This window comes from Lissotriton vulgaris, chromosome 9 (assembly GCF_964263255.1).
Source record: "Lissotriton vulgaris chromosome 9, aLisVul1.2, whole genome shotgun sequence".
Taxonomy (NCBI): domain Eukaryota; kingdom Metazoa; phylum Chordata; class Amphibia; order Caudata; family Salamandridae; genus Lissotriton; species Lissotriton vulgaris.
Window position 1 is genome coordinate 481,466,607 of NC_141697.1, and position 72,089 is coordinate 481,538,695.

The window sequence follows — 72,089 nt, forward strand, 5'->3', positions numbered from 1 at the left end:
CTGAAGAAAACATAGGTTTCAGGGGTGTCATAGTTAGCTGGACATTTCACTCATACAAAACCACTGAAATTCCTCAGTTATAGTTAGTTGTACTAACTGTAACTCTTGCACCCGCAATCCACTGGATAGGTATATATTCACTGATTCTTAAATGCAGATTGCTATATATATAATATATATTTATATAACAAACCAAACTACATTCACTGGATGATGTCATCAGTGATGACAGCAGTGAGGTCATTTGAGATGTCATCAGTGATGTCACTGACCATGTAATGAATGATGTAATGTGTGACATCATCACCAGTACATTTTGGGCGCTAGAGTTACAGTTAGTACAACTAACTATAACTGAATTTCAATGGTTTTGTATGAGTGTATATTATATATATATATATATATATATATATATATATATATATATATATATATATATATATATATATATATATATATATATATATATATATATATTCACTGAAAAAACCATAGGTTATAGACCATATATAGTTAGGAATTCGCATTTACAAAACCTTATTTTACTCACACAAAACCATTGAAATTCCTTATATAGTTAGTTGCACTAACTATATATCGCGCACCCGCAATCCACTGCTGATGATGTCACATATTACATCATTCATGACATGGTCAGTGACATCACTGATGACATCACTGATGACATCTCAAATGACATCACTGATGACATCTCAAATGACATCACTGATGACATCACTGATGACATCTCATTTGACATTACTGATCACATCACTGATGATATCATTCATGTGATAATACGATGAACCTCTTCAGACTCTAATATAACCTTAGATACAATCAGTGTAAACAGACACTCACAGACTGTCACTCATCCATGGAGTTACTCACACACCTAGTCAGTCATGCAAAGAATCAATCACACCTCCATTTCCTCAACTATACAGTTATACAAACTTTACTTATTCAAACATATACTAACACATATTTACTCTCTTATACAATCCCTGATACATGTTCACAATGATCCATACAGCCACTCACACATTCACTGGCTCTTATGCACAGTTATTTATATATGTCAACTCTCACATGTACTGTGTTTTACATATGTACTTACTTTGACATGTAGCACTGAGATATCCATTCACTCACCAATACACTCATGCACACAGTCAACCGCCCATACAGCTGTTTCCACATGCACTTTTGAAACCATACATCTAGTGAATCAACTGCTCACACATCTATGCACAGAGTCATACACCTCCCAGCCACCCACACACACACTCAGTCTCCCATACAAATACTTGGGCAACCAATCAATAACCCATATAGTTACTCATATAGCTACTTATCAAAACATGCAACAGTTTACAGAACAACAGACATAATGATGCACAAATTAAGACAGTTTAGTCACTAACCCATGCACTCAGTGAGACACATTTAATCACTCACTCATACAGTCAGTCATGCACCTACTAAATCCTTCATCCAGACACTTATACATCCACTCATTCTTCAATATGTAAGACATATTTTAACTTTACAGAAACATACAGTCACTGGATGTTGTCATCAGTGATGTCATTTGAGATGTCATCAGTGATGTCATCAGTGATGTCACTGACCATGTCATGAATTATGTAATATGTGACATCATCAGCAGTGGATTGCGGGTGCGCGATATATAGTTAGTGCAACTAACTATATATGGAATTTCAATGGTTTTGTGTGAGTAAAATAAGGTTTTGTAAATGCGAATTCCTAACTATAAATGGTCTATAACCTATGGTTTTTTCAGTGAATTTTCAAGGTTTTGTAAATGCTAATTCCTAACTATATATGGTCTATAACCTATGGTTTTTCAGTGAATTTTCAAGGTTTTGTAAATGCTAATTCCTAACTATATATGGTCTATAGCCTATGGTTTTTTCAGTGAATATATATATATACATACATATATAAACATATATCATCTGTATATCTATATAAATACAAACATAAATGCATGCATACATATACTTATATGCATACAGATGCATGTTATTTACATGAAAGTTGAAAAAACACTAATAAAAGCAAAGCTAAAAAGCCACCTCATTACAAACAGAATGGCTTTAACTTAAACGAGGGCGAGATCTATTGCATTTTCAATGCTTGTTTACTTTGGTTCCATCAAGAAGGCATTCAGATGTGTCACACATTTGCCATAAATTCTGAATGTTAGCACTCTAGTTGCACATTAGATCACTGTAGTAAAGCTACTGCTCACCAGGGACGTCTGCTGCTAGTATTCAAAGTGCATGTTTCAGTCTGCATGTCAGAATTTTTTTAATGAAATAGAAGAGGATTTGAGAAGTCACTCAAAATGATCCCTAATTTTTCTTTCTGAAGCACTAATCATACTTTCTATGGCAAAATTAACCCCCTCATGTTGTTCCTTTTTAAATTGAGTGTTTTCAGACTTACCACTTCATTCCAATCAAGATGGCTTCTGGTGTGCCATACTTTTGTCATAAGTAAGACTGTTAGCGCTCTAGTTGTTCTTTAGAACACTCTGGGACATTCTGTCATTGGGCTATACTTGGGGTACATCTGGGTGATATTTGGGCTACATTTAGGCTCTTTTGTCTCTGGTGGCCATCTTGGGAGACTGTATGTCAGAATTTTTTTATGAAATTGAAGAGGGTTTGAGAAGTCACTCAAAATGTGCCCTAATTTTTCTTTCTGCAGCACTAATCATAATTCATATGGCAAAATATACCCCCTCATTTTGTTCCTTTTTAAATTAAATGTTTTAAGAGTTACCACTTTATTCCAATCAAGATGGCTTCAGGTGTGCCATACCTTTGTAATAAGTAGGACTGTTAGCGCTCTAGTTGTTCTTTAGAACACTCTGGGACATTCTGTCATTGGGCTATACTTGGGCTACATCTGGGTGATATTTGGGCTACATTTGGGCTCTTTTGTCTCTGGTGGCCATTTTGGGAGACTGCATGTCAGAATTTTTTAATGAAATAGAAGAGGATTTGAAAAGTCACTCAAAATGTGCCCTAATTTTTCTTTCTGCAGCACTAATAATACCTTCTATTGCATAATATACCCCCTCATTTTGTTCCTTTTTAAATTAAATGTTTTAAGAGTTACCACTTTATTCCCATCACGATGGCTCCAGGTGTGCTATACCTTTGTAATAAGTAGGACTGTTAGCGCTCTAGTTGTTCTTTAGAACACTCTGGGACATTCTGTCATTGGGCTATACTTGGGCTACATCTGGGTGATATTTGGGCTACATTTGGGCTCTTTTGTCTCTGGTGGCCATTTTGGGAGACTGCATGTCAGAATGTTTTAATGAAATAGAAGAGGATTTGAGAAGTCACTCAAAATGATCCCTAATTTTTCTTTCTGAAGCACTAATCATACTTTCTATGGCAAAATTCACCCCCTCATGTTGTTCCTTTTTAAATTATGTGTTTTCAGACTTACCACTTCATTCTAATCAAGATGGCTTCTGGTGTGCCATACTTTTGTCATAAGTAAGACTGTTAGCGCTCTAGTTGTTCTTTAGAACACTCTGGGACATTCTGTCATTGGGCTATACTTGGGGTACATCTGGGTCATATTTGGGCTACATTTAGGCTCTTTTGTCTCTGGTGGCCATCTTGGGAGACTGTATGTCAGAATTTTTTAATGAAATTGAAGAGGGTTTGAGAAGTCACTCAAAATGTGCCCTAATTTTTCTTTCTGCAGCACTAATAATACCTTCTATTGCATAATATACCCCCTCATTTTGTTCCTTTTTAAATTAAATGTTTTAAGAGTTACCACTTTATTCCCATCACGATGGCTCCAGGTGTGCTATACCTTTGTAATAAGTAGGACTGTTAGCGCTCTAGTTGTTCTTTAGAACACTCTGGGACATTCTGTCATAGGGCTATACTTGGGCTACATCTGGGTGATATTTGGGCTACATTTGGGCTCTTTTGTCTCTGGTGGCCATTTTGGGAGACTGCATGTCAGAATGTTTTAATGAAATAGAAAAGGATTTGAGAAGTCACTCAAAATGTGCCCTAATTTTTCATTCTGCAGCACTAATCATACTTTCTATGGCAAAATATACCCCCTCATGTTGTTTCTTTTTAAATTAAATGTTTTAAGAGTTACCACTTTATTCCAATCAAGATGGCTTCAGGTGTGCCATAACTTTGTAATAAGTAGGACTGTTAGCGCTCTAGTTGTTCTTTAGAACACTCTAGGAGGCTGCAGTAGAACACAAAGGAATCAACTGGCAGTCTCTGTCCTTGTTGGATGTACATGTTTTACTGAGAATGTCAGACTTCATTTTCACATGACTGAGAAAGATAATGTGAATTTACAGAAAATATGCTTTCAGTTTAGCTTATAGATCCCCTTCCAAACCACTGTGGGAAAATCATGAGATATTAGTTTTCTTTCAAACAATATTCATGATATCACAGCAGAAGGTTTTTTCACATGGTAAAATCACCTTAGAACCCACCACAATTCCTAAAACGAGTATGGTACCATCAACAAATGATTTATAATGTAACTAAAGTCCTAAAACCCTCTATTAACTACAATGCTTTTTAATGAGGTGCTATCATGTATATTGGTCCCAAGATGGCTGCCAACACTTCTTGGATGAAGTGCTGACAGCCAATCAGATCAGATGTGTGGTTAGGCTCCGCCCAGATATATATCTTTTTTTGAACCTAAATTACTCAAAATCCACTGGAGCACATATATTGAGACCTAGCAAAGGCACATCGGGCTAACAGTCCCTACAATTTTGCCAAGTTTCGTGCAAATCCATTCAGCCGTTCGAGCTAAAAGTGAGGCCAACCGCCCTATGGAAATTAACATGGGAAAAATGCGTTTTGGGACCCCCCTTTTTTCTCGGCCCCCCCTTGATGAAACCCCCCCCCCAAATTGTCAGGGGCTGCTCAGAAACAAAATGTTCCATTTTCCTGAAAATTTCAACCAATTCCGTCCACAAACGCCAAAGTTATTAGACATAGAATTTTCAAAAATCCCATAGAGAAAAAATCCTAACTATATATACCTACTGGCGACCGCCAGTAGGTAATATATATATATATATATATATATATATATATATATATATATATATATATATATATATATATATATATATATATATACATATATATGTATAGTTTTATCAGCAGTTTCTTGGCAATAAAACGGCGATAATTTAAACACCAGTGGTTGATGATATGCAGCTAAGTTTACTGGTAAAAAAAAGAGGAATGGGCCATATTATCAAGAAAAGGCGATCCATTATCGTTGTTTTTATCGGCAGGAAAGTGTTGATAAAGCTGCGATTATGGGCTTGATAATATATCCTTGTGAATTGCCATGGAAGCTCATGGTGACACTAGAACCTGGGCTGCTATGGGAATTTACAAGGGCCTATTATCAAGCCCATTATCTGCGCTTTAGCGGCTGTTTTCTGCTAATAAAAGCGGCGATAATGTATCGCCCTTTAATGATGATATGGCACTGACGGGTGTATTATCAAGGATCGGTGTTATAATTATCGTTGTTTGATGGGCATGAAAGTGGCGATGAAACAGCGAAAATGGTCTTGATAATACACCTGTGTTAATTCTCATAGAAGCCCATGTTCTGGTGTTAACATGGGCTGCTATGGGAATTAACAAGGGTCTATTCTGAAGCCCAATATCGCCGGTTTATCGGCAGTTGCTGGCGACAAAAGCAGGGATAATGTATCGCGTTTTGTTGATAATATGCCCCTTCATTTCTATGATAGTATGTAAAACTTTCCTTTTTTTGTGTAGCAGCTTTTCTTCAAGTTCAACAAACAAAGCTTTCTTTATTTCAGGTATTACATATGGCACTTTGTTTTCCCGGGTCATGTGTGTCATCCGCTGCTGTACTTTTGTAATATATTAATAATCGTATTTTATCTACATTTATTTGGAATGTAGTGCCGAGGTGCCACACGTTGATTCCGTACTCCGTCCACCGTTGTTTTTATTACATCTGTTACTTTCATTTTATCATCCTCCTATTTTCTTTGTGATCGTCGAAATTTCGAGGCACAGACATCACAGTGTTTGGAAAGGGGCGACCACTCGGTCCCCCCGAACGTATGGTGGAGTGCCTCGATCCCCCCGGGAAGCCATTTTTGGGCGGGAGGCGTGTCTCGGCTGGTATGCCCGAAGCGGCGTAGCCGGAGCGCGCTTTTTCCCGCCCTAGAGTGGGCTGGCCTAGACACCGACGTAGCCAGCCCCGCCCTAGGGGCAGGCAGGGGCGGGTTCTCGCCCGCCCTGAAGACGGATAAAAAGTGACGCAAGACCAGAAGACGTCCTCTTGTTCTTGTGCTCCGAAGCTGCACCTCCTCGCTACACGTGAGCTCGGGACAGAACGAAGAGCCAATTTTGAGCGTTTTGATCTTTTTCTTTGTCTTCTAGATTCTTCCTCGGAGAAATGCCCAAGAAAGGAGCAAAGAGAATGACGACCGACCAGATGGTGCGGGCCCTTTGCAAAGAGGTGTCCGACATAAAGAAACGTTTGGCGGAGCGAGATGGGGAGGAGGGTTCGGGCCCTGCGCCGGCTGGCGGGAGACCGAAGAGGCCGAGAAAGGTTCCAGCCGGTGGAGACGTCCCGGTTCCCTCTGCCCCGCTCGAGGCGCCGATCCCAGTACCGATGGAGGGGAATCCAATCCCCGTTGTCGTCACCCCGACATCTAAGGAAGACATGCCCCCCGAGCTGGCAGCACAGCTGGCAGCTTGGTTGGGGGATATTAGTGATGGCGCCACGGCTGCCGAGGCACAGGCACTGATAAAAGGGCTTCGAGAGAAGAGAGAGGCGGCTAGAGTGGCTGCGCCGTTGGCGGGGATAGACAAGCCGCAAGCGGCAGAAGCTGCGTCCAGTTCAGGTAAGCGGCCATTGCCGATTGCAAGGGACGAGTCAGCACCCTCTCGTAGAGAGAGATTGGGACAACATGTGCCTTTAGCTATAAAGGAAAAGATCTGGGCAGGGGAATACGTGAATATTTTTTCCTTGCTTGTTGATCATTATGATGTGGAGCATGTGAAAAGTCAGAAGGACTTAATGCATCCGAGTGTTTGGCGCGCAAAAATGGCCGCCTTTAAGGTAAATGAGAACATTGGCAATTGGGGCAATGCATGGGGTATTTTTACATCGATTTTGGGGGAACGTAGGCCCGAGTTGCTTCCTGAGTTTCCCGTTTATCAATCAAGGATTATGGGTTACTCGACAACGTATCAAGGTAACCATTGGTTTTGTTACGATAATCTGTTCAGGAAAGAAAAGGAACATAACAAGAGTTTAACTTGGGATTGTTACGATTCTCTAACATGGGATAAAATGAAAGAATCGGGAATGTTAAGAATGCCATTGGCCGGGAGCAATGTTGTTGATTACTCCCGCCAAAACGTGGGGACGGCCTTTCGACCAAGTACGAGCACCGACGACCAGTCGAGGCCCGCAGGTAATACAGGGAGAAAGGGTTTCTGTTTTAATTTCAACAAGGGGAAATGTACCAGGCCTCCTGGATCGTGTAAATTCAAACACGAATGTAGTACGTGTGGGTCATCCCATCCTGAGTCATCGTGCAGAGCCAGAACGAGTGAGAATGGGGGTAAGGGAGGCGCCAAACAGGTCTAAGCTAGGCCGAGGGGCGCCTTTACCAACCCCGATTGATACCTTGGCAATGATTCCCTGGCTCAGCGAATACCCGGATCGTACTTCTGCCGGGGTGCTGCGGAACGGTTTTACACATGGTTTCCGCATCCCGGTAGGGGACTTTCAGGGGGTGGGGATGTGCAAAAACCAACTTTCCGTTTTACAACATACATCTGTAGTGCAAGAAAAAATTCAGAAAGAGGTTAGCCGGGGACGGGTCGCCGGCCCGTTTAGTGTACCCCCGGTACCGAGTTTCGTTTGTTCTCCGTTAGGGGTAGTCCCCAAGAAGGACCCAGGTGAGTTTCGTTTGATCCATAATCTGTCTGCTCCACATGGTCTTTCGGTGAACGACGCAATTGATCCAGAGGTTTGTTCGGTGCGATATGCATCTTTTGATGAGGCAGTAGCCATCTTGAATCGCCTGGGGCACGGGACGTTGATGGCGAAATCTGATATCGAGTCAGCGTTCCGGTTGCTCCCGGTACACCCAGACGATCAGCGTCTTCTGGGATTCGGGTTCCAGGGGTCATTCTACATGGATAGGTGTATGCCAATGGGATGTTCTATATCATGTGCTTACTTTGAGCAATTCAGTACCTTCCTGCAATGGGTGTTCACGAAGAGAACGGGTTTCCGAAATGTAATGCACTACCTTGATGACTTTTTGTTTCTTGGCCCCGCCGGTAATCTCGAATGTGCACAGGCCTTAGCTGAATTCTGTGTGTTAATGGGTCATCTTGGCGTGCCATTGGCACCGGGTAAAACTGTGGGTCCCACGACTTGCCTCGAGTTTTTGGGGATCGAGTTGGACTCAAGGGAGGGGTGCTTCCGTTTACCAGCAAGCAAAGTGTCAAAATTCAGGGCAGCACTCCAAGTTTGTTTAAATGCATCCAAAGTTACACTGCATCAGTTGCAACAATTAGTGGGAAAATTGAACTTTGCCTTGAGAGTGATACCAATGGCTCGCCCTTTTTCCCGCTCAATTGCCCAAGCGATGGTGGGCCTGAAGGAGGGTCATCATCGCACAAGGTTATCGGCTGAGGTCCGCCAGGACATGCGGATTTGGTTAGCATTCTTGGCGGACTTCAATGGCCGAGTCGTCTGGAGCAAGCCAGCCGTGTCCTCCGAAGAGCTTGGGCTATGGACAGATTCAGCAGGAAGCGTAGGTTTTGGCGCCATCTTCGGCACAAAATGGTCGGCACAAAAGTGGCCCCTATGGTGGCACGAGAAGGGGCTGACGGGTAATATCGCTTTCCTTGAACTGTTTCCCATTCTGGTGGCCCTGAGAACATGGCCAGAAGGGTTGAAAGATCATTCTGTTGTGTTCTGGTCCGACAATATGACCGTGGTAGAATGCATCAATAGTCAGGCAGCCCGTTGTAAATTGATTTTGAGGCTGCTCAAAGAAATTGTCTTACTGTGTATGCAACTGAACGTGATATTCAGAGCGAAACATGTCCCAGGGGTGATGAATCAGGCTGCTGATGCACTGTCTCGTTTTCACATGCAGGCTTTCTCGGGTTTCCTTCCCTCAGCGGACCCAGAGCCGGCACCCTTCCCCGAAGCTCTCTGGTCTCTCGGTGCCCCGAACTTCGTCACCTCGTGGGAGAGAGTCTAGCACCCAGGACAAGGAAGGCATATGAAGGGGCGTTTCGGGCCTATTTAGCCTTTTTGGGGGCAGAGAGAGGGGGACTTTGGGGTCAGGAGGAGTCGGTAATACTTTTTCTGATGTCTTTACGTAGGGCTGGGAAATCGGTGGCTACGGCCCAAAGGCATCGTGCCGCCATTTCCTTCGTTGCCAGGGCCCATGGCATCCAGGACCCAACAGCGTCTTTTACAGTTCAAAAGGCGCTGCGTGGGTGGCAACGCCTAGAGGGTCGCAGTGTAGACGTAAGACGACCGATAGGGCTTGATAGATTGTCCCAGTTACTGGCCTCGCTCCCTAATACATGCTCGTCTCCCTTCGAGACCTGTTTGTTCCGGACTGCATTTACGCTAGCGTTTCACGGGGCTATGAGAGTTAGTGAGCTGGTTGCAAGGAACAAACAGGATGTGGCGGGGGGCTTGTGCAGGGAGCATGTTCAGATCAGGGGCGATGCGATGATTGTCTCCTTTCCCAGGTCCAAGACCGACCAAGATGGGAGGGGGGACTGCACGATCATTCGCAGGATCCCCGGGTCATCCATGTGTCCGGTACAGTGCTTAGAAGATTACCTAGCACGAAGGGTGGCATCATGGGGAGGGGCATTGTTAAGGCATGCAGACGCCACCCCACTGACGAGGTTTCAGTTTCAGCGGGTGCTTGCAATGGCCATCGCCGCAGCGGGCTTGGACCCGGGCGAATTCGGGACCCATTCCTTTCGGATAGGGGCTGCCACTGAAGCTGCAGCCGGGGGTCTTACGGTAGAACAAGTGAAACGTGTGGGGCGCTGGTCCTCCAATTGTTATAAGAGGTACGTGCGATTGCACATGTTGTGAAGCTGTAATCATGTACTCACGCTTCTTGTCTTTTGTTTGTTTTCAGTTGCGCAAGCCTACGCGGCAGGGCGGACTGTGCAGTCGACCCAACACCAGGCCAGCGGTCGCACGTCACCGGCTGTGAGGAAGGAGGTGTGGGTCGTGGGCCACTCATACGTGAGACGGGCCGCAGACGTATTCAAAGCAGGTGACATGATTCACGTACCTGGGGAATACGGGTACAGAGTGTCCTTCCACGGAAGGGGCGGTCTCTGTATTGACCAGTTTCAGGCATTCTTTGAGGGTTTGTTAGAGCGGATGAGGTCACCGCCGTCCATAGTCATAGTGCATTTGGGGGGCAATGATTTGGTCACCACCGGTAGACGACTTCTCCTCGAGTATATGCTTTCCACGGTAAGTTGGTTAGCAAGGAGAGTTCCGGGGTGCGTAATTGCATGGTCTCATATGATCCCACGTAAAGTATGGCGGGGGGCTATCTCGATCCCTGCTTTAAATCATTCGGTTAGAAAATTGAATAACAAAGTGAGTAGGTTGTTCCGTTCCAGGACATTGCATTCGATCTCGCATAGTTGTATTAATGATGACAGTATGTATTTGGGGGATGGTGTGCATTTGTCGAGGGTGGGCAATGAGTTACTCATAGGAGACTTCTTAGCTTGGTTAAAATCGTTGAAACATGACCTTTAGGTAGGAGTTTTGTGGGGGGTCCGGATAGCCGGTCAACTATCCGGACCTGTGGCGGTAAGGTCATGATCGGTGAGCACTAATTGGTAGATCCCTATGAGTGGGCGTCACCCAACACGGATGGGAGCGCTCGGGAGAGGTGGCCATTGGCCCCTCAGTGGGGAGGCGGTCCCGTCTAAGGGCGGGTCGCCGGAAGTAAAGGAAAGGCGGTCAAGGCCCCTTCCTTTGTAGGAGGGGTTACAGCCCCCTCCTGGGGAATTTCCCGGGGCCAGGGTCATCTGCGACGGCAGATGCGGTAAGTTGTGTGGGATGGGGGGAGGTCCACGATACCTTCTAGATACCACACACAAGTCTTCGAACGACCTTTAATTGGCGTCGAGTCTTAAGTGCCCCCGTCAAGTCAAGGGAAATTGTTAGTAGTTGCACTTGAGGTAAGCCTCTGTGCTGTCGCCCCTCACAAGTGGGAGGGGTAAGTCTGGTTAGGGATCTTGACTCCGGTTATGACCTTGCCGTTGGCCCTTAAACGTTAGGATGTACAATTTCAGTGTTTCTAGAGAATGTTTTGTTGGATGCTAGTTCGGCTAGGAGAAACTCTGTATTAGAGAATATGTTAAGGTGAGCCAAACATCGCAATGTGATAATGAAATTGTACATAAAATGAAACGTTTAATGTTTTAATTTTTTGTTTTAATAAATACGGCCGGGGGAGGGTCACTCCCTCCCCACATCCAAAAACTTCAAGAACTGTTTCCGGTTTCCCTCCTTTTGGGGATTGTGTTGAGAGGGGGTGGCGGGTATCTCAGCCATATGTCCTTAAACTCTGATGTTATCAGACTTGGTCACACGTATACCTAAAAACTAATTTGAAGGACGTAAGTCATAGGCATTGCAACGCGTGTTCGTCAACAGAAAGACATTATTAAGATTATCTCTGCTTTTATCAGCTAGAAAACTGCCGATAAAGCGTTGATAAAGGGCTTGATAATAGTCCCTTGTGAATTCCCATAACAGCCCAAGTTAACACCAGAACCTGGGCTGCTATGGGAATTTGCAAGGCTCTATTATCAAGCCCATTATCCCTGTTTTATTGGATTTTTTGCTGCCGATAGAAGCGGCGATAATGTATCGCCTTTTGTTCATATTATGAGACTTTGTTCCGTGTCCTGCATCGCATTTTGCGATGTAGGGCGCAGGATACGAAATTCATTTTATTAATTTAATTATTTACTTACCTGCAATCATCCAGATTCCGCTGTTTATAACCCCCCACCCTGCCCCTCCCCTGCCCCATTTGCCTACCTCACCACAACTCCCTCCACGGGCCGCGGCTGAGGCAGTTACTTGTACTTACGTTAAGCATAATAAATAATAAAAAAAGTATATATTGTAAAATTGTCACCTGTGGAAGATACATAAAAACACAGTCACTAGATATATTTTACAAAACAAAATTATTTGTAAAACATTTCATTTGCCTTTTTTGCTGTTTTCAGAATATATTGAACTTCACTACAAACAGTGAGCTCAATAGTACTCATCACTTAACAGCGGGCAAAAAAAAGCCAATCCATAAGGATATTTAAAAAAAAAAAACAGTCAACAATGTCAATAACAATATAAAAAATAGAAATAAAACATATCTTAAATGTTTTTTTCTAAGAGCAATTTCTTACGTAAATATAAAATATTTCAAGCAATCATAAAATAACAATATATTCTGATTAATTTTCTTCCACTGTAAATAATGTTACTTACAAGTTGATGCTGAGAAAATACACAGCAAAAAGTCCTTAATGGTTTTGCACACTTTTCCTTACGGCCAAATAGTAAGCATCAGGTTCTTTGTTTGGAAGTTGTTCAATAGTAATCCTGAACATTCGCCTCCCAGCCTTCTGTTCCAAAACCACCGACATCATCGATGGGTCTCCCAGGACTCATCCATCAATTCGACGCTGTTCATCATCTACATGGTTACCCTAACACAAGTAGGCCATCATCACAACTTCAACAACATCTATTAGACAAAGAACACCCAGCTCATCCTCTTCGTCACCAAGATGCCACATTCCACCAAAAGGAACCTCCACGACACAATGAAGGACGTCACCAAGTACATTAAGAGCAGCACTGTAAACACAAACTTGCAGAAGATGAAGATACTCATCCTCAGACCCACTTCATCAGCCTCAGACAACTCCTGCTACCTGACTACAGTGTGAAGAGTAGCAACACCTACTAACCATGTACACAACATAGGATTCAACCTCAACTACTCCCTCTCCATGTGTAAGCAAGTCTATACCGTGTCCTCGTACTGCTATAACACCCTCCACATGCTCCGCAACATTTACAAGTGGATCCTAACCAAAAGAAGAAAAGTGACACAGGCCCTCGTCAGCAGCAGACTACACTGCGGTAAAAGACTCCACACATGAGTTCTAGGAAAACACCTACAACAACTACAACAAATCCAAAAGACCACTACCTGACTGATCATCAATGTCCCTGGCTGCACCCACATCACCCACCACCTGATACACCTACACTGCCTCAATATCAACAAAAGGATCACCTTTAAGCTCCTCACTCTCACTTAACAAATACTCTACAACACAAGAGTAATCTACCTTAACAGCACTAATCCTAAAGGGCAAATTTTGATATTAAAATTTTGTATTTAAAAATATTAGGTAAGAATTTGGTAACTCTTTGGGCAAACATTGCTTAAAAACTAATTGAGTATCATTACACTGTATCCAACCTTTCAGACATTTTAAATAAACAATCTAATGTCCAGATGTGGTAGAAGGTCCATCATGAAAAATAATAGCAACAGCTATAAAAGTTCTTCCTGATATTTGAACATTGACCAGCTACAAAAATTTTAATTAAAGTTTTCAATTTTGTTCCATCAGTTCTACAACATTGCAGCATTAAAATAACATACTGTCCATATCTTTGTATAAATAATGTTGATGACATTTCTGATTTATATTGCCTACACTCCATGCTTTAACTTGCTCCTCTAATAGGATTGTTAAAAGACACTGATTCACAGTCAGGTAAAGTCAAATATATGAATCTCCCAGTGTCTATGTCAGTGCTACATGTAAACAAACAATTTCGACAGTCATGATGCCATTTGGAAGAAAGGCCAAAAAGGTTTTCAACATCTATACCTTCATCTTCCAGTACACCAAGCACAAACATTAAAAATTCCTGACAATCTTGCTGAATATTCTGCGTAAATTGAGTAGAACCAGAACATATGTCCAAAACATTTTTGAATATCAGAAACACTTTGTATTTTACTTTTATCACTAGTACATTTCTCATAAACAGAATTCAACAATGAACAGAATCTTTTGTCCCGATTTTCTCCAATTTGCTGTTGGAAACCTTGAAGAAAAAAAACAACATTTACAACTACATTAGCATAGCAGTTGACATCAGAACTATTTTGAAATCGATAACCAACATTCTCTTCAACTCTGTCCTTTGTCTTTTTGCTTGGAGGCGCAACTTCATCTTGTTTTTTTTCTTTCTCTACAGTTTTTCTACCACAACACGCTTTTCACTTACTGGATATTGACTTAAATTGGGTGCATATTCTCTTCTTAACCTATTATTCTCTTTGACACAGTTTGTAGCTGCAGAAATCTTTGTCTCATCAAAATCAATCAAGTACAATCCAGATAAAGTTCTGACTCGAGACAAAGCAACATATGCCATACCTTCTTTAAACACAGTACTTACAATATTCACTAAAGCACAATCTACACTTAAATCTTGAAATTTATGAATGGTCACTGCATATGCCAAACAAACAGGAAACTCTTTTCTGCAGACATACAAATCTTTCTCAAGCAAAAAATGAGCTGCACAACGACTAACTTGTTGTACTCCAGCTATTTCATCAAATTTGATTTTCAAAAATTCAATGCCAGCTCTGTTTACATAATTAACAAAATCAACAATTTTACCCATTGCTCCATTTACTAAACCTTTTTGCACATCCAAATTACATCGCAAAATTACTCTATAATTTACACATGCATACAAATTACTTTCTAAACCAGCAGTTTTACTTATCTATTTCTCTAAAGAATCCAATTTCCTCTTCAAGTTTTCACTCAAAATAATACTGATTCTCTCATGTTCTAATTTATCAATTGCTTCCAATTTTATAATTTCTTCATTTTCCAACTTTAACATTTCTTCATTGAATATAGAACATTCACGCAGTGTTGGCATTAAACAGATTACAGATTTGTTTTCTGCAATTCTCATGTATATTTTCTGTGGGACAATATTTGCATTTGGAAACAAATGGGAAAGTAATTGTGTCTGTAAAGCTTGTTTCCATGTTCGGTCAATTTTCCAATTCTTATATCTTGAAAAATAGTTCCATAATCAACATAATTTGCTTGTCGCATATTTGTAGTAAGTTCCTTATACTGAAAATATGGCCAAATGTTTACATTGCCAATACTCCCCAAAGACTTTCTAGTATCTTCATGCACCAGTGTTTTAAACACTGGCTGTCCTTTTACAGGAGTAAGTTGTAGAAGATCTCCAAAAACTATGACGTGCTTTCCTCCGAATAATATGTCATACTCTGTTTTAAGAACTGCTGCATTCTTAAATGCACAAAGGCAAGCATTAAGTTTGCGACCATGCTTACCTCATCAATAATGAGAAGCTTCATTTTCTTCAACACTCTTGAAACTTCATAAGAAGCTTCTCCAGATAGCTTGTGGTATTGTAATTTGATGTCATGCTCTACTGGTAGCATTAATAAACGATGTAAAGTAATTCCTCTTTAATATTGTGTGCCACCAACCCAGTTGGAGCAGTGACAACACAAGACAAATGCGACTCAGTTCTTTTCTGTAGAAAAGTTGTGATTACTTTAATTAAAAAACTTTTTCCTGTTCCAGCTTGTCAACTCACATACATATGGATACGTTCAAATGATGAGCAAGAGCACTCTTTTTTCTCATGAAGAAATCTATGGTCAATCTGTTCTCTCACTTGCTCATATATTTCTTTCTGCTCAAGATTTAGTTGTTCTTCTAAGTTTCCTAAGTTTGTTAGATGTTCTTGACCTTGATACTTTACTGTTTCCACCTCTTCCATAGCAGTTGCTGCTACATTTAGAACAATTGGTGCTCCTAGTGGGTCCTGACTCAACGGAGGAGACGTTTGACTGTCTTGAGAACTATCTCTGGCAATCCCAGCTGCAATTGTAGCTTCTTGCTCAATTTCGGAATTCAACATTTTGACATAATTAGCAAAAACAGGACATTCTATAGTATCTTTAGTTGCATTGAAGGAATCTTCATAGCTCTCAAAATCTCCATGTGATTCCAATTCTGAACGCTATGGCTTAAAAAGTTTCAAAGGAGCTAAATAGTAAAATTCCCTTTTGTTAGGTGTTTCGCAACTCAGTTTACGGTGATTAATCAAATGTCCTTTTCTTTGTTTCACCAGACATCCTTCAGAACCAATAACGGCATATATAACATTATTAATGTTTTAGGTAATATTCCGTTTAAAAATATAGTTTTGCAGCACTTCATAGAGACAAATGTTCTCAAGATGATGACTTCTATTTGGATAATATGTATCCAACACATTTGTTTTCAGAATATCAGTACTTTCTGGCTCTTTTTCAGCTAAATAATTAATTTCTTGTACAGATTTAAGAACTCGGTTTCGTGTTGCAGCAAGACCTAGACACACCCATATGATTCTTCTGGATTTAGAGTACCGACTTGCAGATGATAAGCGATCTGAGCATTCATACGCTCCAATTTCTCGATGAGATAACATCTTCAAACTGTAACTGTATAATTTCTTACTTAGACTCTTCTCATGGGAAATCTCTTCTCACATTTCCTTCAATTCCGTCTTTTCTGATTTTGTTATGTACGATGTCTGCAACATATTGAATACCCATATTAGCATTCCAAATAGACAAATTGACTGAGTTATAGTCATTTATGTATTTTGACTCTTCATTTCTTCTTAAGTTGTAGGTATTTTATGGAGAATTTCTTGTGATATTATGTCGCAAAGATGACATAAAACTGTTCACTCTTCCTTTTGATATTGCAGGTCGAGGAAACGCAAAACGGCATTTGCTGTAGAAATTGTCCTTAGATTTGTACTTCGACGACAGTATTTGCTACAATGTTGGCTTTGGAATCGTAAGACTTGTTGTCTTAAGTCCTTATCTTGTGTACTTTTGGGTACTTCACATGTAGCATATTCTTCAATAAAAGACAACAAAGTATCATCTGAGTCTGTTCCAAATTTGGGAGCATCTTTGATCCATAATAGCATATGTATGTGAGGAACACCTCTCGCTTAATACTCCTTTCTCCAAAAGAAATCCAGAACCTCTCCAAGAGGATGATTTTTTTATTGGTGATAAAAGACATCATAGCTTCGAATTTATGATTGAAATACCTGCATACATTAACAGGATCCAAAGAGCACAATTCTCCAGGTGTCTTGTATTCGATACTTGGTATATTTGGATTTGCCTCTCGAAGAAATTGAAGTAAATCAGCCCAAGCATATTCAGCACAGCTTAGAGTAGGAACCATGTAGGAGTTCCTAAATTCCTTAGCATACATTTGAGTTCTCCATGACGACGGGACCAGTACTCATTAGTACCACGCTGACATGCCATCAGATTAATCAGCTGAGTTTCCAACACATTATCTTTCTGCTGTACTTTATCCATAAATTCCTTTGCTGAAACATTTTGCAGACGTACACCTGTTTTCAATATGTGGTTTACTGCATAAGAAAGTCCAGACAAATCACTCTCCAACAAAATATGGAATACATTGTCGAAATCTTGCATCTTCTGCATATAATCTTGATGTCTGGTATTTAGATGCAGGAATCTGCACAGGTCGTTAATCATATCATCCTCCTTTTCCTGTAGGAAACACCTGAGGGAAAAAACGAGCTTCTAAGCTTTTTTACCATATACTAATGGCACTTCCTTTTGCTTCTTTCATTTGAAATAACTCTATAGCATTCCCTATAATTTCTTTGGAATGTAATGGATGAACACTGTAATGTTCGTAGATTTCTTCAGTTCTGGACACATCCACTTTTTCAATTTGTCCAGATGGTAAGCCAGTATCTTCTTGTACAGATATTTCTTCTTCTTCCACTTACACATTTTTGTAATATTGATTATTTTTTACCAGGTACAACGTTGCCTTTTTCACTTTCCTAACATCCACTAATGCTTGCCAGATTTTCTTACTCTTAGTAGGAACGCCATTAACAAGAATAACTAAAGGTTTAGCCTCTACATTTTCTATACCAATAGTTTCAATATTTTTCTTTAAATCTAGAGGCAAATATACAACTCTTCCCTTTAATCCTCTCTGTAAATCAGAAGGAGGCAATTTTCCTGTCTTAGGCTCCATACGAACAATAGCCTGAAATGGATGCACACATTGAATAAGAATAGACTCATAGGTATTTAAATCCATCAGTTCAGAAGGAATATTTACTAACTCAAGATTATTATGCACAGCTCTAGCAGGCATTTTTTTCTCTTCTAATTTCTTATAACAATATTTACAAATACGCTGATCAGAACCCAAATCAAAACAATTCTCTACCAACAAATAAGTTGTAAAATCCTTCCACTCATTATTATTTTCCTTTTCACTTTTTAAATACAGATCAATAGTCCTGGTCTGATTTTTATAATGAATTAGTCGACAACAGATACAAGAATAATTTGGCCTTTCACCTGAAATCACTTAAACTGTATAATTTCTTGTTGAAAATTTCGTACACTGCACTGTTCTGCATTCTCTTCCACATTTTCTTCTATTAATCTCTCACTTTCTGCACTGTCTTCCTTTTTTTTTTTTTTTTATATTTTTTTATTTTTTCAGTGGCTGAGGCAAAACAAATACAGGGATGTAACAAGATACAGCAAAAAAAAAGGCAATGACACTCAATAGCAAAGTTCAAAACATATAACTCAAATACAATTTCCTGAAGATATAATCATGGTTAAATTAAATCCAGTTATCGATAGGAAACCATAACTTCCTAGCAAATGACTTTTTTCTTCGTCCTTTCAATTTATAGACTGCATTGTCCATTCGATACGTATCTAGCAGCTTGCCTAACCATTGTTCAAATGATGGTGGATCAGCGTCTAGCCATCTTGAGGTTATACAGAAACGATAGATAGACATTCCAATGAAAAAAAAAAGCTCTTGATCAACAGATAAACTCTCGGATGGAAAATATAAACCAAAAATAGTGACAGAAGGGCATAATTTGATATTAACATCAAGCAGATTAGTCAAAAAATTCTCTATCTTATTTTTATATACAGTAAGTTTAGGACAACTAAAAAACATATGACATGAGTCAGCTGCTAAAATCCCACACCGGCTACAGTTGATACCTTTCGTAGCGTTCCATTTAGCAAGTTTAGCAGGTGTGTAATACAAATCCAAAGAGGCCATATAGTGTTGGCTTTTAAGAGAGCTATTAATTAATACTGTATTACTGATCTCAAATGCCCTTGCCAAATCAATCCCTTCTATAGACAATTTCCTCTCCCACTTCTGGGCTTGTTGAACGAGGTCATCGTGCAGCCTGTTAATCATTAGCTGATATAGTGTACCAATACGGGCATCCTTCCTACCACTCTCCAAGACATCATTAGACTCCATAACATCACTATAAAGAAGATTTTTTTTTTCCAAAAAGCTACGAATCTGTAGATACTTAAAAAAATCATTTCTAGAAAGACCAAATGTGTTTTGAAGTTCGGAGAATGACATTAAAGTCCCACCTAAGTACATTTGCCCTATTGAGTGAATCGGTCCCAGACGAAGTCGAGAAATAGAGGTGCTTTGAGGAATCCCAGAAGTTGGAATGTTACAGCATATAGGTGTGTAGAAATTATATTTAGGAATAATCCGTAAAACTTTATTCATCTGTCTCCAAGCCAGAAAAGCAGAGAAAAAGATCTTGAATTTCGTTTTTTTATAATAGCTCGGCTCCGTAAAAATCAGTAGTGATTGACGCGCATGATCACCCATAAGCATTTCAAAAATAGATGGGGCCTTACAGATTTCGTTGGCATGATCGTGGAATAATAAAACTTTAATAGTTTTAAGAGTAATGGCCCAATAATAAATTCTGAAATTCGGAAATCCTAACCCCGCACGTCCTTGCGGAAGAGTACACCACTTAAGGGATCTTCTAGATCGACGATACCCCCATAAAAATCTAGACAACATCCTATCTATTTTATTGAAAAGAGACATAGAAAAAAATAGAGGAATAGTACGAAAAAAATAAAGAAATTTTGGGAAAATTAGCATCTTAATGACATTGGTCCGTCCGAATAAAGATAAATGCAAATTGTTTAACCGTTCCAAGGTCCTATTGGTAGATAAAAGTAGAGGGTCCAAATTTAATCCAACGATGTCGTCTATTTTGGGAGATAAAGTTACCCCAAGGTATATAGCGGTAGAATTAATTGGGAGATCAGTGGGTGTACCTGTTTTAGAATGTATGATTTGGGTTTTTGAAACATTCAATTTATAGCCAGAAAATTTGCCAAATTCACTAGCAACTTCGATTATTTTAGGTAAAGCAGTGGATGAGTCAGGGGTTACGATGGCCACGTCGTCTGCGTATGCTAAGACTTTGTGATCTATTTCATGGAGTCGGATTGGGGGAATACCAGGTTCTGCAATTAATCTGTTCAAATAAGGTTCTAAATAAAGTGCAAATAAAAGTGGAGAGCAGGGGCACCCTTGTCTGGTCCCCCTAGTGATAGAAAATGGTCTGGAAGTATCAGTACCTAGTCTTATTACTCCTTTTGCTTTGAAATAAAGTGACTGTACAGCCTTAATAAATTGTGATGGAAAACCCTTCCATTCTAACACCGACCAAAGGAACCCCCAGTCTACTCTGTCAAACGCTTTTTCAGCATCGAGTAGGATCACTCCGACTGGGGATTCCTTCGCTTGGGCCCAATCCAACAGTGCAATAACACGTTTAACGTGATCTGTAGTATCCCTATGTTTGATAAACCCGTGTTGAATATGAGAAACCAGACCAGCCATGACATTATTTAACCTATTGGCAAGAATTTTGGAATATATCTTACTGTCTGCCGTGATGAGGGAAATGGGGCGATACGAACCAAGTTCCTTTGGGTCCTTGTTCTTTTTTACAAAAACAACTATGATAGCAGTCGACCAGGAATCAGGAGGGTTATCTTGAAATGCTGCATTAAAATTTTTTAATAATTCTGTCTTCAGCAGATGTCTGAACGTCCGATAAAATTCGAGGGGGATCTGATCGGACCCCATGGCTTTGCCGGCAGCTAAACTCAAGATAGCCTCTTCAATCTCTTCCCAGCTTATTGGCCTAGCAAAGAGATCAATATCATCTGTGCGCAGTGACAGTTGATCGGAGTTTCGGAGATAGTTTATAGGATTAAGAGTCTTATCAACTTCGTTGTTATAGTCGTTGTACAATGTCTTGTAGAAACCATGAAATGCGTCTAATATTCCTACCTTATTCTCTTGAAGGACCCCATTAATATCTTTGATGCATTGTATTTCATTAAAAGAAGATTTTTGGCGTAAACGCTGTGCTAAGATTTTCCCCGTACGTTCACTAAGTTCATAACGTTCTGTTTTGTATTGTTTAAATTTTATGGCTACTTCTTCAGCAATATGTGTTCGGAGTCCTGAACGTTCAATAGTTAATCGAATTTGTGCATCCTCTATATTGACATTATTTTTACAGGCGGTGGATAATTCGAGCTCTGCCAGCCTAACCTTATTTAGCCTATCCTTAAGGTCTTTTTGATTTTTTTGCCTTCTATAATTAGCAAAACTAATAGTCTCCCCCCGTACAACGGATTTAAAAGAATCCCAAACTACCTGTGAAGAGGCAGAATCATTATTTATAGAAAAATAATCTTTGATAATAGTGACCATAAACTGGAGGTACTCTTCGTCCAATAATAAGCTCCTCTGAAATGACCAAGATCTATTTAAGCTTTGACGATCAATGGGGAATTGAATCTCCGCGATGACGGGATTATGGTCCGAAATAACCTGTGGTAATATTTCAATACGGATTTGCTCCAGAAAAACCGAAGAAACAAAAAAATAATCTAAACGGACAAATTTTCGGTGGGGGGTGGAGAAGAAAGTATAACCAGGGTCATTGTAATGAAACTTATTCCAAACATCGGTTAACCCGTTACACAGTACCAGATCTCTTAGAGCTTTATACGCTTGAATCTTACGACCCGTATATCTCTTTCCTAGTTTAATATCCCAATCAGCTGGTATATGAATATTGAGGTCCCCGCACACTATAATCGGTTGTGTCCAAGTGGATAGCTCCGTGTTAATGAGGTTAAATAACTCAGCATCATCCAAATTTGGGCCATACAGACAACATAAAGTAAATCTACAGCTACCAATTTTTAATTCCGCAAGCCCCCATCTCCCCCATTTGTCGGAAGATGTTTTAACGCACTTCCCTACTCCCTTTCGCATACAGATAGCAACACCTCTCTTGATACCCATTTGCTTAGATGTAATCAGAACTTCTAATCCCAGATTATTCAGGAGAGAGCGTTTATCCCATGAAATATGGGTTTCCTGAACACATAACAAGTCAATATTCAGAGTTTGTAGCATTGTACGAAACATAGCTATCTTCTTTAAATCATTAAGACCATTAATATTAATAGTGCATATTTTCAACCTTTTATGCATTTCAAAAACAATATAGAAAAACGATTGTTGATCATCATCATAAACATTTGCTCCCCCACATTAGACTTTGTATGCCTTATAGCCATCACTGTATTGAACACCTCGGCCTTAGTAGCCATCCCTGTATTGAACACCTCAGCCATACACCCCCACCACCACCCGTTGCCCATACCCACCCCCACCCTGAACCCCAGAACCCCTCCCCCCACCCTCCCCACTATAGGAGGCACAGGAACCATCAGTTCCTGAAACATATGGATGCCGTGTCCCTAGCTCCTAGCATCTTTACCAAAAAAAAGAAAAAAGAAAATGAGAACGAAAAAGAAAACAAGAGAAGAGGAGTACTCAGAATTCAGACAGATTCAGACAAAGAATAAGAAGGAGTATAAGAAAGTTTAGGAACTAAATACGTAGGAGTCCTACATTAGTGCTGCATTAGGATAAGAATTATTACTCAGTATGGTTCCTAAGCATATATTCTGAAATTTTCATAAAGCACGTCTGAGCTCATCAAAATCGTTCAAAGAGAGTCTAGATACTCCTTAGCTTTAATTGTTGAAATGAAGAATTTTGTTTGGCCTTTAAATATAGTTTTAAGTTTTGCAGGGCCTTGAAGAAATACTGCTACTTCCTTCTTCTGAAAGTCAGGAATTAGTTGCTTCAAATGCCAGCGTTGAGCCACAGTAGCTTGGCAGTAGTCTGGTCGCACGAAAAACTGAACACCAAGACCATCCGCTTTCTTATCTGGTCTTGCATTAACAAAGATGGCTTCACGAGCAAGAAAATTATTAAATGAAACCAAAATGGCCCTGGGATAGCTTTCTTGGCCTTGTCGCGGTTTCCTTGCGGTGAAAGGGAATCGGTGAGCTCGTTGTATCTCCCGGGCCCAATCCCAATCGGTGATTTCTGGGAAAGCATCACCTAATAGATTAATAATAAACCGCCTCAGGTCACCTCCTTCTTTGTTTTCAGGGATTCCCAAGAAACGCAAGTTACTTCTGCGGGCCTGGTTTTCCAAGCTGGCTAGCTTATCAGATAAATCATTTTTTTGCGTTCTAAAGTCTCCTACTTCTTGTCGTTGAGCCATACATTCCTCTTCCAGCACGGCTATCCTGGCCTCTGCTTCAGTGACCCTATCCGCAGTCTCTGAACAAAGTTTAATTGCACGGCGTACTGCATTTTTGACTTTGGCACATGTCATTTGCGTACGTTGATTCTCAGCTTTACTTTCTGCCCGATGAGTCATCATAGTGTCAAATATCGTTTTCAATGTTATCTCTTCATTATTATCTGATGGCGAAATTGGGTCGGGTGAGCCATTATGATTAGGACCGAGAGTATCGTCGGCAGCAGAAGCAGTAGCTGCTAGGTTAGGAGATAGAGAATTCACATCGTTTGATGGCCTGAGAACAGTCTCTTTACTCACTGCGCGAGAGGATCTTTTCTTCTTCGGCCTCTTTTTAATGATGGTAGCTGCATTTGCATTGTCAGGGCTGAGGCTACTCTCTCCGGCAGAAGATAAGCTCTCGCAGCTGATGTCTGCCCACTCTTTATTTGCGCCTGTTGCTTCATCAGATGAGAGATCTGAGAGAGAATAAAAGTTTTCAGGAAGTTCCTGATTATATTGCTGCGTGATAGTTTCTGTTTCAGCTCGCAGATCACTAGATAGGTCGTTTGATACCAGAGATAATGATGGAAGTGAGCATGACCGATTGGAAATGGCTCCACCGGGAACTGCAATTCCCATAATGCCCTTCCTCAAAGAGTCAGTCGGTATCGGAGCCGTTATCACAGTAGAAGAAATATTAGTTTTATTCTGCATACCGCTGCTAATAGATGGTTGACAGGAGAGCTGAGCAATTGTTAAATCAGTACTTTGATTATCCATGCTTGAATTGTCAGTGCCATTGTCTAAAATTTTCTTTTTAGCGGTGTGCTTCTCAAACAAGTCTGGCAATGTTTGTGATACATCGGATTTAGTAGCAACCCCCTTATTGGAGCTCTTACCCGGTTTTGTGGTAGTCTTGCCAGAAATCAGTGGTGCTGCCTCTGCCATCGCGACCTCCACGCTCGATTGTTCCACGTCCTTTGGTTTAGACCCAATGTCGTTTTTCTTACTGCTACGTGTTGCAATGGAGGGGGGAAGCGGCGTCCTCTTTTTCTTTCGTGAACCCCCTCTGCCAGGAAAAACGCTCCTCTGTATCCAGCAGAGACAGAGTGTAGCGCGCCACAGCGGAGACCGCCGTCGGAGCTCAGAAAAATTTAGTAGCATTCGTGAACACCGCCTGTCACGAGGATAGTTTGTTGCAAGTGATAGCAATTTGTAGCAGCTTGTTAGGACTGTGTATAATGCAGCGTAATACACTTGTCTTCCACCAATATTCGCCGGTTTGAAATTCTTTTGTTCCAGTGCTTGGTCGAGGATCAGACAAACGCCTCTCTGTCGCTGAGAGCACTGAATCAGGTCCCGCAGGTGGTGGGCGGAAGTGGACAACGCCTCTCAGCCGCTCAGCTTCTCAGCCTCTCGACCTCCGCACAGCTCCGGGGCAGCCTCTGCAAACAACGGTAAATGCTCCGTCCGGCAGGCCGGGATCATGCTGACTTCAGATATACAGGTAAGGTGCCCCCGCTGATTTTTAAAAGATTCGACGTAGAATCTCAGAGTTGAGTCTAGTAGTGATTAGGCAGAGGAAATAACTGCGGTAGCTGAATATCCCTCTTCCCTTCTCCTCCCTTCACATCAAAACGCCAGGAGCAAGGGAGCTAGCTGCCTACACAGCCTTCCCCACGGCAGCCATCTTGCCTCTGCTCATTCAATCTGCACTGTCTTCCTGAGGACCAATGTAACTAATCTCAATTTCATCACAAACATTTGTTAAGTCTGATACAGATCCACGCAAAAGAGCACTGTTCAACTTTTTTAACATTAGTGCTGGACTTTTCGCGTAATACAATGTTCTGACTAATTTCCTCATCTGAGTATGATGAACTGCTAACAACCTGAAATGGTGGAAAACAGTTCGACATACTTTTTTAGAAACACAAGGTAGAGAATGACCTTGTAAACCAGTATTTTCTCTCACTCTGCAAGGGTCTAGTCCTTGTAACATCTTAATCTTTTGTTTAACACTTTTCTTGGTGTAATTACGTAAATAATTGCGTAAAAAATCAATAGATTCTTAACAGACACTGCAAATACTACTACAATTCCAAGTGTACACTGGAGCGTTAGGACGTCTCTCTAAAACTTCAGCAGCTAACACCTCTTCTGCATTTCTAGGAACAATTTTCTCTTTCTCAATAGGACGACCATTTCTAACTTCATAAGCACGACCAGTAGTGTCAACTGCATGCAACAAATCATTATTCTGAAGATAACTTTCTTCATTAAGAAAAGGCTCAGAAGTTGAAGTATGTTTCCATTCATCCAAAAAAACCTCAAAAAAATTACTTCTGTTAATTAGTCTTCTCCACCTACTTTTGCTCTTCATTAAATGGATTGGTTTATCTAGTGATCTAATTCTATTGATTACTAATATAAACAGTTTTCTTTTCAATTCCAAAGCTTTCTCAACTACATTTTCTATAGCTTTCTTTTTACTTATAAAATACTGTTTTTTTCTTATATACCTTAATTTCTTTCATTAAATTTGATACCAATCTATTATAAAACATTTTTTTCCCAATGTCTATGAATTGATTTTTTCTCCTTCTACTATACACAGTTTTGTCTGCACTTGATTTTCCATTATTCTTTTGTTTATTAGTAGTTTTTTTTTTCATTGCTGATACACTTAGGACATTTTTTTGTTTCTGAACACTATTCTTAGTCTTTAGTATTTCCCTCAAAAAAGTGCTCCTGCTCTTATCAGGAGTTTCTTTCTGTTTGTTAAGACATCTCTGTTCATGTAAATCTTCTTGGTGAGTTCTCTTCAAATACATACTTTTCTTTCATTGCTTCATCTGTTGGTGCTTTGTTGGCATGATGTAGTACTTTTAGTATCGATAAACAGAACCTATATAATAAAAAAATATATGTAACATTACAAAAAAACATATATTAAATATTCTATTATATTACTTACAAGAAGAGAGGGAGGAGTATGAGGACAAAGCTCGGGGTATAAAAATAAGAGGACTTACAACAAAAGAACAAGGAGTATGAAGCAAGGAAAATTTTATAAAAAATGAGAGTATAAATAGACAGTACAATATAACGGAATATAGAAACAGCCGCGGCCCGTGGAGGGAGTTGGAAGGGGGCAGGCAGGCGGGGCGGAGGAGGGGCAGGGTGAGGAGTGATAAACAACGGAATCTGGGGGCATATTACCAACAAGTAGCGATATTTATCACTAAATAGAGTTAGCGACGATTTTTTTTATCGCTGCCTATCGCTGGATATGTTAGCGGAGAAAACATGCTATTAGCAACGTTTTTCTCCATTGTGGTAAAATGTCCAGTGATAGCGGCAAAATGCATGAATATCATTGGGAATACAGCGATATTCACGTATTAGAGACAAAATGGTCTTAGCCATGTTATCCACTTGCCATTGGATAACATGGCTAAGAACTGGTCTGGGCAGGTGTTAGTATTTGGAGATAATTGCGGTTAACGCGAATATTTCCAACGGTACGCCTGCCTTGCTAATAGGCGATAGCGATGTTAGGGACTGCTTTCAGTCGGTAACTGGTTGGGTACGCCCACTTTGCACGTCATTAGCGATAAACATTGCTGACATGCAAAGTGGGCCCCAAACTGCTCGCTATCGCGTAAAAGCTGTCGCTAACATCAGTTAGCGACAGGTTGCTAATAGGACAATAGAATTGTCTCTGCTTAGCGGCCGAAAACTGACAGTAAATCGATGATAATTGCCTATTGCCCCCCTTGGTAATATGCCACCTTGATCATTGCAGGTAAGTAAACAATTAAATTAATAAAATGAATTTAGGGACATATTATCAACAAAAGGCGATAGATTATTGTCATTTTTATCGGCAGGAAAATGCAGATAAAGCGACGATAATGAGTTTGATAATATGCCCTTGAGAATTCTCATACCAGCCGAGGTTAACACTAGAACTTGGGCTTCTATAGCAATTTACAAGAAGCTATTATCAAGCCCATTTTCGCCGTTTTATTGGCAGTTTACTGTCCATAAGACGTCGATAATTTTAACACTGGTTCTTAATATTATGCCCGTCAGTGCCATATTATTAGTAAAGGGCGATACATTATCGCCGCTTTTATCGGCAGGAAACTGGCACTAAAGCGGCGATAATTATGTTGATAGAAAAACCTTGTGAATTCCCTTAGAAGCCCAGGTTAACACCATAACCTGGGTTTCTATGGGAATTGACAAGGATATATTATCGAGAGCATTATCCTTGCTTTAACGGCAGTTTCCTGTCGATAAAAGCGTCGATAATGTATCGTTCTTTATTGATATTATGGCCCATAATCCCTTAATGTACAGAGGCACAAAATTATATTAAAGAAAAAAACATAACAGCATGCATTATAGCAAAACACGTTTACTACTATAAAACGTTTAACAACAGATGAATATAGGAGCATATTATCAATGCAGGCGATAACATTATGAACACTTTATCGGCAGTTTCCTGCCGATAAAGTGATGATAATTGTATCACTGAGTCTTGATAATATACCTTATAATTCATTAATGTACAAAGATACACCGCACAGACGCACTCCCATACAAGTTTTGAACTCACCTTTCAAATTGAATTCTAGATTAACAGGAATACCACTCACACAGTGGATATTCTTCTACAAAATCTCTGGAGTTCAGTGTTTGCAGCACATCCGTCAAATGGAACATTTTCCCTCTTACTTTACGTATACATACATATAAATATAACCAATTAAAATTGTGTTCACATTAATTCAAAAGAAAACACACATTTCGATTGGTTTAACATTCCAAAGCTTTGGAACTAATAGAACTTTCAACCCTTCCCCCGTTCCACAATCTGTCAGTTACCATAGAAACACTTCAGGGAACACCTAAGTCAGCACACAGGTGAAAAGTTAATCATACATTGTTGCAAATTAAAACAGCAAGTGTGCTTGACTGGAGAATATACCAGCTTATCTTATGTAACGTTCTTTTCTATTACTTTTTCTTAACCAATAAAAATATGGCTTTTAAATAAGAGGAACATGGAACCTAGTTTTCTGTAAAATGTTGTTAAACTACCAATCATGTCTTTTCTTTTTTCAAAACTGCATGTTGTCCACCATTTTAGAAAAATCTTACTTTTTAAACTGGCATTTCATTTACAGACGCCATCAGAGTGCATCCAGACCTCTCTTCAAAATGCTTACAGTGTGGATTGTGGGACACAGCTATATTTTCTGGAGTCAAAGGTAAGCAGAATGGAAAAGAATTCTGTCAGGACTTAGGTTTACCAAATGCAGACATTAAATGAATTGGACAGAGGATTAAAGTTGCACCAATTGATGCCATTGGTGAAATCCTTTATGCATCTCCAACACCCTGACCTCATAATTGTGCACTGTGGTGGCAATGACCTAGGCAAAAATCCTAAAGGCCTAACTTATTTTGTAATCGACATGGTCCCCCCTCAACGAAGAGGTGGCGACAGGGAAGGGCTACTGCGCAAACTTGAGACCAGATACATCATTTTGCTGGACAGCAAGATGCCTAATGGTCTTAATAATAGTGAAGATTGCCACACTTACCTATAACATTATCACTCCATAGAGAAATTAAATCTGCACTAACTCTGTTTCTGTAGCTAGCAACTCTATTAGTAATAACATCTTATGAAATTCCCTTATCCTCCACACTCTTAATCTTTGAATCATTAGATATTTTAATCATTCTCTTTTTATTCATCAGGCACATCTTTTGTTTTATCACTGGTAGCACTTTATGATTTGACTATTGCGTGATGTTGCACATTTAACCAATATGCACTGAACTTTTTGCAATTTTGCACAAGATTTTATATTGCCCACATGGGCATTATGGTTATTATGAATTTTAACCATTGTGAACTAAATATCTGATATATCGCTTAGATTTGTATGTCTTTTAATTGATTTTACTGTTGTTTTATAATAACATACGGTTGACAATTTGACATGTTCACAATTTAAGCATCAACAAAATCTGGTTGCAATGTGAGTCTGGCACGGAGCAGGAATATTTATATAATTTTAATGCATTGTTTCTATTTATGTGTTTTAAATATATTTAATTCTGAATAGCCGATCCACAACTAAATGTTTAATCTTGTGCCTTAATATATGTTGCAACTTTCAGGTCAGTGCAAATTAGTTCGTCATTTCGTATTTATACAGTTATAATGAACTCAACCAGTATTTTACATGCATTTTCATTGGTTAAATGTACTTTAAAAACTCAAAAGCATTTAGGCATGTAGTATGTCTTTTATGTTTATCACGCATCAGGCACCTTGCACTTTAAAACGGGTGGCCAGCCCCCATGACTGCGTCATGTGATCAAGGCTTTTGGTAGCCGAAACGCGTCATGGCAGACTGGTGTTGGGCAAAATAAAACTCTGAACACCAAGAAATGGTTCTCGTCTCGTCTTTCATAAGGTTTGGCTGCATGCTGATTTAAAGGACGAAACATACTGCATATATATATATATATATATATATACATATATATATATATATATATATATATATATATATATATATATATATATATATATATATATATATATATATATATATCCAACTCGAAAAGTTGCCTGTAAAAGAGGAGCCCACGAGCAAGGTGAAATTCAGCTTCTGGTCTTTATTGGGAGCAGCCGCGAAATGGATGCAAATACAGCAACAGCAGCATATTAGTCCAGCCTTACGTGTTTCGTGATTATTATACCCCGCCTCAGTGGGTGTGGCCACCCCAGTGGCCTGATGGTTTCTGTAGTGCCGTCTTTTACTTCAGTGAGTTGGGTGTCCTTGAAGACAGTGAAATGAAGGTATTACCCCAGTGGGACTGACCCCACGGTTCAGGTTACGATACCCCCTCCTATTCCACTGGCTAACCCAGAGAGATATTCTGGTGATCCCACTAAGACACATGTTTTTCTCACTCAAGTGTTGATGCATTTATCTTGTAAACCTTCTTCATTTCCTTCTAATCATTCATGGGTAGCTTTCGCGATTTCTTATTTAAGTGGTGATGCAGCCAACTGGACGGTACCTCTGGTGCAGAATGACGATGCCATTCTATCCAACTGGACGGCATTCCGTGCAGAGTTTGAGAAGGTGTTTGATAGGAGGGCCACCACCTTTAGCGCGGACAGAGAGCTATTAGAGTTGAGACAAGGGAGACAAGACCTGGTTACATACCTCACTACCTTTAACAGGTTAGTAGCAGAGACTGCATGGCCTGAAGAGAAAAGAATGTCTATTTACTATCAAGGGCTACGCGAGGGCTTAAAGGATGTCATAGCTCAAATAGATCCTCAGCCTCTCACTTGTTCTGACATGATTAACCTTTCCCTTCGGTTGGATGGGAGACTCACTGACAGAGGGGGCGAAAGACGCAAGGCTGAGAGAGGGAATTATCGCCCCGACTATTACCCTCGAAAGGTAAGTCAACCTGTAGACAGCGGTAGTGAACCCATGGAGATAGGAGCTGTTAGGGCCCCTTTGACTAGAGCAGAGAGGGAAAGCAGGAGAGTGCTAGGTTTGTGTATGTATTGCGGGAAGAAAGGTCATTATGTTAGGGAATTCCCCTCGAAACCTAGGGCTTCAGGGACTTGGTCACGAAACAAGAAAGCAACTCTATCCTCTATAAATACGGAGGAAGCACCACCGGTGGAAAAGGCGGAGAAGAGCTGGAAACTCCCTTCTCTCACAGCCCCTGAAATACAGGAACATGAATCACATATAGTGCTCACCATGTCCTTGGAAAATCAGGCTCAGGTACACCAAGTAATGGTAATGGTTGACTCAGGGGCTACAGGGAATTTTGTAGACAGCGGCCTAGTCTCCTCTTTGGCATTAGGTAGGATTCAGAGAGACAGCCCTGAGGAAGTATGGGCCGTAGACGGCAAACCTCTAAAATCAGGCCTTATAACAGAGAGAATGGAGGACTAGGTGTTATCCTTGCCAGTCCCGGGAGGGTTACATTGGGAGGAGATACGTCTGAACATCATAGAGGCACCCCAATATGAAGTCATCCTGGGTATGCTGTGGCTTAGCCACCACAATCCCTTGGTGAAATGGAGGGAAAAGACTCTGAAGTTTGTAGATCCAAGTTGTAGGGTTCACATCGTGTCTGAGCTCACTCCTCATGTTATATCGTTGACATATTCCCATTGTTTAGCCACTGCGGCAGAAAAGGGGGTGGTCCTGCCTCCATGCTATCAGGAGTTTCAGGACATATTCAGTGAAGTTATGGCAGAAAAATTACCCACCACACAGAGAATACGACTGCCGGATAGATCTGGTGGAAGGTGCAGTGATCCCCACGTGTAGGGTATATGCTTTATCTGTCCCTGAAACAAAGTACCTGAAAGAATACTTAGAGCACTATGTGAAGATAGGGTTTATCCAGCCTTCCCGCTCGCCTTCTGCTTCTTCTTTGTTTTTTATATCGAAGGCAAACGGTGATCTACGGGCTTGCGTGGATTATCGCAGGCTCAATAAGGTTACAGTTCGCAACAGGTATCCCTGTCACTCATTACGGTATTACTAGATCAGGTCCATAACGCCAAGATATACACCAGGCTTGACCTCCGAGGGGCTTACCACCTAGTCCGCGTCAGAGCAGGGGATGAATGGAAGACCGCATTTAAGACCCATTATGGCTCGTATGAATATCTGGTCATCCATTTGGGCTTTGGAATGCCCCTGACGCTTTTCAGTTTTTTCTGAATGACGTGTTGAGAGAATATATGGATGTCTGTGTGGTTGTCTATATAGATGACATTTTTATTTATTCTGAGGAGGTAGACATTCATACAGCACAAGTCAGCATGGTACTCCAGAAACTGAGAGAACATAAACTGTTTTGCAAATTAAGCAAGTGCGAGTTTGGGGTGGACTCCGTTGAATTCCTGGGAGTCATGTTACACCCCAAGGGTCTACGCATGTCTGATCGCAAAGTCTTAGCAGTCCAGGACTGGCCTACACCTAAGTCCGTAAAAGAGGTACAAAGTTTCTTGGGCTTCGCTAACTATTACAGGCTTTTTTTTTTAGGGTTCTCCCAGATGGCAGTTCCTCTGACACGTTTGCTCCGGAAAGGAGTGACTTTCTGTTGGTCGTTGGAGGCAGAACAGGCTTTTACGTGTCTGAAACAGGCTTTCACTTCAACCCCTGTGTTGGCTCATCCAAAGACCGAGTTGCCTTTCATCTTAGAAGCGGATGCCTCCGATGAGGCACTTGGGGCTATCCTGTCACAAAGAGACTCTGAGACCGGACAATTACATCCAGTGGCATATCTTTCCAGAAAGTTGAATACAGCCGAAAAGAACTATACGATTTCTGAAAAAGAACTCTTGGCTGTAAAGAGGGCATTCCAGGAATGGAAACATTACCTGTGGGGTGCGGAGCATCCGGTGACGGTGTATTCTGATCAAAGGAATCTTCAGTGCATGCAGACGGCCAGGCATTTGTCTCAACGTCAGATGAGATGGATGCTGTTCTTAGCCGAATTCAACTTTATTATCACCTTCAGACCAGGCAGTGAGAACAGAAAAGCTGACGAAGGTGATACCGCTGTTGTTCCGGTTATGGAATCCATAATAGAACCTGCTAAGGTGGTGTGTGTGCTCTGTGCGGGCACGTTCTTGAGTAAGGTACGGAAGGCAAAAACCCCTTCTCTTTGGGATTCCTGGGCGACAAAAGACAGCAATCGATCCATAAAGAAGGGATTGACTTTCGTTAATACTCAGCTTTTCTTACCTTCCATCGCCTTGCAGCAAGAGGCTTTTCGGTGGTGTCATGTGGTTCCTCTGGCAGGTCATCAGGGCGTGCTCAAAACAATACATCTGGTCCAGAGACATTTCTGGTGGTTGACTTTGAGAAAAGATGTTACCATGTGGGTTGCTCGTTGTGCTGTTTGTGCTAGTTCGAAGACAGACAGCGGGATGATGAGAGGAAAACTGATACCCATGTCTACGCCAAGAAGACCCTGGCAAACAATAAGTTTGGATTTTGTAACTGGTTTACCTTCTGATCAGGGCAAATCTGCAATTCTGGTAGTGGTGGACAGTCTGTCCAAACTGGGTCACTTTATACCTTGCATCAACCTACCGACGGCTGGTCAGACGGCTCAACTACTACTCACAGAAGTGATCCGTTTACATGGGTTACCTGAGGTCATTGTCTCGGACAGGGGCCCACAATTCATAGCCAGATTCTGGAAATACTGGGGCACTGCGTAACAGATCAAGTCGTCTTTGTCCACCAGCTTCCATCCTCAGACGGATGGCCAAACGGAGAGGCTTAACCAGACGCTAAAGAAATACCTCAGTTGTTATGCCAGTGTAGCACAGGACTCATGGGTATCGTTGTTATGGATGGCTGAATTGGCTTACAACAACGCCTGGCATTGCTCTGCAGGAATGTCCCCTTTTTATGCCACGTATGGCGTAGACGCTAACATTCTTCCTGTCAAGATTCCTATGAGCGTGTCTGCTCAGCCCTCCGTGTACAACAGAGTGAGGAAGCTACACTCAGTTCAGAAACAGCTCATCAAGCATTTGACCAAGGCCAAGGTGGCTTACAAACGGTGGGCCGATGTTCATCGAAGGGAAGGACCTGATTATCAGGTGGGGGACCGAGTTTGGCTCTCTACCAGGAACATACGGTTCAAATTACGTAGTGTGTTCCATCCTCGCTTCATCAGTCCTTATGTCATCATTAAAAAAGTGAACCCTGTGGCGTTCAAGTTGAAACTACCTGCCAGTATGTGCATACACCCTGTATTCCACAGCAGTCTTCTGAAGCCTGCCTTGTCCTGTGTTAGGAAGGCGGCCTCCCCGGTGCTGGTTGATGGTGGGGATGAATACGAGGTGAGATGCATACGTGATTCTAAATGGAAACGAGGCGCGCTGTGGTACCTGGTCGCTTGGAAAGGGTATTCGGCCGAGGATGATACGTGGGAGCCACAGCAGAACGTTCACGCACCAGCAGCGGTGCGTCGCTTTCATGCACGATTCGCAGCTAAGCAAGGCCCTAGGAGGCACTAGGGAGGAGGACCTACTGTCAGGGTTCCGGCTCCCTTCGCCCCTACCTCGCCTATGAACTACTCCCATGCTGAACTACAACTCCCATGAGCCTTTGTACCAGGAAGCTACATAGCGTCTGCAAGCGCATCAGCTCATGCGCGTAATTCTGTTTGTTCCGGGTCCTGTTGAGATCCGCAGGTTTGGGTCTTGTGGCGTCGTTGGTGGCTCCTGCCTTGCTGTTCGAAGGCGTTCCTGATCTCCTCTTGGTGGCAGTGGGTGAGTGATCGTCCTACGGCCCCCTCGTTAGTCAACGGAACGTAGTGTGTCAGGCCGACCACACGTTACTGTTGTTCTTGCTTCTTCTCCTGCTCTCGGGGCTCCGAGAGCATCAGCGCGGCTGCGCTCAAATTGTGCCACAACGCGTTGAGTCGGCTGGCCACGCGTGTCTGCATCGTTCCTCCCTGATTTCGCTAGATCGCGGAACATCGTGGTGGCTGCCACATGTTACCGTGTTCTCCATTTCCTTTCAGCTAAAAGCGGAGCGCCGTGTGTCGGCTGGCCACGCGCTACCGTTAAATGATTAATCATTTCTTTGTTTGTAGCGGAGCAAGGTGTGTTGGCCTACCACTTGCTGCCGTAATTCCGTGGGTTTACTTGGTTCCCCTGTATGGAGATTCAGGGTGGTGACTGCCACTATCTACAGTTCGTTGTTTTGGTTGGGATTCAACCTCAGGAACATTTCCTCTTACAGCAAGCTGGATATGGTGTTACAATATTCCAGGTGTTGAGAAACCTTTGGTGTACTTTGCCTTTGCTGTGCTTTTTAGTAGCTGCTGACATTCTGTGGCTCTATGCAGGTGGAGAGATCTAAGACCTTCCTTTTGTTTTCACTGTTTACTCTGCTGGGTATAAATAGACTCTGTGGTTCAGGTGTGTAGAGTATTCGTCTGGTGTTACATTCTTAGTGAGAATTGAAGAGAGTAGCTATGATGTTGCTATGTTGTGCTTAACTGTGTTGTCTGTTTCTATATCATTTCAGAGCCTTTGTCCCAGCAGTCCCCTCCCCGTTCCTGACTTCCCTCGCTTAATGGTTCCAATTCCCTGTGTTCTAAGATCAGGGAGTTGGTAACGTTTGGAGGTGGACCCCCATTAGCAACGACCGGATCCTGTGGAACGTAATCTTGACATAAAGTTTAATAGAGAGTACCTCTTGCACTGGATGCAGGGAAAATAGGGGTTTAGGTAATCAAGAATATTAAAAATAGTTTTACAAAAAAGGGAAGTTACTAGTATAATAAGTCGGAAAAAAGGGGAATGAATGTTAATACTTGTATAAAAAAAATAACCTATAAAAATGCTTTGATAAGAAAAACGAGTTTAAATAAAACGTTTTAGAAATTATACGAAAGTTAAAAAGTATGGAAAGAGGCACGTTTACATAAAAATGTGATGCACTAAAACAGTGGAAATGAGAACACCTCTAAACTGAAAAACGTGACTTAAAAGTGGGAGGAGCAATACATTGATCCCATAGAGTGTTAAGTAACCAAAAAGTATATAAACCACACCCCTGGGATGATTAGTTTTGTTTCAGAGAATTAATACGGGCGAAGAAACTACGAGCAAGGTAATGATTCGGGGCTGCGGAAGCATCTTCAGAATATCTTTCATTTCCTCAGAGGGAACATATTGTTAATGTATATTTAAAAATACATTAAACATTATCAGCCTGATTCATCAAAGAACCGTTTTGCGAGTCTCTAATAGAGATTCATAAGGAATCGCTATTAGAGACTTGCAAAACGGTATTCATGTAGGAATTGCAAAATAAAAAGCGATTCCTACACATTCCTTATTTGCGATTAGCAAATTGCTAATCGCAAATAAGGAAAAACTCCCCATTCATTCCTATGGGCCAAAAGGCCAATAGGAATGAATGGGGAGTATTCCTTATTTGCGATTAGCAATTTGCTAATCGCAAATAAGATAGCGATTTGAAGGGTGCCAGGGATGTCCAAAGGACACCCTGTAGCACCCCTTAAATGCACATTTGAACAGGTGTTGCGCACACACATGTCCAAAGTACATGTGTGTGTGTAACATGCACAAGAAAAAAATGCACTAAAGTGCTTTTTACTCTTTTTTCGCAATTTACCACCAAGTCAGACTTGGTGGTAAATTGCGACCAAATATTGCGATTTCGCTATTTCTAATTGGTTGATGAATTGCATTTAAGGAATCTCTATTAGAGATTCCTTAAATCCAATTCCTCGCAAATATGCGAATTTGGTAATAGCGATTTTTGCATTTGGGATGATGAATCCCAAATGCAAAAATCGCACTCGCAAAGGGCCAGATTTTCAGAATCTGGCCCTTTGCGAGCGCAATTCAGCTTGATGAATCAGGCTGTATCTTCCTTCTAGAGGAGTTGGATGAATTTCGACGAAAGAAGGAAAGAATATTGAAGAGAGGTAAATTATCTGAATTGGGTATATGTTTAATATTTTTTTAAAACAAAGCAAAAATATTTAAATGATTATAGAATGTGGCATGATTAAGTTTAAATGGAATATAATTACAAGAAATATAGGTTAATTAAGGAATTACTAAGTGCAAAGTAATGATTAGCAGTGATGCCATTACTTTCAAAGTATCTTTCATTTCCACAGGGAGGTCATATTGTTAATGTATATTTTAATTTATATATAACTTTATGATCCTTCAACTGGAGTTGGATGACTTTCAACCGAGAATGTCATACATTAATAAATAATATTTTTTTTAGTGTGCAAGTATTTCTTAATGATTGAAAAATGTGGTATAAATAAACTATTGACGAAATACTTTGAAATAAAAGAAAATACTCTATATCTTCTAGAGTGAAAATGGGCTAAAAGTAGTTATATTGAGAAGTGCTTTTCCCAATGTTCACTCTTGAAGAACAGGAGGACTATCTTCTCAAGCACTTTTTTTGAAAAAAATAATATGATTGTGTCTTCAAATGTTAATAATTCTTTCCATTTTTAAAAATTATTGTTAAATGTAATAATGACATGAAGTGTACATAAAAAAAAGATGAAGTAGTGAGGGAGATTTTGTCGTAGCACTTCTATTCTACTTTATCTGAAAGTAAAAAAAGCCCAAACATTTAAATAAAGATGATGGGGCAACACTTATATAATGTAGACATAAGGAATGAGTGCTTATGATAAAGTAAAAAAAATGGTGGTGCAACGCGTGATACCAATAAATGAAAAAAAGATTTTGCATTTCAACCGTTTGATGAATATAAAAGATTCAATAAAAATATTTTGAAAAATGTGCATTTTTCTTTTAAGGATGGTTTGAAGAATTATACATTTAATGAAAGGACAAAGTACTCCACGCTAAAGGAGAAAAGTCAGCACAATTATGATAAAATATAAAATGGAATACCATTTTTAAATACCGTTACAGTCAACAAACTAAAAAGTAGAGTACACAGTTTAAGTTAAAAACACCCTACTACAACTAGTTCTTCAAACGCATTGTAAAATAAACTGCATCACAAAATGGGCTACGCACATGGTAACGGTATCGTAACCTCACATAGAAAAACATGCCAATCAACATTAGGATCAGGAAGGTAGAGTTAACCACACAACAGCCAATCAAATGTTTTTCAAAATCAGCGCAAGGAAACGGATTGGTCGGTAATACGTCTTCTTACAATGCTTCAAAACCAATGAAAAAGAGGCGTTGAAAGTTTCTGTTTTTAACATACGAGCAAATCAGATGACCTTGCAAGAACACAAAGCGAGAGGCAATTATTAAAGATGACTTGATTTCGCAAGACCCCGAAAGGCTTCTTCCAGAATAAGTACACACTTCACTGCCAGACCCCATTTGATGATTAACCAGGCTCTCAAGCCTAAACACCTCACAAATCATCTCTCGTCACTTTCTCTTCTTCCACGTTCACCGTGAAAGTGCTTGTCTCCTTCTCCTTTAACTCCTTTCTTTTTCATAGTAATTGTTACTCATACACTATCCAGCAAATACCCATCAGATGCAACCCCCTGGATTTGCAATACTAATTGTTACTCATACACTATCCAGCACATACCCTAGGGATGCACCACCTTGGGGTTGGAAGATTATTTTTACTGATACACTGTCCAGCACATTCTGTACAGATGCACCCCCCTGGAGTTAGAATACGAATTGTTACCCCTACACTAACATGAACTTACCCTACAGATGCACCCCACTTCACATAGAATAGTAATTGTTACCCCTACACTAACCTGCACTTACCCTACAGATGCACTCTACTCTCTCTTTCAAAATCCAAACCAGATTTACAACACCCCTGCACCACTTTTGCGTCTCTTTTCCCATCCTTAAAGTAATGCAATAGTAACTCAATGAACTTGTAAATCTACCCCTATGCACATTACGAGCAAAACAAGTACACAACTCATTCACTTCTTTATCAATCACAATTAGATAGTGCTTTTTCACGATTCACAATGAACTTCAATAAATACTTTGTGCCTATTTAAATGGAGGACGAGATTGTCGACATTACAAAACTTAGTGGCATATTTACAAAAACAGAGTTCAAATTGTTGCTTTAACGCCTGCAAAGTACAAAAAAAACCACAGAAAATGGACTTCAAAATCCTCCGTTATCTTACCGGAAGAATTTCTCAACATTTCTGTTTCCTATACAAGACTGGGAGCCACCACCGGGCTATAAAATAAATGGTTGTGGGGGTTCCAACGCCCCCCCCCTTCAAAATATAAAGTTTGGGGACCTCAATGACCCCCTCAATCCTCGGGAACCACCATCCCTGGGATTTAGTGTATTGTGGGAGGCAGACTGCGTGGCCCTACGCCTACAGCCCTCGAAGGCCCAGGAGACCGCCACGGTCAAGGGCCAGCTCCTGCAGTGTCCCGGGTGCCTACCCCCGCGACACTGCTGCTTGCTATCAGAGGGCGTGAGTCTGGCGCCTTCTGCCCTCCCATGGCGAACTTAGGCCCTCATTCGGATTGCGGTTTTTCCGCATCCTCCGGGCCGGCGGAAGTGTCCGCCGGCCCGGAGGATGCGGAAAAACTGCTGTAGACACTTCAAAGACCCCCCGCCAGATTAGGATGGTTGGGGGTTCAGGAAGTCCATCCGCCGCTTTTCCGCCGTGGTCGCCTTACGACCGAGGCGGAAAAGCTCTAATATGGAGGCAGTGTCTAACAGACACCGCCAGCCATATTAGGAAGGGGGAAAACTGATGCCTGTCTGCAGCGGCTTCTCCGCCGTGGAAAGGCATACGGAGATGTCTTTGGGGGCCCGTTGCGGGCCCCCAGGGTGACGGGGTGGGGGGTGCACATGGGGGGTACTTATGGTACCCCCCTGCATTTGCGTGCACGAAGCAGCAGGCACCGAACGGTGCCTGCCGCTTTGTGCATGCAAATGCGATGCATGCATATTTAACCTTGCGGCGGGTGCTGCTTCAAGCAGCACCCGCCGCAATGTTAAATATTGAGGATGTGACCGCCAGGGTGGCGGTCACATCCTAATCTGCACGGAGGGACCGCCGCTGCCCCTGCGGACGGTCCCTCCTACTCTGGGGGTCCGCCATCCTAATGAGCACCTTAGTTTGGCTTTTGAAAGACAGAGCAGTGAAATCTATTCTCACTTTCAAAATCCAAACCGGATTGCTTTTCCTTTTTTTATTTGAATTTTTTTTTTATTCATCATCATCAAACATAAAGCATTTCATCTTTCATATTATTTCCGTCAGTTTATGAATCACAATCTTAAATGAGTAGGAAAAAAAAAAATGATACATACAATATATCTCTTCATAACGAAATGAGAAACTAAACAGTTTATCCATTTGCTATTAGACTACAGAAAAAGGTGAAAGAGAGAATGAAGGGGAAATTATACACTTCTTTAGTCATTTTCCAACTTTTGTTTCCAGTCAGTTATAGGAGCCCATATCCTATTCCCCAGTTGCTTTATCTTCCGACCCTTTTTATCATACATCGCTTTTTCTAATATATATATCGCTAACAACCGCGATAACCATTGTTGAAATGTTGGCGGATTTTGGTCTTTCCACATTGTTGCGACACATAACCGTTTTAATGCCATTGCTAAATATATGAATTCATATTCAGGTATTTCTACATCATCCCTAGTAACCCCTAGAACCATTACTTCGTTTGTTATGTTGATTTTAATCCCTAGTTCTCGATCAAGGAATTTCTCTATTGAGTTTTTAAATAAGTCTAGGGCAGGACATGCCGCAAACATATGTATAGTGTCTGCCTGTGAAGCTTGGCATCTAGGGCAGACAATCCCCGTTGTTCCGCCCCATTGAGCAATTCTGTGCGGTGTATAGTAGAGCTCAAACAGGGTCTTGTATTGTTGAGCTTGTAAATTGGTTACTTTTAGCACTGAATTTAATAGTTGGAATGATTTTTCGACTTCATTGCCAGTTAGGTTTAGCTTAGTATTCCATTTCAATACAACCCTTCCGCAGTCATCCTCCTTGAGCTGATTCAATTCCCCGTAGATCTGGGATATCGAGCAGCCCTTTTTATCTCTTAAAAATTCCATGATTTCCTCTCTCTTATAATTGATATCCCCTCCCTGTTTTTTTGTCAAGACTGATCTGATTTGTAAATACTTGAAAAAGTCTCTAAAATCTAAGTTATATAGCTGCTGTAAATGCTCAAATGTCATAAGGCTTATCGTATCTATGAGATCGCCAATAGTTTTTACACCCAGTGTGTCCCATTTCTTCATTACTTGATCATGGAATATCGTTGGTAAAAGTTGGTTCTTAAATAAAGGCGTATAGTAATTCATTCTTCCCATTTTTATTTTCTTCCTAAGGGCAGACCAGATTGATATTGCTGATGCAAGGGTCTTAAACTTAACTTTTTTATAATAACTGGCTTCATTAAATGTAAGGAGCCACTTGTTAGATCCCTTGATTAATAACTCATATGTGTCAGGGATACTATCCCCCCCTCTCCATTGGTCCTCCATATTCCCCCCCACTAACCCTCTGATGTACTGCAGGACAGCCGCCCAGTAGTAAGCCTTGAAGTCTGGGACCGCAAGGCCTCCTCGTTCCCTTGGTAATGACAGGAATTTTAGTGCTCGCCGTGTTCTGCCCTTGGCCCATATAAAGCAGTTTACAACTCCCTCTATTTCACCGAACCATTTGTTGTTAAATTTCAGCGGAATGGTTCGAAACAGATATAGTATCTTAGGCAGAAATATCATTTTTATTAAATTGCAGCGGCCTATTATTGTTAAATGCAGATTATTTAATCTGTCTAGATCCTTTTTGGCCTTTTTAATCAGCGGTCCCAGGTTCATTTCGACTATCTCAGAGAGATCTGAGGTTATCGTTATACCTAGATAAGCTGCAGATTCCGTTACTCTTTGATCTGCCATAGTTATTTTTTTATTAATTACAATTTGAGTTTTGCTTTGATTTAGTTTATAACCCGACAGTGCCCCATATAAATTTGCTTCTCTTTCTATTTCCAATATTGCCGTAGCCGGCTCAGCAGATGTTACAGCCAAATCGTCAGCATACCCTAAAATTTTAGTTTCGAATCCATTCAACAAGATTGGTTTAATATTCACATTTGACTCTATCTTTCTGATAAAAGCATCTATGTAGAAGGCGAAGAGCAACGGGGAGCAGGGGCACCCTTGTCTTGTTCCTCGTCCAATATTTATAATCCCACTCTGTTCTCCCATTATCCTGAGTCTTATCGTCGGGTCTTTATATAGGGCACTTAACGCTTTGATGCAGACATCGCCGATGTTTGCCTTGGCCAATGCCGTCCATAGGAAGCCCCACGAGACCCTATCAAATGCATTTTCGGCATCTAGCAATATTAAAGCCATAGGGTCTCGTGAGGCTGCCGCCCCATCAAACATCATGAGTGATGTCACTGACCATGTCATGAGTGATGTAATATGTGACGTCATCAGCAGTGCATTGCAGGCGCGCAAGTTATAGTGAGTCCAACATTTCCAGCTAACTATAACTGGTGTGAAACCTATGGTTTTTTCAGTGAATTTAATAGGTTTTTTAAATGCTAATTCCTAACTATAACTGGTGTGAAACCTATGGTTTTTTCAGTGAATTTCATAGGTTTTTTAAATCCTAATTCCTTTCTATATCGAGTTTCTAACCAATGATTTTTTTTTAAATTTGCTGTTTTGTGTAAGTATTATTTATTTATTTATTTATTTATTTTTGTTGTCATATTTTCCTGGGGCGCTCTGGGTGCGCGCTCTGGTAAGCTCTCCGGAAAGTGCACCCAGAGCGCTACTTTCGTTCGTGAAAAAAAATATGAATGAAAAGTAAATAATAACGCAAAACATTTAGGGGGTCATTATGATTGCGGTTTTTCCGCATCCTCGGGGCCGGCGGAAGGCACCGCCGGCCCAGAGGATGCGGAACAACCGCAGCGGACTGACCAAAGACCAACCGCCACATTAGGATGGCTGGTGGGTCCTGGTTTCCGTCCGCAGCTTTTCCGCCGCGGTCGTCTTACAACCGCGGCGGAAAAGCTCTAATATGGTGACGGTGTCTTCCAGACACCGTCCACCATATTAGGATGGCCTGTAAATTATGCTTTTCCGCGGCAGGTTTTCCGCCGTGGAAAAGCATACGGAACTTCACTGCGGGGGCCCGTTGCGGGCCCCCTAGGTGAAGGGGGGGTGGGGGGTGCACATGGGGGGTAACTATGGTACCCCCCTGCATTTGCATGCAGAAAGCGGCAGGCACCGCGCGGTGCCTGCCTCTTACTGCATGCAAATGCAAAGCGTGCATTTTTAACATTGCGGCGGGTGCAGCTTGAAGCTCCACCCGCCGCAATGTTAAAAATAGAGGATGTGACCGTAACCCTTGCGGTCACATCCTAATTGCACAGGAGGGAACTCCGCATGCCATGCGGAGGTTCCCTCCTGCTCTGGGGTCGCGGACGGACGCAAGTCCGTCCGCGATCCTAATGACCCCCTAATGTGGTCTCCCGATAGGATGTTTCTTCTTTGACCTCTCCGCTGCATTCAGCCCTGCTGATCAGTCAATTATAGTGGAGTGTTTGTTGGGTTAAGGGCTGAGATGCTCAGCATTGAGCTGGTTTATGCTCTCCTTTGGGGCTTAAGTCAAACCTTGCTCTTCTGAACTCTTTCCTCTAAGGAAAGACAGGTGTACTGCTGAATTCCACAGGGTTAATCCCTGTGTCCTGTATTTTATATTAAGTATATATGACCCCAGGACCATTAGATCAGTTTCTAAGGATTAAAGTGTGAACGTGAACGATAACTAACTCTTGTTTATTCTTGATAAGCCAATGCCCAAAGCTTGAGAATACTATCAAACCTTGCTTTACAGTTGTCTATTCTTGGATGAATGCTAATCAATGAAACCTCAATGTCAATAAGATCGAAATTCAGATTTGTGGCCCTGGTTCAACTTGGACCACTCAACTGTGGCCCGCCATGCACGGGGTCTCCTCTTCTGCCTGCTGACACTGTAAAACATCTTGGATTCAAATTAGACAAACAAAATGTCCTTGGTGACTCTGATTAGTGCAACTGTCTTCTTGCTCCTATCAGCTTCGGCTTTTAGCGAAATCTCTCTAAGTAAAATCTTCTGAGTATCGTCCTATTGTTGTTAGGGCCAAAATCCATTCAAGGATTGAATATGCCCATTCATATTATTTAGGTCTTCCAAATAAACTTCTCTCATCTACAGCTGATCCAAAGGACCACAATCAGACTTGACTGTGGCCTTCTTAAATTTGACCACATTGCAGAAGCAGGGCATAAGTTACTTTCACTTCTTATTTGTCAACCATCAGAGTATGCATGAGAAGATAAAAACCCCACACATTCTACATTCTCCTTCTACAACCCTTGCTAAGGTTCCTCATTGTAGACTGGCTGGCATGGGTGGCAGATCATTTGCTGTTTTAGCAACCAAGATCTGGAATCATATTCCAAAATACCTTCAGGATAGTGAGGACCATTTTTAAAAAAAAGCTTGACACCCAACCTTTTTTTTTGTCAAATCTTTTTTATTATGATTTATAAAGATGAACATTACATTAGGTATTCCATTTCACACATTTCATCTTAGCGGCCGTTCCTGGGTAGAAGTGCACGACAACATATCACGACTACGGGCGCCGTAGCAATACATGCAATTAGTCCGCAGGAGAATCATGAGCGCCCAGGTGTGTCCTTAAATGGTGATTAAGATTCAATACATTCCACCTCACTGCATGAGGGAACAGGACGTACAGGTGCATCCCAGTCCTGATAATGATGATATGCAACAAAACAGTAACAGGAACAACTAACTGCGACACTGTCACCGAAGTACATTACAAAAACTCTCCCCCTTCTCGACCCCCCCAATCCACCGAACCCCCCCCCCGCCCCACTCATACGCACAGGACACATATACCTCCTTGGCTGATGCTTCCTCACCTATTTGCCGTGCCATGTACTAAATGGTGTGTCAGGCGTGGCCACGGCTGCACACTCCCTCCCTCACACCTGACATGTCAGCCTAATGTCCCGACACCCAACCTTTTGTCTGATAGTTCCTCTGTTATCCTTCTTTAGGTCTTGTTTCTTAGCCTATATCTGAATCTTTGCCATTTTCTGCATCTGTTGCACCTTGCTTTTAACCACCAAGATGCCTACTGGCAAACGTTGCATTAATCAAGTACACTCATTCCAGGCAAATACCCTTGTGGATTGTGAAGAAGAAAGCCACACCTCAAACATTGGCGAACGTGTAGTGAAGGAAACATCTCCTTGGAGATAAATATTTTTCCAGTGGATGAAAAAATAGAAAAGTGAAAAAGTGTCATTTTACTAATGCTTAACTGTGCATGCATAGACGCCTCTGTGCAGTAAAACATGCTCACGAACCTGTCTAGGAGTTTGCTAGGAAACATTCTCGATTTCAAAAATTGAGAAACCTACCCCAGTGCAGTGATAACAATATGTGCGTCTAGATTTGCTACTTATATATGCATCGGGACCCTTGTGGTCTAAATACAAAAAATCATCAGGTCTAGTTCTGAAAGTTATTAGTGCATGTCAGTTTAGCTTACACCTACAAGTAGACGTTTTTACGATTACACAAAAGCACTGGAACTCATCAAAGTTGATTCTACACTGAGAGTAAATGGGCTCCTGTAGGTGGGGCATGCGTGTTTCAGGGATGGAACAGAACACCAACACACAGAATAACATTTTAGAGAAGTAAATTATAGTAAAAGATAGAGACAATATTTAGCTAATTAAGGAATTGATTTTGCATTTTTTCTCTCTTCCTGTCTTGTTATTAAAATTACCAAATGTAAGCTCCCCCTTGATACAAAAAACGATTCGGGCGTTACGTTTCACAGGTTCAGCATCGCAAAAGAAAAAACACATATTTTTCTCAAAACTCGTCCACTGTTTGTCTCCATTTGCCCAGGGCTGCTTTCTCAGAATTTTAAATAACCCTTCATCTTTGCTTTCTTTTTTGTATCTCAGGTATAGGGTTTTACAACGTTGTAAATCTTATACTAGGTGAAAAGGAATGCATAATGTATTTTATTTTGAATATTTCTGTCCCCAGAAAGCAATATATATACAAAGTAAGCGATGAGAAATGTCTTGCCAGAAGCACTAAATAGGCTGTTTCACACACTTTTCACATTGTGAAACAACTGTTGTGTCACAGTTACAAATACCAGGACAAGTCAAAGAGATTTAAGATCTTTCTGTTAGGAAAAACATTCCTTTGCACACTAGCTAGCTTGAAAACGGAATTAAACAATTTGATTGGAGATACATCATTTTGCAAACTGCATCCACGTAAAAAAAAGAGAGATCTCTGTCCCCAAAGGAATATAACTGTCTCTAATTCCCTGATATGGCAGGACCCCATCAATGCTTATGTGACCAACTATTAATATTGTGCAACCAGGAGAAGCTGTTCAATGTTACAAGCCTTTTTGTTACCTTTCCCTAATACTGCTGTTTCCTGTAAAGAGATATCAGGGTCTATTCACAAACAACATTTTGCAGTATGTTTAGTAGTACTGCATAACTACTACTTACTCGCTGCACAATATTCACAAATCGATGTGCGGAGGTGTCAGCCTCTCCTATCTTTTCTGTGCACAGCTCTCTCACCCGGATGTGGACCCACACACATGAATGTATATGTTTTTGTAGTAAATGTGAGAAAGACAGGGACCGGTCGCTGGAAAATGGGTAATAAGGAAGGGAGGGTTTAGGGGAAGGCTTGCACCCGCCTACAAAAGTGTAAGCCCATTACCCCCAGGTCCCTTCGTCCTCGACACCTTCATTAACATTTGAAATCTAATATCTTGCTGACAGAAAAAGAAACAGAAGGAATGCTGGACCTAACCGCCCCCCCCCTCTCCCGCCGGGAGTACATAAGTGTACAGGTCCCAGCATTCCCTCTGTTCTTTTTCTGTCATTCCTGACAGGATGTTGAAGAGGGAGGAGCGTGGGCGCTCCTCCGCTGGAACTTACTTCGTGAGAGGGCTCCGTTCCCTCCGGTGGTTTGCCTCTCCCTCCCTGCCGGGCTTGGGGGGAGTGGCGCGGGCTCCTGTAGGCGCTTCTCCGGGCCGCCCGTGGGTGTTTGAACCGCGTGGGCCCAGCGACTGCCCGATGGTCGCCCCTCCTGGTCTGCCAGGCTTTCTGGCGGGCGTGGCCTCCTTCGTGGCTCTGGATTGGCTGGGTTGAATGACGCCTTCCGGTTTGGCCGATGCCTGTCTTCGGTCTTGAAGATCGGGTCAGGCATTTCTGTCCCAGCGTTTTTAGAGGTTAAAAAACCGGGGCAGTAGGTGAATACTGCATAGCGGTTTTTGTGCTTTGGTGGTCCTTGCTGTTGTGCTGTTCCTTGTGTGCCTTCGTTATTATGGGAAAATGCTCGCGAAAAAGGCGGCATAGGGAGAGGTCCTCTTCCTCTTCTTCCAGTGATTCCCGCTTTCCGTCTCCTGCCCGGTCCAGTTTAAAATCCACGTATCACCAAATACCCTTACACGTGGACAGCAAGAAATACACCACATTTATTACCCCATTTGGTTGTTACCGTTTCACCAGGGTACCGTTTGGTTTAGCCTCGGCCGCAGCACTTTTCCAAAGGGTCATGACTTCCATCTTTGAAGGAGTTGACGGTATCAGGTTCTTCCAAGACGATATCTTGGTCATGGGCAGCAACCAATTGGAACATGACACACGCCTAAAGCAAGTTTTTAACGAACTGAAAATGTATGGTCTTACTGTTGAGTTAGGCAAATGTAAAATATCCCAGGACAAAGTGGTTTATCTAGGACACACTATTAGCCACGATGGTATCAAACCAAAACAAGGTTTGGTGGATGCCATTCTCAATGCTCCCTGCCCATCCAGCAAAGAAGATGTTAGAGCCTTTCTCGGATTAACTGAGTATTATTCCAAATTCATTCGAAATTTTTCAGAAAAAACGTACAGTATAAGACAATTACTAAAAAATAGAACAAAATTTGAATGGTCCCCGGAATGTCAGAACACCTTTGAGACAATCAAAAAAGAAATCAGCGATGCACCCTTCCTCAAAGGATTTGATCCTAAAGCTGAAATCTTTGTGACAACTGATGCTAGCAACAAAGGATTGGGTGCCGTGTTAGCGCAGAAGGACACTTCAAACCAAGAATGGGTTGTGGCCTTTGCCTCAAGATCGCTCACCCCTGCTGAGGAGAAATACTCTGTAAGCGAACGTGAGATGCTAGCCTGTTCATGGGCGCTCAATTATTTCAGAGCATACATTTGGGAATACAATATACATCTTCGCACGGACCACAAACCCTTAATTAAAATATTGTCTGCCTCAGGTCTGCAAAATGCTTCACCACGACTAAGTAAAATGTCTATTAAATTGTTGGATTACAACTACACAGCTGAATATTGGCCGGGGATCAAGAACAAAGTTGCAGATTTCCTCAGCAGACTACCTCTTCCACACAATGAAAATATGAATGCACTTGAGGATGATGAAAAAGTGGCTCTGCTTTTCAACACAGATTTTGATGGAATCTCTGCGGGAGAATGGGAAAATCACATGTCTCAGGATTCAACATTTAAAGATGTATGCAAATTCGTCAACACCTCTTGGCCAGAAAAACGCCATATTCATGACAATGTCAAAGTTTATTGGGAAATAAGAAATGAACTCAGTTGTGAAAATGGAGTGTTGTACAGAATCGGCAAAGCCATAGCCCCCATCACACTCAGAGACAAAATTCTAAAACTTTGCCACATAGGTCACCTGGGCATCTCAAAGACGAAGCAGAGAGACAGAACCTGTTATTGGTGGCCCGGTATTGACAAGCACATTGAAATCTTGATAAGAAACTGTGTTGAATGCTGTGATTCAGATAAAACCCTCAAAACATGCAAAGTTTCCCTTTCTCCACTTTAGCCCCCCTTAATGGCATGGGAAAAATTGGGCCTGGACATCGCGGGGCCAATTGAAGGACATGATGGAGAGATCAAGTACATTTTAGTGGTCATTGATCACTTCTCAAAGTGGCCGGAAATAGAAATTGTTTCTGAAATAGACAGCTCAACAGTCATTTCCTTCCTGGATAAGTTGTTCTTAAGTGAAGGATTACCCAAATTTGTTCTCACTGACAATGGTCCACAATTTTGCTCAGAGGCGTTCAAATCATTCCTTGAGAGGAATTGTATCACCCACCACACTACCTCATTATACCATCCTGAAGGTAATGGCCTAACTGAATGTTTCAACCGTGTCTTGAAGGGACACATACGATTGTCAAGAAATGCTAACCTTAACTGGGAAGAAGAAGTATTCAAACTCATCTAGGCCTTTAGGATATCTCCTTGTGCCAGCACCCGAAAGGCACCTTTTGTTCTCATGAGAAGCAGACAGCCCCTGAGTATAGACCTAGGTTGGATGCCTACTTCAAAACAACTTGAATGGTCACCAGACGTCATCAGAAATAACATAATCAAGGCGCAGAAATATTACAAAGAATGGAATGACTCAAAACATGGCGCAAAAGAACACTCATTTAAGGTAGGGGATCTAGTGAAAGTTCGTTTCGAAAAAAAGTAAGAAAAGGAGAAAGTAGATTCAGCGCTCCTCTTCATATCGATGAACTTTATAACAATGCTGCTAGGCTCAGCGATGGGAAAGTGTGGCACATGAGTATATTGGCCAGATATCATCATGGTGGCAATGTACCCAATCAACTGCAACCTAATAGGTATTGCAAAGATCTGTGAGTTGATGTTGATAGGACCAGTTTAGAACAAAGTTGCATGCCCAGTAATGAGACTTCACACGATCTCCCACCTGTCACTGACTTTGCTGATTGCCACTCATCAGACCGGTTTGTTGATGTCGGTCCCCACACTCCGGTACCAAGGCGGAGTTGTCACGGCGACTCACACTCTGACTCTGAAGTCACGTCTGACAGTCATAGCTTCAGTGGTAGGTCTGGTAGAACCAGTAATGATCCTCACTCCGACAACGAAAGTGTCAGTGATCCCCACTTAGTCACGGGGAGGTTTGGGAGAACCATCCATAAACCAAAACGTTCTGAAGATTTTGTGTTTGACTAAAGGTTCATAGTTAAATGCACATGAATGTTTGTTTTACCACAGAATGTAGTTATTTGTCAAAACTCTCAAGAGAGAAAGATGTGTTGCATCCCAGTTCTGTACTTCCTCGTTCCCTTGCGTGTGACGAAACAAAAGTCACCTCTCCTGCGCGAGAGCACCCATTGTCACCCTACCCCTTCCATTGATTCCCCAACATTCCACCCATTCCCTTGTCTCACTCCAACTGCCCAACTGTCATTCTAGTGTTGACTTTCCTTACCTACGCACCGCACCAGGTGTGGGGCTGTTTATGAATACACCTGTAATTGATTTCACTACGGCATTCGAGTGATTCACTTTCTACAGTGTCTGCTTCAAGATGAGAGCGTGTCTCTACTAATTAATTAATTGAGCTAATTAAGCAACCATGGGGAAGTGAACAGGCCCCCCGCCTGCACGCTCCTCTGTTACCCTTAATACTATGCTCGAATGGGTGGTTAATATTGTATCAAGTAAAATTGAGTTAAACAAACACACATTGTCACTTGGGTGTGCGGTGATACAGACTGTACCTGGCGGGGTTTAATCTGCCCCTGCACTAACCCGTACTCCTGCGAGCTGTGACCTTTTACAACGGGTGGTTGGTCCTAATATCAAGCTCGCATCTAGTGGCTCTACTAATGATGGCCTTGGGCATGATCTGCCCACGACACAGTTGACCGTGACCGCCCCCCCCCCCCTGTTTCAGTAACTGTGGCATCAAAACATAAAATGACGACAGGGAAGTCTCTCTGTACTAAAAGGAAAGAGCCCCCACATACCGGTGCACACCAAAGTGATTTAACCTCCTGGATGCCATAGTCGTCCAGTGCCTGTCTTCCAGCCCAGTCCTTGAAAGGCAATGCCAGTCATTGTTCCTATACCCACACTGAAGCTACACTCGATTTATCTGACATAGGGCAACCTTTTATTAATGCGTTATGCTCTCGGATTGGCAATTTGATAGACAGGAAACTCAACCTTTTAATGAATCGCCTGGATTACTTGGAGACTTTGATGGACAGAATCTGTCACCGGGAAAAGACATTGATACTTCTGCAGGAATGACTAATTGCATACCCAATGTTCTAGCTGTAGATAGTTCATCCCATAGTATCAAGCACCCACCAGATGGTCCTTTAATCACACCCTCTTGTAAGACATGTACACAACTAATTGAAGGGCAGTCTTTTTTGTAAAGGACATAACAATATCCCAGTTCTATTTGCCCACTGATTGTCTGCTAACTTCAGCTGGGGCTGATTTACCCACCCTCTCACCTTCTACATCTAAACCTAACCTTATACCTATGGGTCTCCCATTGAATCCCGGCCCATCTAGTGACGTAATACTTCATCCCTCGAGTGGCCCCCACCATAGACCTAATATGGATGTGCTGGTATTGCCACCTGCAGCTTGTCCTTACGTTTTGGTTTTGGTGGGGGTACCTACCCTTAAAGAAGAGCAGGGCGAAACCTTGGGTCAACTACGTAACAAATGTGTGGATTGGGTGTTTAAGAACAAACAGTTTAGTCTTTTAAACATGAAGGAAATAATTTTGGTACAGAGGGTTGGATGGGTTGACGACTCACCTAAAAACATACCTGGGGATTGTGTTGTAATTCATTTCTGCAGACCCTCAAAGGTATGGGCACTGCTGAAAAATCAGGAGATCCTTACCCCCAGACAGTCCAAAATCTGGTCTTTACCACTGGGCTATTTTTACAAACTGTCCCCTAGAGGTTTATTTCACGGTCCACCCCCTTAGCTGTACAGAATAATTTCAAAGTGTTGAATGATCTTGATGCCCTCGACTGATAACACTACCCTCTCAGATTGGTGAGGTTGATCCCATATCCACACGCTTAACACCCATCCAAGATACATGCTCAAACCATCATAACAGGCCCTATGGCTTGTGATAACCAGGATTTGAACATACTCAGATGGAATGTTGCCAGCTTATATAATCAAAAATATTTTTAGCCAACTGGTTGGAGTTAGCTATGCAACACGACATCCTAATGCTTCAAGGGACCTGGGCCACCAAAGACATATATCTTGAATGGTTTGAGTGTTTTAACATTTTAGCTACATCCCCTAAATCCAGGTGCCCATCTGGTGGCCTCTCCATATGGGTGAACATTGCGGTGGGGGGTAGCGTCAAGGTCTTACAAACTCAGTGATAAATTCCAAGCTCTGAAATATAACAGGGGACATCTCTGTATTTGAATATTTTTTATAATAATGATTTTCATAGTATTCCCAACACAAATTGTTTCAATATTTTTGACTTCATTACCACCCTAAGGGATTCGAAGGGCTTTGATAACAAAGCCGGTATATGTCTGGGAGGCGATTTTAATGCAAAATTACCCTAGCCAGCCTGCTCTCTTCCCAGAATTTGTAGCTGTGTTACCTGCTGCTCAGCTAGTGTGATTGGGTGTGTAAAATGTTGGTGTGGTAAAGCTGTGGAATGTTGGATGAGCGGGTTTTAGTTGGAGGATGAGCTGAGCAGCAGGAAGGCTGCTCCTGGTTGGGCTCTTCATCTTAACATCAAGCCTAATAAATCACCCTACGTAATCTACTCTGGATCTGGATGCATTTTCGTACAATATATTTTGTTAATGATTTTAAAGGAATCTCTGTGTGTGAACTGAGTGAAAGAAGAAACAAGACCTACAATACAAACCTGAAGAAACTACAAAAAGAAGAAATTTGAATGAACTCAAATGTACAGGGAAAGACAGTATGCCCTCCAGCCCCACCAGTGTCATGTTCCACAGGACAGCCTACCAACCAGGGCATGCTTGACCTGAGTGTACTCTTAAGTGACTCAATTGGACCTGACCTGCAGTCAATTGTACCAGGCCAGCCGCCTGATGTGTCTTAGGTCTTTCATGTAGACATATCATAGCTTCGCCTGTCAACATGTGATACGCATCTAGAAGTTTACTTCCGAGAAGGATTTTTAAGAAAATAATGGAGAGAGTTCAAATGTTTGGTGTTGAGCTAGAAGATGCATTTGAGACCCACTGCAAATTTCTAAAGGGTTAATGTTGTTCCGGTAAGTGGTCTTCCACTGCAGGACGCCGCATAGCAAAATATTTGAGAAATAGGATCCGCACGCTCTTTCAAGTGATATGTGGAGTGTTGCAAACTATGGTGGTAATGTTTTGCAACTTCTGTTATCAACCGTTCTGTCAGCTTTATTTCGAAATAACTGAATGAGAGGTTATTGCTTATGCGCCAGGTCTTCCAGGTGGCTAGCGTGAGCCCAGTCTTCGGCAGCTCGTGGCATTTGAGCAGCCCTGGAACTTGACACTGTGCAACACACACGTGCTGGGAGCCACCCAGCACGATCCGGACGTGTTTGCTGCCATCTTGCATAGCAGTGGTCTCGGTAATACTTTGCCTCTCAACAGTACTTTCGCCCAAGTGTCATTCTTCTTAAGTGGAGAGGCTGAAACCTGAGAGTGTTGGATGTCTCCCTCAGCCTTGCCATGGGTATTCATCGAGTCTTGCGAGTCCGTGTGCCCCCCAAGCTGATCTGGTGAGTGGTGGCATCAAGGTACTGGTGCTTAAACATGTGTAAGTGACATTGTCAAAGCGGCAAGTCTCAAGTGTGTTTTCATTTCAATTGGATGTTCATTTTCAGTGAGGCAGGGGATTACCGTTCTCGTTTTTGGGACAGCCAATACTGTATTCTTTTGTAGTAGTACCACTTTAGTGCAGGGGTAGGGTTGGAACTCACCCTGGGAACATTGGTAAAATCCAGGACTATGTCTGTTCTAGCCAAAGTGTATGCACCATATTTCAAGCTGAAGGTATATGGATAAAAAATAATATGTGAATCTTTTGGGATGTTGAGCAGTGGTATATGTTTATACATATGCAGTACGCGAAAATTGAGTTCGTTCATGTTTAGTGTTCATATTGAGGTTGGCGCTTTGAGGGCCAATGAGTGACTCTGTGGTTGCAGCGCAAACTTTAAATTGTTAAATATTCTAGAAGATTCACTATGTGTACTTTAAGTTGAGTGTTAGTTGTGAGCACTGACTATGCGTAGAGTAAATTCTGTGTTATAGGTTTGAGTTCTAGAGGTGAGCTTGAGTGTTACGGGTGACTAGAGTGATATATAAAATGTGAATGGGTGCTTTTAATATTAGGGTGTCTTTGGTACTCTATATAGTATTTTTGTTATTGTGTTGTTGCTGGTGTAAGACATGCAAATTTTTGGGCCATGGTGTTAGGATCCTGAAATGTGGGTCACATGGTCCTGATGTACGTGGTATGGCCATGAATGGTGATTGGAGTTTTTTTTGTTCCACCCTTCTGACGGGGAAAGGGTTAAGGGCAGAGTTCATGCCAAATGAATCTGTTTGAAGTTTGTTGTTCCACCCTTCCTACGGGGTAAGGATGAGGGGCAGGATTAAGCCACCGGATGAGTTTTTTGAGGATTTGATGTGTGAGTGAAATGTTATTTTTATTCCACCCTTACTATTGGTTAGGGGCGAAGGGCAGTGAGTGAGCCAACGCTTGGGTGTTTGAACTTTTTTTTGTGTCCCACTCTTCCTACGTAGTAAGGGTAAAGGGCATGGTTTTAGCCAAACAACTTGTGTATTAGATAGTGTTCCACCCTTAATATGGGTTAGGGGTGAAGGGCAGCGATTAAGCCAAATCTTGAGTGTTTGAAAATGTCTTTTTTAGTGTGCCCTCCTTCCTACGTGGCAAGGGTGAAGTATAGGGGTTAAGCCAAATATCTGGTTATTGAAGATTTTGTTCCACCTCTACTATGGTTAGGAGTGAAGGGCAGCAGTTGAGCCAACTCATTGGTTTTCAAGGTTTCTACTTTTTGTGTCATTGAAAAGTTTTTCCACTCTCACTTTGGGTTAGGGTGAAGGGCATTATTACGCCAAATGCTTTCTGTCTGAAGCATTGTTCCACCCTTACTTTGGGTTAGGGGCAGTTTTAAGCCAAGGTGTTCCACCTTTCACAATGTTTTGTTAGTCACTATGAACAGTCCTCCATTGCACCTTCGGTGGTTTGTTCCCTGCATGCTGTCTTTTATGTTAGCCTGGCCAGCTGGCATGTTTGTGGCATTAGGGGTTTGATAGATGATTTGTGGTGTGGTGGAGTGTAGGATGTTGTTGCTGGTTAGAAAGGCAGAAGAGGAGGGTATTCTTTTTTTATTTTCAATTTTTTATTGTCATCATTTGCCTTCTAACACTATTCCACTAACTGGGGTGTCCTGCCCTTTTTGCTGGGAAAGAATACAGAAGATAGGGGGGGGGGGTTACATGCTGCCACCTTCGGGTTTAAATGCCCCCTTCTTCAATCACACTTTATCTATAAGCAGACCTGCTTCTTTAGTAAAGAAAGTGCCAGCTGAGGCGGAGTAGGCTTAATCATTTGACCCTTTATTTGATTATCTATCTTGTTGCGCACACCATCTCTGCAGGGGTAGCCAAAACTCGTGCCTTCTATGTCCTGACATATCCAAGCTGGCTATATGCTTAACAGAAAGTATCCAACCTTCATATCTGGGATGAGTCTGGGCCATCCCTTGCTTACATATCTCTCTGAGTGCCAGTAATATGGCATAGAAGACCAGCATTGCATGATTCTTGGTGATTATAAGTTGTGGGTCCAAACATCCAAATATGATCAGCAAACCACTTACCTTGATACTGATCTTCAGGATACTAGACAAGTCCTTAATCACATCATTCCAGAGCATCTGGATCTCTGGGCAGTGAAAAACATACACACATCGTCTTCTCTCATGCTACAACATTTCGGGCAGGCTATTTCACCTCCTTTTCCAAACTTTTAAAGCCTCTGCGGGGTCCTGTAGGCCCTGTGGGTGGTGACAAGATGGTTTGCTGTTTTAACTATTTTATACATCATAGACACAGATACTTGCCATTGGTATTCCAGCGAAGTCTCCGGCAAACATCTTCCCCACAACTGCACTGGCAAAGTAAGATATCCATCCTCCAGTTCGATCATCAACCATTACAACATCATGATTTCCTTCTTCGCAACAATCCCTTATGTGAGTCGGTCTTCGAGTTCATTTTGATCATCTATTATCCTGCCGGGAGCATGATACAAACTCTGTATTTGGAGGTACTTGAATCTTGAGATCTTATGGTCTATCCTTTGTTTAAACATTTCCCAAATAATCAGGTTTCCTTCATGTATTATATGCTCCCATTTTTTAATACCAGCCTCACATAATGGAGAAGCCAACACATCATTTGTCCATTCTGGAGAACTTGGAGAATCCCAAATGGTGGCGGGCAGGCTAAAATATGGAAGTTTTGAGACCTTTTTGATCTTGTACGATGTCTCAGCCAGATCCTTGATTGCGAATCTCAATTTGTGATTCACAATTAAGGAATATTAAGGAGTCCTTAATAGGGATTCAGTAAAAATCGCTTATAAGGACCCGCTAAATTGAATTTACCTACATCTAGCCCCATATGGATAGAGTTACAAAGCAATCCAATTATAAAATATGGAGAAAGCAAAGGTGTTTCAATAGAGATTGACAGAGATAATAAAATATGAAGAAATAGTGGGAGATGTCCAACATTAAGTGAACTCCTAGTGAGCCTGCAGTTCATAGACACATTAAAAATGTGCTAAAAGTAGTGACTTTGAGACAGCCGTAACTTGCATATCAGCCTAAGTCTTGTACATCAATTTCTATACCTGCTGTCTAAAAGTATGAAAGTACACATGTTTTATGGAATCATATTGGACAGTAGTATTTCGAGATGCCTGTGTACGGGCAAGATAATGGCCTAACCTTTTTAAAGTACTTGGGATCTGCATATTTATGTAAAAAGCCACATTCACCCCCCTCCTTCTGCCCCAACATCACAGCCAATAGTGTCCCAATCTGTGAGTCTGTGGGTCTATTTGACAGCTTTTTCACAATCTTTAGTAAGAATGCCCAAGAATAAAAAAGCAGCTCTGGTAGTGCTAATACTCCTTTCTCCGCCCTCCCTCTCAACTTCTTCCATGCTACCCTTGGGCCTTTGGAGGACCAAATACTGCTAATCTGACTTTTTATCTTTTTGAACCATTCCTTCTTGAAAGGTAGGGGAATTGCGTCAAAGACAAAAGTAAACTTGGGGAGAACTATTGTTTTCACCAGCTTGATTTGTCCGAATAAGTTAAGCGGAAGATGAGACCAATTCTTCAATAGGCCTCCAACTTCTTTCCTAACTTTTTAAAAAGTTTACTTTGGTTAATTTTGTGATATATTGGTGATATTAACTCTCAGGTATCTCGTTTCCCTCTGTTGGCCTCATCCCCTTACTCCATGCTCCAGATCATGATCTCTGTCTTACCTTTATTGATATCTTAGTCTGAGATCTCTCCAAAGTCTGCCATCAGGGTCATGACATGGCTCAAGGTATTTTGCAAGTGGGTTGTATAAATTAGTATATCATCTGCGTATAAACCTAATTTCTTGCTCCAATCATTATATTGAAAATGTAAGATATCTGGGTCTCTCCTAATGATCCGTACAGGGTTTGTCAAAGAGCCAATAACCACTACTCTAGCTTCTGGTGCTGCATAAAAACCTGACAGGGCTCTGCAAAAATTTGTACTGAGATTTAAAGACTTTGCACACCCTGTAAGTAAGTCCAGTTAACCCGGTCAAAGGCCTTGGTGGTGTGCAGTGCCACTACCGCAAGTGGGAGCTCATAGGCAGTGGCCAGAACTATAGAACCAATCAGTGTGTAAGTCAGCTCCTTCAGTGATCTTCCTGGAATAAAACCTTTTTGATCTTCATATATGAGCTCAGCCATCACCCCATTGAGTCTATCAGCCATCATTTTTGCAAAGATCTTATAGTCGCAGTTTAAGAGCGATATTGGCCTGTAAGAGTCACAATTTTTAGAGCACTTGCCTGGTTTCAGAATTAGCGTGATGGTGGCATCTTTCCATGATACAGGCATTTCAGCTCCTGTCAAGAACAGTTCATTAAAGATTTCAGCTAGGATAGGTGTTAGTGTATTTGCCAGCACTTTGTACATTTCATGAGGCAGGTCATCCGGTCCAGGAGCTTTCCCTTTCTTGCCTTGTCCTTAGCCTGTTCTACTTCCCACATATTGATCTTTCCATTCAGCTGTTCACTTCTATCAGGCATAAGGGAGTCAGCCCAGCCTTGCCCTAGCCAAGTTATCCCCTCTTCTTCTGTAGTTTCCAGGTCTTCCTGACAGAGGTTGCTAAAGTAACTGTGAAAGGCTTGCTCAATCCCTTTATTATCTCCAATTAGGGATCCAATCTGTTCACATTTGACCTGTTTTATCCTGCTCCTCATCCGCTCATTTTTGGCTTTCCATGCCAGCAACTTGCTACATCCCTCGCCATATTCAAAATGGGCCAACCGACTAATCTCCCACCTCTTTTTGACCCTATCTTGTAAAACTGCAGTCAGTTTAGATTTTACTTCTGTTATTCTCTGTAGTAATTCCCCCCGAACCCTCTCATCTACTCCCGGGTTGATTGAATCCCTTTCTATTGAGTGGCCCTGCTCCTCTAATGTTGAGACTTCTTTATGATACCGCAGCATTTTTTGCCAGTCTGCCTTTTCAAAAGGATTTATATGCATCCCAGATGATACCGGTTGACGTGGAACCCCGGTTGATTTTTAAAGAACTCTTTTGTCTCCTCATTAATGCCTTTATAACTTCCTCCTTTAGGAAGATCGTACGATCCATGGTCCATCTAGCTTGGTCAGCCCCCTCGTATGTCTGATCTGACAGATGTACCCCCACGTGATTGATTTTTTTGTACCCAGTCATTCATATTGCTATCTATTAGGAAGTAATCAATCCTTGACTGATGTCTATACTTTTTATTATAAAATGTGTACCCTTTCTGTAACCCTGCCCTCTGATGCCAGGTGTCACAGAGGCCCAACTGCTTCATTATTTGTTTGATAAGCCCTGATATTTTGGGATTTACCAAGGTCCTGCTATGAGTGGATCTGTCTAGAGTGTAATCCAAGAAAGCATTAAAATCCCCTGCCATGATAATCGGGTCTGAAAGGTTGAGTAGTTCAGTGAGTAAATCCTCTAGGGAAGTAGTGTCATCCTGATTTGGGAACATACTGTCCAACCAGGGTAAACAATAAACAAAAAGATTTCCTTTCTGTGTTCCTCAATTAATTCTCATACTGATAAAACTACCATATAGTAACTATCATGACACAACTTAAGGATAGTTCAAATACAAAATAGGTTTTGTTTGTTAATTTTATTAAAAATACTTTTTTCTCTTTTCATCAATAAAAATTAATCAGTACATCAGGTAATATAGACAACAACACAGTTTTGAGTCTAGCTGACTCAGAGCGTACTCGTTCGGCCTATAGTCTCTATCTTCTAACAAGTTGCATCTATAATCTAGTATACAGCAATATTCACATAAAAATACAACAAATTATACAAACAATTTAAAACAATACTCATAAAATTCCTTTTGTCGGCGCGTTTCGGTGTCTTTAAAGTTGTTTATACACCTTCTTCAGGACAGATCAGTTAAAAACAAATCATCTTCAATATGAATTGCAAAACCATTTGCTTTCATTCATGCAGTGGTGGACCTTCGCTCTTCCTTCTCAGGGTCTCTATTATTGGGAGTGCTTGTTCACTTCAACACCTGTTGCTTTGTGTACAAAGGATATAAGATCTTTTCCTTTTATTTATGGATCAACCAGTTTTCTCATGATGGTCTCAGTTGGTGCTCGTGTGTAGATCAAAGGGTCTCATGGGATAGGACTGCCTTAATCAATGTTTGGCCACCTCCTTTATTAAATGGCGGCGTATTTTAGCACCTTCGAGTTCCAGGTCTCACATCTTTACTGCAGTCAGCTCCTGTATATGCCAGGGTAAAGCCACGACCCAGGATCTTCAGTTTAGCCACAAGCCATCTTTCGGCTTTGTCCGAAACACTATCTTCTATACAGATGCTTGCCCCTTGTTTTGCTAGGACCGCCACCCCCTTTGTTATGGCTGGTTGCCCTGTACATACCGCTTGGATGATCCATTTTTTGGCTTTAAACTCCAGACCCTCCGTCTCTGTTAAATGTGTTTCCTGCGTGATAATAATCTGAGCAGGGCAATCTTTTGAATATTTCAGTATTCTCTCGTCTTCCCCGCACCCTAAGGCCATTTACATTCCACAATTTTTTTTATTACATTCTCTCGCTTCTCATCCATCCCCTCTAAAGGGTGCCAGGTCAGTGTTAATGAGGCCTCTGAGGATACTTTTTTCTTTTTTCTCCCACATGCTCCCCACCCTGTGCTCCCCTGGTGCCCCCTCCCATGGAAAACCCAACCCTGACTCTTCATGGCTTAGAGCCCTATGGGTATCCCCCCAAAGTGTGCATCTGGTCTAGTGTTTATTTGTCAGTAAGCAAAAATAACTTGGAAAGACAAAAAATATCTTGAACAGCCCTGGACAAATTAGGAAAACAGATCATAAATCACATATGAATAGCCTAGATCCTATTCCAGAGTTACTAACCACCTGGCTGCAGGCTCTCAATAAAGTTGTTTACCTCCTCGCCAGAGTGTAAGGTGTGCATCTTATTATTAAACATCACCTTCAGGAGTGCTGGGAACCTCAACTGCACCAAGGTGCCCAACCTCCTTAGTGGTTCAATCCTTTTTCCTAGTTCACACTGCCTGTTGGAAGTGACACTTGAGCAGTCTGATCTGACTTCATATTTAACCACGTCTACCTCAATCGACTTCTTGCTCAAAGCTTTAGACAGATCTTTTCTTTTATTGTGTAGGTTAGAAAGTTAAGCAGTATTCTCCTGGGCTTGATCCTGTTGGTGTTAAGTCTAATGGGGTCTCTGTGAATTCTCTGAATATCTTTAGCAGTCTCTTTCTCTGATTCTTCCAATTGGACTATGTAGGTTTTAATATCGTCCCCCTCTCTGCCTTCCGGAACTTTTAGAATCTTCAAATTAATCTGTCTCTGGAAGTTTTCCAATCTTTCTACTCTATCTAGCTGCTCCCTCTCCTTTGTTTTTAGTTTCACTATTTCAGCTCTATTGGCCTGCATTGTTTCTTTGACCTCTTTTACCTCCCCTATTAGAGATGTTGTTCTATTATTTAAATCATCAATCTTCCTCTCTAGTGCTACACAGGCAGACCTTATCTCCTTCTGATTTGCGTCCAATGTCTCAAATCTGCTTTTAATTTCGGTAGTCTGGGCAACTAGGAGAGCTCCAATTGATGGGTCCTCCTTGTCGGAGTGTTTAGAATTGTGCCCGGGACCCTTGGTGCTATGATTTGGACCTTTTGGTCCTTCTGAGGCTCATTCCACCTCCTCTGAAACTTGATGCCCACCCCAGAGGCAGCAGATGAATCTGAGGCTAGGACCCGATACCGATTTGGGGTAATGTAATTTGCCCAATCCCTCATACCTTCTGTATTCAAACCTTCAGAGGTTGTTTCTTGCGTCCCCTGCTCCTAAATGGCTCCCTCCTGGTGACTTTTTATCCCAGAATAAGTGTTTTGGGTAGAACCTTAAAATAAGTCCTAAGTGATGGGGTGACCTTGATCCTTTGCTCAAGGGTACATTTCTTTTTCAGTATTTTCTTAGGATTTGGCGCAACCTGAAGGGCTGGTGACTCCCTCACTGTGGCTCTTCATTTATCAAAGTATTTAGCCCCCCCTCCTTACCTCCTCCTCCACCTTGAAAATAATCACCAATGGGTCCAAATCCGCCCGGCCTCTAGCTTTTCCTGCACTCCTTAATGTATATCTTGAGACCCCCTCCACAGAAGCACTCCCATCCTCTGCCCTCTTCCTACCTTTACCCGCCTTTAGTCCAGGGAAGTCTGCTTGTTCCGTGGCTATGTGCCCTTCCTGTTCCAGGAGCAGAGATCGACTTTGCTGGCCAGAAGGATCCTTGCCACCAGTCTCGATCACCTCAGTCTGCTCCGCAGCCCTGACAGCTTCCACTCTGCTGCTGCTGCTACCTTCTCCTCCTTTCCCTCGGAAGGGGATACTTGTGGCCACGCGCCGCCCTCCGCAAAGCTCCAGGGCTGCCCTAACCCACAACAGCTCCATCGCCATGTTTACTGCAAGCCCCAGGACGCCTTCAGAGCCTCAGGTAAGATTAATTTCTGCTTTTCATAATCCGGTGGTAGTCAGTTCAGTTCAGTTCATTAAGTCTTTATTTCGATAATAAATCAATAAAAATTAAAAAAGTTAAGAATGCTTAGTTAAAAGTAGTTGAGTCTAGACAGAAATAACGTTGTACTGAGCAGTCACAATAAAATGTTTAAAATAAAATGGTAATCCAACTGTTCAACAGACTCTAATATACTGTAAAACCAATTATTTAAAAGAGTGTGATTTAAGATATGACCACACTGTATTAGTTTGTTAAGGGAAAAGAAAGTAGTAAGACCTAACAGGCATTGCAATCAGAATGATAAAAGCGACCCCGGTCTTTCATACAATCATCCGGCCCTACCACATGACTCTGCCGGGAAGCAAATTCAAACTGCCATGCATCGCCCAGAATAAGGGCAGAGCGGATTGAACAGATCAGGTCTGTAGGCCCTTAGTTTTTTCACCTGAATCCCCCATGCCCAGCTCAGGAATTTTGCCATAGCAATAACAATGAATTCCTGAGTGCATGTCTGTAGGATCCCCAGGGCCTCTTTGGCAGCTCAAGTGCCAAGGATGGTACAGATGGGTTTAAGCCATTTCATCCTTGGTAGCGTGTAGGCTGGGCAAACAAATAGAATATGGGCAATTGATTCAGACTGTGCTAGACACGACCGGCACAGTTCTGTCGCTGGCATGAACCATCTGCTAGAGAAAGCTCTAGTAGGAAGGGAGCCTACCCTAAGCTGATGGTAAAGCTTCCTTTCCGTTGGTTTTGAAATAAAATCCCAATATGGTTCGAATCCAAGCTCATGTTTAGTCGACAGAAAATCACTGGTCAGAGCTAGCCTTTTGATGGAAGAAAAATGCTTTGTCTTCTCCATGTGCATGTAACCTGCCTTAAGCTATTTTTTTGTCAGCATTGTAGTTGTTTCTGAGTTCTCCCACAGTGTACAGATCCCCATTTATATCAGGGTTTTTTATATAGCCACTTGATCTCACTTAGGCACCCTACCCCCCTGAAACTCAAAAGGGCTTTGGCATACAATGAGAGCTCAGGGGTTGCCCAAAGCCTTCTCCAAAAGGCTATGGGCCTTAATCGAGTCAGATCCTCAATACAAAAACATCCCAGGTCCAAAAATAGGGGCACCAGTAGAGTTAATTGCGGCATACCAATTAATGTCCTCATAAATTTATTTTGAGCGATTACCAGGGGAGTGATATCCTCATGGCCCCACAATTCAGCGCCATGTAGAATTAAGCCAGCAAATAGAGTTGTATATTATAAGGGCGGGAGCTATGGTTTTGGTGAAGGAAAGCCTATGCTCTTTTAAAAGAGCCCCAGCCAGCTGTGCATGCTTTAAAGTAAGCATGTCGATCTGAGGCTTCCAGCTTAACTTCCTTTTTAAGGTTATCCCCAGGTAGGTAAACACTTCAGTCTTCTCTAGAAGAACACTATTCATGTAGACTTTGCCCTTAATAACTTTGTGCGTGTGGAGAACCAATAACTTTGTCTTATCCACATTGACCACCAACTCATGATTGCGGCAAAACTCCTCGAAGCGGAACAGGGCCGCCTGTAACCCAGATTGAGTCTTAGATCAAATCAAGGTGTCTTTCACGAACATGAGTAGGGGGATTTTCAAGCCCCCCAAGGTTGGGGCATCAGTGGCGCATGTGGAATAATATTGTACAACCCTGTCAATAAATAAAGAAAACAGGGTACGAGCAAGGACACATCCTTGGCACACACCCTTTAACACTGGAAATCTATCTGTGACTTCTCTGTGTGTGCCCCATCGAACCTGTGCGTGGTTAGAGTCGTGCAGTTTGACTAGCATTGCTAGCAGCTCCAACGGCATCCCACGTCCATAAAAGCCCTCCACATTTTATTACGAGGGACCAGGTCAAAAGTAGACTTCAGGTCAATGAAGGCTGCTTATAGCACGCCCCCTCCTACGATAACAACCCACCAGTAAATCATCACAAACCTGAGCACCTAATCAATTGTGCTGGTATGGGGGCGGAAACCTGCCTGCATAGGTGATAATATCTTGGATTCCTCTATCCACAGCTGGATTCGAGTCAGTACCAACCTAGCAACTATTTTCTGAATAGAATCAATAAGGCTAATGGGCCTATATTTGCCAGGTAAAGCACGGTCCCCCTTTTTATTTACCGGAATAATACCTGCTCCGGAGCAGGTATTAGGGATGCACACACCACTAGCGATGGCGTTTGCAAGATAGGTGATATAAACCACCCAATTGTCCTTATCATGAATAAATAGATCCCCTGGTACGGAATTGAGACCCGGGGCCCTTCTTCGTGGGATTAGGGAGAGAACTGTCTCAACCTCAGAATTGGTAAATAATAGGGTGGGTATCAGGGGTGGGATTATAAAATCTTCTGAGTTACTTCAGGGGTAGAGAACTGGGCCATATATTATGAGGCCCACTGTTCCGGCGGAACATAAGTAATAGGTGTATAAGGTGTCCCACCACACCCCCACTTCACTGGCTACCAGAATTTGACCATGCTTTTCTCACTACTGGTTAAAAGCAGGTCATGCCAGCGCTTATCATCCCAATCCTTTTTGGCTTTTGATTGGGTTGCTTTGTAGTTTGCCCTGGCATATTTAACTTTTCCCATATCTTTGGATCTAATAGCCATTGTCAGTAAACGATATGCCTCGCTACAGGTTTTATTGTACCAGGTGGCCTATGGTACCCCTGCCTTTACCTTCTTTTTACCGGTCTTAACAAAATATGTTTTTAGGTTTAAACACAGGTCTCTATGAACCTGATGGGCGATTTGATTAATATCCTCCTGTGAGACACAGCTTTGAAGACAAGTTATTGAATCGGCAACTAGGGCCTTCATCGCGCCCAGATCCCCTTCTTTCTCGATGAGCCTAGACCATCTTACTCTCCTCATATCATTTGAAAGCAATACTTCTGGTGGTATGTCCTCTATGTCCTTTTTAGGGATGTTTAGTAGGCCCGGGCCTTGATTGTCAAAATTAGCGGGTCATGGTCACTTTCTGTACGTTCCAGCATGTCAAGTAGGGAGTGCCATGATTCAATATTGAGGAGAATAAAGTCAATATGGCTACTCCTTATGCCATTGTTAAATGTTAGCGCGTCCTTCCTGTCCGAGTGGGACCTCCCGTTCACTGCTCGCACACCCCTTTCCAGACATAGGCTCTTAAGTTGCAGGGCAGCTTCTGTCCATTTTTTGATTGGACACAGATCTAGGGACGGATATTCCACTGAGAATCCTCATCGGAACTTAAATTGCCATCCTCTAGATCAAGTGGTTCAAAGGTGCAGTTCCCCATGATTAGCAGGTTACACCCGCCCCTCTGGCTATCCAAAAAGCTGTCAAGGTGGGCAACAGTCTCAGAGCGCTTTCCCCCTGGTTGCCCTCTTGCATAGATGTTAATTATCAATGTATCTCAAACTTGGACCATCCGAAGGCATAGTTCCATAATATCCGGGCTAGCAATAGGGACCACCTCGACCCTGTAACCCATTGCTGTCTCACCCAGCAAGTGAGTCCGCCAATGGGTCTACCTTTCCGCCCCGCTTGGGCAGGTTTTAAAAAGTTTAAAAAACCCTGGGTGGTATACCTGATCAATGGGCCAAGTCTCCTGAAATGCCAGGAGGTCAAACTGTTCAATAAAAGCTGCCCAGTCGCAGGATGCGGTTTTGGGCAGAAGACCTGCGATGTTCAAGGAGCCCACTGTCATGACAGACTTAAGGTGCCCTTGAGATGGACTTTCTGGGGAAGGATAGGGAAGAGGAACGATCTCAGCCACCTGCGTGTCTGGACTGTAGGGACAGTCGAGTGAGGTGGATCCTTCTAGATGAGCATCGACCCTACCTTCCTGCCCCTCCTTTCTCTTTTTCACTTGGATAGGTTGGGCCCCCCCGGGTAGGCCCCCCACCCCCCGAGATGGCCAGGGTTATTACCTGGTACATCCCGCCCTGATGTAGTATCCTGAGTTATTTGAAGAACGTCTGGTGTAATGCGAATAGGGGGACAGTTACCATAGGCCTCTGAGTCCCTAAATATACCAGTCCCAGGTAAAACAATGCGGTTAGTACTACAAGTCAGTCGATGTCTTCTATTGAAGAGAAGACATCGAAGCGTTTGTTAAGGGGGACAAAATAGTTGGATTGACCATATGTTTGAAAAGACCCTCTCTTTCCAACAAGTCTAGTATTACCAAATGGTCGGTAGAAGTACCCCAGGGGGAGAGCAGAGAAATCATCCCTGACATCAAGGTCCCCTGCCCTCTCCAGAACTTGCTGAACTAGACCAGGGGACCTGAAGCTTAGAACCACACAATCACCCCTGAGGGACTTTTGGGACTTCCCTACCCATGGAACTCTGGTAACCATTTTAAATTTTGTAAAACAATCGGTTTTTGATCACCGTCCTAGAGCTCAGTAAGTGTAAAGCCTTATTTCTCAAGGCTGACCAATCCTCAGATGCCTGCGGCGCTAACCCAGGGACATTACCTAGAACTACAGTGTAGGGAGTGGCTTCCGGAGGAAGATGTAAAAAAATTAAGGCATTCTGGGCTCCTGCAGGGCATAGTCGGTTGGGAGAACGTATGCAAGTTTCTCTCAAACCATGCTGTGAACCCAGTAAACTAGGGCCTCTCCGTGACAAGGAGATATGATGGCTATCAGCAGGGGCTAGTTCGCTGGGATTCGGGATTAGAAACAACCCCTCTTTTAACCTGACACCCCTCACCCCCTGAGAAGAGCTTCCCCCACCATCCATCTGTACTCTAGAGGCACTGGAGATAGTGTGAGGCAGGTCCTGCTCCAGTTTTTTAAGTCTATCCTCTATCAGACAGTTTGTGCATCAGGGTGTCAAGAAGGTTTGAAATTCCCTGCACTATCCGTGTATAGAGAGATTCCTCAATAGATGTAGGTGGACTAATAGAGGCGGGAGTGGCCAAAGTAGTTTGGCTACATCCTTCGTGCCCCCTTGGGACTGCCTTCCGTTTGACTCCACCTGATGCTTGGGTAATGGCCTTCGTTGGACCCCGGCATTTCCTTTTCTTCGATGGTGGCTCCCCTTTCTGAGCCTGCGTTGCTTTCTTGCCCATGGTTGTAACCTTTATTATGCCTGAGTTGGTATCTGAACAACAACTGAGATTGCATGTGCTGCCAAATTGTAACCACGGTGAGGCACTGTTGACACCAGCAAAAGTCCCCTAAAATACACTTTCTCAAATAAACCGCGCAATCCGTTCTGGCTCGCATCCATTTTCATTGAATCATACAGGATATATTACACAGTGATTCACTCTGCCACAAAGCTTTAGCGGGAATTCCCAAACATTTTACTCCCCGTCAAATCAGTTTGGTTCCGTCAAAATACGGACCAAGCATTACGCATCTGTTGTTTTTCCATGAATGGTCACACGCAACTGACCAAATCTTAAAAATAAATATTTTCGCTAAAACAGTGGCCATGCCCGATTTCTGATACTGGACCATGCACTATTGGAGCATTTCGAATATTATTAAATAACTCAGAAGAACCGCAATACATATAAAGGACAACTATGTCAATTCGCATAAAGTTTTAATTCTAAAGAAAAACAACACAGAGTTGTGTTCGGCCGATCAACTGCTAGCAAGAAACTACAATTCCCATACACGTTCTCCCGCTAAAACAAATCTAGCTCTGTTAAAAGACGGACTATCCAAGAGAGTAGGCATCCGCCCACACTCCCAGGATCCTTTTCGGACCCGGAAGACTCAGACGACTGGCAACACAGAACGCTGCCTGACATCGACGATCCTGCAGGTAAGTTTGCCACGCGCTGGCTGAACTCTTTTCTGAAACCCGAGCACTTGCAGGCCACGCTGTCTGACTGCAGCTTTCCATCTTGGTCTTTGTAGATTAACTCCATTGCACCACGGACCATTGTTTGATCCTATACCGGCTGAGTGAAGATACAACATCAAGCCCCGAGGTGAGAATACACCCAGGGTCAAACTATTTGCAATGTTTGCCCAACTCAGAGCCACCATTTATATTACTCCGTTTTCACACACAGCCTGAGCTCGACCGCCTAAAGTAACTCCATTGTACCACGGACCATTGTTTGATCCCAAACCGGCTGCGTGAAGATACAATACCAAGCCCAGAGGTGAGAATACACTCAGGGTTTAGCTATTTGCAATTTTTGTCCAACTCAGAGCCACAATTTATATCACTCCGTTTTCACACACAGCCGGAGCTCGACCGCTCAAAGTCGTCAGAGAGCCTGGCCCCACCAGAATTATGTAAGCATGAAAAAAGAGGTTGGAGTCTGTTTTTAATGCAACATGGTCATTGTTTTGGTAGTCATTGATGGGAGTCATTTATTTTCTCCATAACAGATGGTTGGGTGTCCAGATTACTCGCTTTTTTCTGGTTTCTAAGTGACTGAGAGGTAAGAGACACAAGCTAGTAGTAGGGGCGGTAGACACTAGTTCTCACTAAAACAGCATACCAATAAGTTTCCCTTTTTCTTTTCACAGACCTTGGTCCTGATGAGAACTCATTCACTCATATGAGTTCGAAACGCGTAGACTTAACAAGCCTTTAACAAACTAAAAAATGGATGATATTTATTTTTGAATAGCTCTTGTAAATATACAACTAGGTTCTAGGCTTCATTTGTAAATCCACAGTGATTACATTGTAGATATAATTTGTATGTCTCTTTTTGTATTGTTTGTAGATATGTAAATAGTGTGGTTTGTGAGTAGCATGACTGAGTGTCCTGTATTATATGTTGTTCATAAAGTCTAAAAAAAGATTTCTATTAAAAAGTTTTGTTTTGTTGATAATATGATGATTTGTTAGTTGTACATAAGGTCTAAAAATTATGCTTTGAATTTTTTTTTCTAAAAATCGGTTTATATTCTAATAATAAAATATAACCCCCCTTTTTCAAAATAAAATAGAAGTAAAACGACACTTTCTTGGTCTCAGGAACATTTGTTTAACAGTCAGGTGTTCTAACTATAAATAAATGAGCTAAAGGATTGGCAGCACATGCAATCTCAGTTGTTGTTCATATGCTTGTGGCAAGCAGTGCTGTTGGGAGCCCAAACCCAGTAGTTTTGTTGTTTATGAGTTGGTATCTGGGCTGGATGGAATATCTGGTAATGGGGTATTGGGGCCCAAAGTATACTGGCTTAGGGACGAGGGAGGCGTGGCAGAGGGGATATCTATGTTTGGTAAAATGGGGGGAGCCTGACTACCATTAGATAGGGGCAATAAAGGTTGTAGGGATACCCTGCGGTCTGTTAATTGAATCTCATGAATCAGCACAGATTACACCCTTGACAAGAAAGCGTCAAGCGTTCCCGCCACCCCCGCACCTGCCTTGCGCCTGCAAGATGGACCAGCCCCCACAGGAGGCATAGCCTCTGGCAGGATAGAGCTAAACAGTACCTTAGTATTATAAGAGTCAGATGTACATAAGGTGGCCCAGCCTCTGCCAGTCTCGGATGGGCTCAGTCGGGCCCGCCCTTGGTCCAGGCTTTGTCCATGCTGCGTCCCGCGTCGCGTGGGGAGAGGCAGCGCTTTATGGGCGATCACCACGCCTCCCTCTCACTCACGGCAGCTGTGGGCAAAGCGTTGCACCCTGGGAGTTGAGGTCCGCTCCCAAGGTGATGCAGGCAGGCACCGGGAGAAGAGGGTGATCAATCCGGTGAGAAAGAAGGACACAGTCCTTTAGCCACGTCCCGCTAGAAACAGAATGGGCTTCTCCGCAATTAACAGCAGGTAAAGGAATTCAGCAGGGGGCTCCCATGGCATGTGGGGAAAGGCAGCGCTTTATGCGCGATTACCACACCTCCCCCTCACTCGTTGCAGCTGTGGGCAAAGCGTTGCACCCTGGGAGTTGAGGTCCGCTCCCAAGGTGATGCAGGCAGGCACCGGGAGAAGAGGGTGATCAATCCGGTGAGAAAGAAGGACACAGTCCTTTAGCCACGTCCCGCTAGAAACAGAACGGGCTTCTCCGCAATTAACAGCAGGTAAAGGAATTCAGCAGGTGGTAGTCTTATTCTTTCCTCAGGCTAGGAATTTCACTTTAGAGCAAGTTCTTGGCTGTAGAGAACATGTTTTTCCTCATTCCATCTCGCACACTCCAAGGCACTCCTGTGACCCGCCTCTAGCTGGCTGCCTTGTTTTTCCTCCACGATCAAGATGAGTGTATTCTTATATGTATGCTTTGTAAAGAGGGGTGATGTGGTTGTATTCTAATCATATGGTTAACTTTATTTTCTTTATTTTCTGTGACAACATGCATGGTACGTTCCTATTAATACATTATGACATGTTGTTTACTCATTTATACATCATGTGTGAAATTTTTCCACCTTTTATTTCCATGCTCTTTTATGATGTTGTATTGCTGCAGGGTAAACATGCATGCAAGAGCTTTCATTATTGTTCTTTGCTTTTGTGAAATCTTGCCTCCAAGAGCTTCTATTGTTATCCTTTGTGAAGAAGGGAGATGTGTTATACCTGCTGCTCAGCCAGTGTGACTGGGTGTGTGGAATGTTGGTGTGTTGATGCCATGGAATGTTGGATGAGTGTGGTGTCAGTTAGAGGATGGGCTGAACAGCAGGAAGGCTGCTCCTGGTGGGGCTCTTCATCTTACCATCTATCCTAATAAAACGTCCTATTAATCTACTGACCAAATCTTAAAAATAAATATTTTCGCTAAAACAGTGGCCATGCCCGATTTCTGATACTGGACCATGCACTATTGGAGCATTTCGAATATTATTAAATAACTCAGAAGAACCGCAATACATATAAAGGACAACTATGTCAATTCGCATAAAGTTTTAATTCTAAAGAAAAACAACACAGAGTTGTGTTCGGCCGATCAACTGCTAGCAAGAAACTACAATTCCCATACACGTTCTCCCGCTAAAACAAATCTAGCTCTGTTAAAAGACGGACTATCCAAGAGAGTAGGCATCCGCCCACACTCCCAGGATCCTTTTCGGACCCGGAAGACTCAGACGACTGGCAACACAGAACGCTGCCTGACATCGACGATCCTGCCGGTAAGTTTGCCACGCGCTGGCTGAACTCTTTTCTGAAACCCGAGCACTTGCAGGCCACGCTGTCTGACTGCAGCTTTCCATCTTGGTCTTTGTAGATTAACTCCATTGCACCACGGACCATTGTTTGATCCTATACCGGCTGAGTGAAGATACAACATCAAGCCCCGAGGTGAGAATACACCCAGGGTCAAACTATTTGCAATGTTTGCCCAACTCAGAGC